The sequence below is a fragment of the Lepus europaeus genome, chromosome 19, assembly GCF_033115175.1.
Source record: "Lepus europaeus isolate LE1 chromosome 19, mLepTim1.pri, whole genome shotgun sequence".
Taxonomy (NCBI): Eukaryota; Metazoa; Chordata; class Mammalia; order Lagomorpha; family Leporidae; genus Lepus; species Lepus europaeus.
This window is the reverse complement of record NC_084845.1, coordinates 26,172,710-26,244,798: the sequence shown is the minus strand read 5'-3', so window position 1 is coordinate 26,244,798 and position 72,089 is coordinate 26,172,710.

The following is a 72,089-nucleotide window of genomic DNA, read 5'->3' as shown; positions in this document are numbered from 1 at the left end:
AAAATTAAATGTTCCCTGATAAAAAACATGCAAAACCATAAAATCCGTTGATATTATCCGGAAAACACCAATAAAGAAGCTTTCACAATATCTGGGATTGAGTTAGCCAAAACACAACCGGATATTTCTGGTTTCATCCAGTCATATACGGACAAAGTGGGTTGGAATTCGTATGCAATGGACCAACAAAATCACAGTAAAAATGGTTTTGGAGTAAAACAAAGTCTTTTCCTTAAGCCAGTGCATAAAATGTCATCTATACAAACAGAAACATCATGTTTGTTTACCGCAGTTATTCTAGCTTTCTCCCTAGAAAATACGAATGTGTAGACTGGTGTCTCCATGTGGAACCAATTAGTGTTTCCCAGCACAAAATTAAGTGTTCCCTGATAAAAACATTCAAAACAATATAATCCATCGATAATATCCAGAAAACACAAACACAGAGTCTGTAGTAATATCTGGGATATAGTAAGCCAAAAAAAAAGAAAACGGATATTTCTGGTTTCATCCAGTCATATCCGGACAAAGTGAGGTGGAATTCGTATGCAATGGACCGAGAAAATCACAGTAAAAATGGTTTTGGAGAAAAGTAAAGTCTTTTTGTTAGGAAAGTGCATAAAATGTCATCTATACAAACAGAAATATCATGTTTGTTTGCCGCAGTTCCTCTAGCTTTCTCCCTAGAAAATACAAATGTGTAGAGCTGGTGTCTCCGTGTGGAACCAATTAGTGTTTCTACGGTACAAAATTAAATGTTCCCTGATAAAAAACATGCAAAACCATAAAATCCGTTCATAATATCCGGAGAACACAAATACAGAAGCTTTCACAATATCTGGGATTGAGTTAGCCAAAACACAACCGGATATTTCTGGTTTCATCCAGTCATATCCGGACAAAGTGGGTTGGAATTCGTATGCAATGGACCAACAAAATCACAGTAAAAATGGTTTTAGAGAAAGGCAAAAAGTCTTTTCCATCGCAAGTGCATAAAATGTCATCTATACAAACAGACATATCATATCGATTTGCAGTTCCTCAAGCTTTCTCCCTAGAACATAGGAATGTGTTCCTGGTGTCTCCATGTGGAACCAAATTGTATTTCTACGGTACAAAATTAAAGGTTCCCTGATAAAAACATTCAAAACAATAAAATCCATCGATAATATCCAGAAAACACAGACACTGAGGCTGTAGCAATATCTGGGATATAGTAAGACAAAACACAACCGGATATTTCTGGTTTCATCCACTCATATCCGGACAAAGTGGGGTGGAATTCATATGTAATGGATCGAGAATATCACAGGAAAAATGGTTTTGGAGAAAAGCAAAGTCTTTTCTTTAGGAAAGTGCATAAAATGTCATCTATACAAACAGAAATATCATGTTTGTTTGCCGCAGTTCCTCTAGCTTTCTCCCTAGAAAATACGAATGTGTAGAGCTGGTGTCTCCATGTGGAACCAATTAGTGTTTCTCAGCACAAAATTAAATGTTCCCTGATAAATAACATGCAAAAACATAAATTCCGTTGATAGTATCCGGAAAACATAAACACAGAGGCTTTCACAATATCTGGGTTGTAGTAAGCCAAAACACAACCGGATATTTCTGGTTTCATCCAGTCATATCCGGACAAAGCGAGGTGGAATTCGTATGCAATGGACCGAGAAAATCACAGTAAAAATGGTTTTGGAGAAAAGCAAAGTTTTTTTTCGTTATGCAAGTGCATAAAATGTCATGTATACAAACAGAAATATCATGTTTGTTTGCCGCAGTTCCTCTAACTTTCTCCCTAGAACATACGAATGTGTAGACTGGTGTCTCCATGTTGAACCTATTAGTGTTTCTAAGGTACAAAATTAAATGTCCCCTGATAAAAAACATGCAAAACCATAAAATCCGTTGATAATATCCGGAAAACACCAATACAGAAGCTTTCACAATATCTGGGATTGAGTTAGCCAAAACACAACCGGATATTTCTGGTTTCATCCAGTCATATCCGGACTAAGGTTGGTGGAATTCGTATGCAATGAACCGGGAAAATCGCAGTAAAAATGGTTTTGGAGTAAAACAAAGTCTTTTCCTTAAGCCAGTCATAAAATGTCATCTATACAAACAGAAACATCATGTTTGTTTACCGCAGTTATTCTAGCTTTCTCCCTAGAAAATACGAATGTGTAGACTGGTGTCTCCATGTGGAACCAATTAGTGTTTCCCAGCACAAAATTAAGTGTTCCCTGATAAAAACATTGAAAACAATATAATCCATCGATAATATCCAGAAAACACAAACACAGAGTCTGTAGTAATATCTGGGATATAGTAAGCCAAAAAAAAAGAAAACGGATATTTCTGGTTTCATCCAGTCATATCCGGACAAAGTGAGGTGGAATTCGTATGCAATGGACCGAGAAAATCACAGTAAAAATGGTTTTGGAGAAAAGTAAAGTCTTTTTGTTAGGAAAGTGCATAAAATGTCATCTATACAAACAGAAATATCATGTTTGTTTGCCGCAGTTCCTCTAGCTTTCTCCCTAGAAAATACAAATGTGTAGAGCTGGTGTCTCCGTGTGGAACCAATTAGTGTTTCTACGGTACAAAATTAAATGTTCCCTGATAAAAAACATGCAAAACCATAAAATCCGTTCATAATATCCGGAGAACACAAATAGAGAAGCTTTCACAATATCTGGGATTGAGTTAGCCAAAACACAACCGGATATTTCTGGTTTCATCCAGTCATATCCGGACAAAGTGGGTTGGAATTCGTATGCAATGGACCAACAAAATCACAGTAAAAATGGTTTTAGAGAAAGGCAAAAAGTCTTTTCCATCGCAAGTGCATAAAATGTCATCTATACAAACAGACATATCATATCGATTTGCAGTTCCTCAAGCTTTCTCCCTAGAACATAGGAATGTGTTCCTGGTGTCTCCATGTGGAACCAAATTGTATTTCTACGGTACAAAATTAAAGGTTCCCTGATAAAAACATTCAAAACAATAAAATCCATCGATAATATCCAGAAAACACAGACACTGAGGCTGTAGCAATATCTGGGATATAGTAAGACAAAACACAACCGGATATTTCTGGTTTCATCCACTCATATCCGGACAAAGTGGGGTGGAATTCATATGTAATGGATCGAGAATATCACAGGAAAAATGGTTTTGGAGAAAAGCAAAGTCTTTTCTTTAGGAAAGTGCATAAAATGTCATCTATACAAACAGAAATATCATGTTTGTTTGCCGCAGTTCCTCTAGCTTTCTCCCTAGAAAATACGAATGTGTAGAGCTGGTGTCTCCATGTGGAACCAATTAGTGTTTCTCAGCACAAAATTAAATGTTCCCTGATAAATAACATGCAAAAACATAAATTCCGTTGATAGTATCCGGAAAACATAAACACAGAGGCTTTCACAATATCTGGGTTGTAGTAAGCCAAAACACAACCGGATATTTCTGGTTTCATCCAGGCATATCCGGACAAAGCGAGGTGGAATTCGTATGCAATGGACCGAGAAAATCACAGTAAAAATGGTTTTGGAGAAAAGCAAAGTTTTTTTTCGTTATGCAAGTGCATAAAATGTCATGTATACAAACAGAAATATCATGTTTGTTTGCCGCAGTTCCTCTAACTTTCTCCCTAGAACATACGAATGTGTAGACTGGTGTCTCCATGTTGAACCTATTAGTGTTTCTAAGGTACAAAATTAAATGTCCCCTGATAAAAAACATGCAAAACCATAAAATCCGTTGATAATATCCGGAAAACACCAATACAGAAGCTTTCACAATATCTGGGATTGAGTTAGCCAAAACACAACCGGATATTTCTGGTTTCATCCAGTCATATCCGGACTAAGGTTGGTGGAATTCGTATGCAATGAACCGGGAAAATCGCAGTAAAAATGGTTTTGGAGTAAAACAAAGTCTTTTCCTTAAGCCAGTCATAAAATGTCATCTATACAAACAGAAACATCATGTTTGTTTAACGCAGTTATTCTAACTTTCTCCCTAGAAAATACGAATGTGTAGACTGGTGTCTCCATGTGGAACCAATTAGTGTTTCCCAGCACAAAATTAAATGTTCCCTGATAAAAACATTGAAAACAATATAATCCATCGATAATATCCAGAAAACACAAACACAGAGTCTGTAGTAATATCTGGGATATAGTAAGCCAAAAAAAAAGAAAACGGATATTTCTGGTTTCATCCAGTCATATCCGGACAAAGTGAGGTGGAATTCGTATGCAATGGACCGAGAAAATCACAGTAAAAATGGTTTTGGAGAAAAGTAAAGTCTTTTTGTTAGGAAAGTGCATAAAATGTCATCTATACAAACAGAAATATCATGTTTGTTTGCCGCAGTTCCTCTAGCTTTCTCCCTAGAAAATACAAATGTGTAGAGCTGGTGTCTCCGTGTGGAACCAATTAGTGTTTCTACGGTACAAAATTAAATGTTCCCTGATAAAAAACATGCAAAACCATAAAATCCGTTCATAATATCCGGAGAACACAAATACAGAAGCTTTCACAATATCTGGGATTGAGTTAGCCACAACACAACCGGATATTTCTGGTTTCATCCAGTCATATCCGGACAAAGTGGGTTGGAATTCGTATGCAATGGACCAACAAAATCACAGTAAAAATGGTTTTAGAGAAAGGCAAAAAGTCTTTTCCATCGCAAGTGCATAAAATGTCATCTATACAAACAGACATATCATATCGATTTGCAGTTCCTCAAGCTTTCTCCCTAGAACATAGGAATGTGTTCCTGGTGTCTCCATGTGGAACCAAATTGTATTTCTACGGTACAAAATTAAAGGTTCCCTGATAAAAACATTCAAAACAATAAAATCCATCGATAATATCCAGAAAACACAGACACTGAGGCTGTAGCAATATCTGGGATATAGTAAGACAAAACACAACCGGATATTTCTGGTTTCATCCACTCATATCCGGGCAAAGTGGGGTGGAATTCATATGTAATGGATCGAGAATATCACAGGAAAAATGGTTTTGGAGAAAAGCAAAGTCTTTTCTTTAGGAAAGTGCATAAAATGTCATCTATACAAACAGAAATATCATGTTTGTTTGCCGCAGTTCCTCTAGCTTTCTCCCTAGAAACTACGAATGTGTAGAGCTTGTGTCTCCATGTGGAACCAATTAGTGTTTCCCAGTACAAAATTAAATGTTCCCTGATAAAAAACATGCAAAACCATAAAAACCGTTGATATTATCCGCAAAACACCAATACAGAAGCTTTCACAATATCTGGATTGAGTTAGCCAAAACACAACCGGATATTTCTGGTTTCATCCAGTCATATCCGGACTAAGTTTGGTGGAATTCGTATGCAATGAACCGGGAAAATCGCAGTAAAAATGGTTTTGGAGTAAAACAAAGTCTTTTCCTTAAGCCAGTGCATAAAATGTCATCTATACAAACAGAAACATCATGTTTGTTTACCGCAGTTATTCTAGCTTTCTCCCTAGAAAATACGAATGTGTAGACTGGTGTCTCCATGTGGAACCAATTAGTGTTTCCCAGCACAAAATTAAGTGTTCCCTGATAAAAACATTCAAAACAATATAATCCATCGATAATATCCAGAAAACACAAACACAGAGTCTGTAGTAATATCTGGGATATAGTAAGCCAAAAAAAAAAGAAAACGGATATTTCTGGTTTCATCCAGTCATATCCGGACTAAGTTTGGTGGAATTCGTATGCAATGGACCGAGAAAATCACAGTAAAAATGGTTTTGGAGAAAAGTAAAGTCTTTTTGTTAGGAAAGTGCATAAAATGTCATCTATACAAACAGAAATATCATGTTTGTTTGCCGCAGTTCCTCTAGCTTTCTCCCTAGAAAATACAAATGTGTAGAGCTGGTGTCTCCGTGTGGAACCAATTAGTGTTTCTACGGTACAAAATTAAATGTTCCCTGATAAAAAACATGCAAAACCATAAAATCCGTTCATAATATCCGGAGAACACAAATACAGAAGCTTTCACAATATCTGGGATTGAGTTAGCCACAACACAACCGGATATTTCTGGTTTCATCCAGTCATATCCAGACAAAGTGGGTTGGAATTCGTATGCAATGGACCAACAAAATCACAGTAAAAATGGTTTTAGAGAAAGGCAAAAAGTCTTTTCCATCGCAAGTGCATAAAACGTCATCTATACAAACAGACATATCATATCGATTTGCAGTTCCTCAAGCTTTCTCCCTAGAACATAGGAATGTGTTACTGGTGTCTCCATGTGGAACCAAATTGTATTTATACGGTACAAAATTAAAGGTTCCCTGATAAAAACATTCAAAACAATAAAATCCATCGATAATATCCAGAAAACACAGACACTGAGGCTCTAGCAATATCTGGGATATAGTAAGACAAAACACAACCGGATATTTCTGGTTTCATCCACTCATATCCGGACAAAGTGGGGTGGAATTCATATGTAATGGATGGAGAATATCACAGGAAAAATGGTTTTGGAGAAAAGCAAAGTCTTTTCTTTAGGAAAGTGCATAAAATGTCATCTATACAAACAGAAATATCATGTTTGTTTGCCGCAGTTCCTCTAGCTTTCTCCCTAGAAAATACGAATGTGTAGAGCTGGTGTCTCCATGTGGAACCAATTAGTGTTTCCCAGCACAAAATTAAATGTTCCCTGATAAATAACATGCAAAAACATAAATTCCGTTGATAGTATCCGGAAAACATAAACACAGAGGCTTTCACAATATCTGGGTTGTAGTAAGCCAAAACACAACCGGATATTTCTGGTTTCATCCAGTCATATCCGGACAAAGCGAGGTGGAATTCGTATGCAATGGACCGAGAAAATCACAGTAAAAATGGTTTTGGAGAAAAGCAAAGTTTTTTTCGTTATGCAAGTGCATAAAATGTCATGTATACAAACAGAAATATCATGTTTGTTTTGCCGCAGTTCCTCTAACTTTCTCCCTAGAACATACGAATGTGTATACTGGTGTCTCCATGTTGAACCTATTAGTGTTTCTAAGGTACAAAATTAAATGTTCCCTGATAAAAAACATGCAAAACCATAAAATCCGTTGATATTATCCGGAAAACACCAATAAAGAAGCTTTCACAATATCTGGGATTGAGTTAGCCAAAACACAACCGGATATTTCTGGTTTCATCCAGTCATATACGGACAAAGTGGGTTGGAATTCGTATGCAATGGACCAACAAAATCACAGTAAAAATGGTTTTGGAGTAAAACAAAGTCTTTTCCTTAAGCCAGTGCATAAAATGTCATCTATACAAACAGAAACATCATGTTTGTTTACCGCAGTTATTCTAGCTTTCTCCCTAGAAAATACGAATGTGTAGACTGGTGTCTCCATGTGGAACCAATTAGTGTTTCCCAGCACAAAATTAAGTGTTCCCTGATAAAAACATTCAAAACAATATAATCCATCGATAATATCCAGAAAACACAAACACAGAGTCTGTAGTAATATCTGGGATATAGTAAGCCAAAAAAAAAGAAAACGGATATTTCTGGTTTCATCCAGTCATATCCGGACAAAGTGAGGTGGAATTCGTATGCAATGGACCGAGAAAATCACAGTAAAAATGGTTTTGGAGAAAAGTAAAGTCTTTTTGTTAGGAAAGTGCATAAAATGTCATCTATACAAACAGAAATATCATGTTTGTTTGCCGCAGTTCCTCTAGCTTTCTCCCTAGAAAATACAAATGTGTAGAGCTGGTGTCTCCGTGTGGAACCAATTAGTGTTTCTACGGTACAAAATTAAATGTTCCCTGATAAAAAACATGCAAAACCATAAAATCCGTTCATAATATCCGGAGAACACAAATACAGAAGCTTTCACAATATCTGGGATTGAGTTAGCCAAAACACAACCGGATATTTCTGGTTTCATCCAGTCATATCCGGACAAAGTGGGTTGGAATTCGTATGCAATGGACCAACAAAATCACAGTAAAAATGGTTTTAGAGAAAGGCAAAAAGTCTTTTCCATCGCAAGTGCATAAAATGTCATCTATACAAACAGACATATCATATCGATTTGCAGTTCCTCAAGCTTTCTCCCTAGAACATAGGAATGTGTTCCTGGTGTCTCCATGTGGAACCAAATTGTATTTCTACGGTACAAAATTAAATGTTCCCTGATAAAAACATTCAAAACAATAAAATCCATCGATAATATCCAGAAAACACAGACACTGAGGCTGTAGCAATATCTGGGATATAGTAAGACAAAACACAACCGGATATTTCTGGTTTCATCCACTCATATCCGGACAAAGTGGGGTGGAATTCATATGTAATGGATCGAGAATATCACAGGAAAAATGGTTTTGGAGAAAAGCAAAGTCTTTTCTTTAGGAAAGTGCATAAAATGTCATCTATACAAACAGAAATATCATGTTTGTTTGCCGCAGTTCCTCTAGCTTTCTCCCTAGAAAATACGAATGTGTAGAGCTGGTGTCTCCATGTGGAACCAATTAGTGTTTCTCAGCACAAAATTAAATGTTCCCTGATAAATAACATGCAAAAACATAAATTCCGTTGATAGTATCCGGAAAACATAAACACAGAGGCTTTCACAATATCTGGGTTGTAGTAAGCCAAAACACAACCGGATATTTCTGGTTTCATCCAGTCATATCCGGACAAAGCGAGGTGGAATTCGTATGCAATGGACCGAGAAAATCACAGTAAAAATGGTTTTGGAGAAAAGCAAAGTTTTTTTTCGTTATGCAAGTGCATAAAATGTCATGTATACAAACAGAAATATCATGTTTGTTTGCCGCAGTTCCTCTAACTTTCTCCCTAGAACATACGAATGTGTAGACTGGTGTCTCCATGTTGAACCTATTAGTGTTTCTAAGGTACAAAATTAAATGTCCCCTGATAAAAAACATGCAAAACCATAAAATCCGTTGATAATATCCGGAAAACACCAATACAGAAGCTTTCACAATATCTGGGATTGAGTTAGCCACAACACAACCGGATATTTCTGGTTTCATCCAGTCATATCCGGACAAAGTGGGTTGGAATTCGTATGCAATGGACCAACAAAATCACAGTAAAAATGGTTTTAGAGAAAGGCAAAAAGTCTTTTCCATCGCAAGTGCATAAAATGTCATCTATACAAACAGACATATCATATCGATTTGCAGTTCCTCAAGCTTTCTCCCTAGAACATAGGAATGTGTTCCTGGTGTCTCCATGTGGAACCAAATTGTATTTCTACGGTACAAAATTAAAGGTTCCCTGATAAAAACATTCAAAACAATAAAATCCATCGATAATATCCAGAAAACACAGACACTGAGGCTGTAGCAATATCTGGGATATAGTAAGACAAAACACAACCGGATATTTCTGGTTTCATCCACTCATATCCGGACAAAGTGGGGTGGAATTCATATGTAATGGATCGAGAATATCACAGGAAAAATGGTTTTGGAGAAAAGCAAAGTCTTTTCTTTAGGAAAGTGCATAAAATGTCATCTATACAAACAGAAATATCATGTTTGTTTGCCGCAGTTCCTCTAGCTTTCTCCCTAGAAACTACGAATGTGTAGAGCTTGTGTCTCCATGTGGAACCAATTAGTGTTTCCCAGTACAAAATTAAATGTTCCCTGATAAAAAACATGCAAAACCATAAAATCCGTTGATATTATCCGGAAAACACCAATACAGAAGCTTTCACAATATCTGGATTGAGTTAGCCAAAACACAACCGGATATTTCTGGTTTCATCCAGTCATATCCGGACTAAGTTTGGTGGAATTCGTATGCAATGAACCGGGAAAATCGCAGTAAAAATGGTTTTGGAGTAAAACAAAGTCTTTTCCTTAAGCCAATGCATAAAATGTCATCTATACAAACAGAAACATCATGTTTGTTTACCGCAGTTATTCTAGCTTTCTCCCTAGAAAATACGAATGTGTAGACTGGTGTCTCCATGTGGAACCAATTAGTGTTTCCCAGCACAAAATTAAGTGTTCCCTGATAAAAACATTCAAAACAATATAATCCATCGATAATATCCAGAAAACACAAACACAGAGTCTGTAGTAATATCTGGGATATAGTAAGCCAAAAAAAAAAGAAAACGGATATTTCTGGTTTCATCCAGTCATATCCGGACTAAGTTTGGTGGAATTCGTATGCAATGGACCGAGAAAATCACAGTAAAAATGGTTTTGGAGAAAAGTAAAGTCTTTTTCTTAGGAAAGTGCATAAAATGTCATCTATACAAACAGAAATATCATGTTTGTTTGCCGCAGTTCCTCTAGCTTTCTCCCTAGAAAATACAAATGTGTAGAGCTGGTGTCTCCGTGTGGAACCAATTAGTGTTTCTACGGTACAAAATTAAATGTTCCCTGATAAAAAACATGCAAAACCATAAAATCCGTTCATAATATCCGGAGAACACAAATACAGAAGCTTTCACAATATCTGGGATTGAGTTAGCCACAACACAACCGGATATTTCTGGTTTCATCCAGTCATATCCAGACAAAGTGGGTTGGAATTCGTATGCAATGGACCAACAAAATCACAGTAAAAATGGTTTTAGAGAAAGGCAAAAAGTCTTTTCCATCGCAAGTGCATAAAATGTCATCTATACAAACAGACATATCATATCGATTTGCAGTTCCTCAAGCTTTCTCCCTAGAACATAGGAATGTGTTACTGGTGTCTCCATGTGGAACCAAATTGTATTTATACGGTACAAAATTAAAGGTTCCCTGATAAAAACATTCAAAACAATAAAATCCATCGATAATATCCAGAAAACACAGACACTGAGGCTGTAGCAATATCTGGGATATAGTAAGACAAAACACAACCGGATATTTCTGGATTCATGCACTCATATCCGGACAAAGTGGGGTGGAATTCATATGTAATGGATGGAGAATATCACAGGAAAAATGGTTTTTAGAAAAGCAAAGTCTTTTCTTTAGGAAAGTGCATAAAATGTCATCTATACAAACAGAAATATCATGTTTGTTTGCCGCAGTTCCTCTAGCTTTCTCCCTAGAAAATACGAATGTGTAGAGCTGGTGTCTCCATGTGGAACCAATTAGTGTTTCCCAGCACAAAATTAAATGTTCCCTGATACATAACATGCAAAAACATAAATTCCGTTGATAGTATCCGGAAAACATAAACACAGAGGCTTTCACAATATCTGGGTTGTAGTAAGCCAAAACACAACCGGATATTTCTGGTTTCATCCAGTCATATCCGGACAAAGCGAGGTGGAATTCGTATGCAATGGACCGAGAAAATCACAGTAAAAATGGTTTTGGAGAAAAGCAAAGTTTTTTTCGTTATGCAAGTGCATAAAATGTCATGTATACAAACAGAAATATCATGTTTGTTTTGCCGCAGTTCCTCTAACTTTCTCCCTAGAACATACGAATGTGTATACTGGTGTCTCCATGTTGAACCTATTAGTGTTTCTAAGGTACAAAATTAAATGTTCCCTGATAAAAAACATGCAAAACCATAAAATCCGTTGATATTATCCGGAAAACACCAATAAAGAAGCTTTCACAATATCTGGGATTGAGTTAGCCAAAACACAACCGGATATTTCTGGTTTCATCCAGTCATATACGGAAAAAGTGGGTTGGAATTCGTATGCAATGGACCAACAAAATCACAGTAAAAATGGTTTTGGAGTAAAACAAAGTCTTTTCCTTAAGCCAGTGCATAAAATGTCATCTATACAAACAGAAACATCATGTTTGTTTACCGCAGTTATTCTAGCTTTCTCCCTAGAAAATACGAATGTGTAGACTGGTGTCTCCATGTGGAACCAATTAGTGTTTCCCAGCACAAAATTAAGTGTTCCCTGATAAAAACATTCAAAACAATATAATCCATCGATAATATCCAGAAAACACAAACACAGAGTCTGTAGTAATATCTGGGATATAGTAAGCCAAAAAAAAAGAAAACGGATATTTCTGGTTTCATCCAGTCATATCCGGACAAAGTGAGGTGGAATTCGTATGCAATGGACCGAGAAAATCACAGTAAAAATGGTTTTGGAGAAAAGTAAAGTCTTTTTGTTAGGAAAGTGCATAAAATGTCATCTATACAAACAGAAATATCATGTTTGTTTGCCGCAGTTCCTCTAGCTTTCTCCCTAGAAAATACAAATGTGTAGAGCTGGTGTCTCCGTGTGGAACCAATTAGTGTTTCTACGGTACAAAATTAAATGTTCCCTGATAAAAAACATGCAAAACCATAAAATCCGTTCATAATATCCGGAGAACACAAATACAGAAGCTTTCACAATATCTGGGATTGAGTTAGCCACAACACAACCGGATATTTCTGGTTTCATCCAGTCATATCCGGACAAAGTGGGTTGGAATTCGTATGCAATGGACCAACAAAATCACAGTAAAAATGGTTTTAGAGAAAGGCAAAAAGTCTTTTCCATCGCAAGTGCATAAAATGTCATCTATACAAACAGACATATCATATCGATTTGCAGTTCCTCAAGCTTTCTCCCTAGAACATAGGAATGTGTTCCTGGTGTCTCCATGTGGAACCAAATTGTATTTCTACGGTACAAAATTAAAGGTTCCCTGATAAAAACATTCAAAACAATAAAATCCATCGATAATATCCAGAAAACACAGACACTGAGGCTGTAGCAATATCTGGGATATAGTAAGACAAAACACAACCGGATATTTCTGGTTTCATCCACTCATATCCGGACAAAGTGGGGTGGAATTCATATGTAATGGATGGAGAATATCACAGGAAAAATGGTTTTGGAGAAAAGCAAAGTCTTTTCTTTAGGAAAGTGCATAAAATGTCATCTATACAAACAGAAATATCATGTTTGTTTGCCGCAGTTCCTCTAGCTTTCTCCCTAGAAAATACGAATGTGTAGAGCTGGTGTCTCCATGTGGAACCAATTAGTGTTTCCCAGCACAAAATTCAATGTTCCCTGATAAATAACATGCAAAAACATAAATTCCGTTGATAGTATCCGGAAAACATAAACACAGAGGCTTTCACAATATCTGGGTTGTAGTAAGCCAAAACACAACCGGATATTTCTGGTTTCATCCAGTCATATCCGGACAAAGCGAGGTGGAATTCGTATGCAATGGACCGAGAAAATCACAGTAAAAATGGTTTTGGAGAAAAGCAAAGTTTTTTTCGTTATGCAAGTGCATAAAATGTCATGTATGCAAACAGAAATATCATGTTTGTTTTGCCGCAGTTCCTCTAACTTTCTCCATAGAACATACGAATGTGTATACTGGTGTCTCCATGTTGAACCTATTAGTGTTTCTAAGGTACAAAATTAAATGTTCCCTGATAAAAAACATGCAAAACCATAAAATCCGTTGATATTATCCGGAAAACACCAATAAAGAAGCTTTCACAATATCTGGGATTGAGTTAGCCAAAACACAACCGGATATTTCTGGTTTCATCCAGTCATATACGGACAAAGTGGGTTGGAATTCGTATGCAATGGACCAACAAAATCACAGTAAAAATGGTTTTGGAGTAAAACAAAGCCTTTTCCTTAAGCCAGTGCATAAAATGTCATCTATACAAACAGAAACATCATGTTTGTTTACCGCAGTTATTCTAGCTTTCTCCCTAGAAAATACGAATGTGTAGACTGGTGTCTCCATGTGGAACCAATTAGTGTTTCCCAGAACAAAATTAAGTGTTCCCTGATAAAAACATTCAAAACAATATAATCCATCGATAATATCCAGAAAACACAAACACAGAGTCTGTAGTAATATCTGGGATATAGTAAGCCAAAAAAAAAGAAAACGGATATTTCTGGTTTCATCCAGTCATATCCGGACAAAGTGAGGTGGAATTCGTATGCAATGGACCGAGAAAATCACAGGAAAAATGGTTTTGGAGAAAAGTAAAGTCTTTTTGTTAGGAAAGTGCATAAAATGTCATCTATACAAACAGAAATATCATGTTTGTTTGCCGCAGTTCCTCTAGCTTTCTCCCTAGAAAATACAAATGTGTAGAGCTGGTGTCTCCGTGTGGAACCAATTAGTGTTTCTACGGTACAAAATTAAATGTTCCCTGATAAAAAACATGCAAAACCATAAAATCCGATCATAATATCCGGAGAACACAAATACAGAAGCTTTCACAATATCTGGGATTGAGTTAGCCAAAACACAACCGGATATTTCTGGTTTCATCCAGTCATATCCGGACAAAGTGGGTTGGAATTCGTATGCAATGGACCAACAAAATCACAGTAAAAATGGTTTTAGAGAAAGGCAAAAAGTCTTTTCCATCGCAAGTGCATAAAATGTCATCTATACAAACAGACATATCATATCGATTTGCAGTTCCTCAAGCTTTCTCCCTAGAACATAGGAATGTGTTCCTGGTGTCTCCATGTGGAACCAAATTGTATTTCTACGGTACAAAATTAAAGGTTCCCTGATAAAAACATTCAAAACAATAAAATCCATCGATAATATCCAGAAAACACAGACACTGAGGCTGTAGCAATATCTGGGATATAGTAAGACAAAACACAACCGGATATTTCTGGATTCATGCACTCATATCCGGACAAAGTGGGGTGGAATTCATATGTAATGGATGGAGAATATCACAGGAAAAATGGTTTTGGAGAAAAGCAAAGTCTTTTCTTTAGGAAAGTGCATAAAATGTCATCTATACAAACAGAAATATCATGTTTGTTTGCCGCAGTTCCTCTAGCTTTCTCCCTAGAACATACGAATGTGTAGAGCTGGTGTCTCCATGTGGAACCAATTAGTGTTTCCCAGCACAAAATTAAATGTTCCCTGATGAATAACATGCAAAAAGATGAATTCCGTTGATAATATCCGGAAAACATAAACACAGAGGCTTTCACAATATCTGGGCTGTAGTAAGCCAAAACACAACCGGATATTTCTGGTTTGATCCAGTCATATCTGGACAAAGTGAGGTGGAATTCGTATGCAATGGACCGAGAAAATCACAGTAAAAATGGTTTTGGAGAAAAGTAAAATCTTTTTGTTAGGAAAGTGCATAAAATGTCATCTATACAAACAGAAATATCATGTTTGTTTGCCGCAGTTCCTCTAGCTTTCTCCCTAGAAAATACAAATGTGTAGAGCTGGTGTCTCCGTGTGGAACCAATTAGTGTTTCTATGGTACAAAATTAAATGTTCCCTGATAAAAAACATGCAAAACCATAAAATCCGTTCATAATATCCGGAGAACACAAATACAGAAGCTTTCACAATATCTGGGATTGAGTTAGCCAAAACACAACTGGATATTTCTGGTTTCATCCAGTCATATCCGGACAAAGTGGGTTGGAATTCGTATGCAATGGACCAACAAAATCACAGTAAAAATGGTTTTAGAGAAGGCAAAAAGTCTTTTCCATCGCAAGTGCATAAAATGTCATCTATACAAACAGACATATCATATCGATTTGCAGTTCCTCAAGCTTTCTCCCTAGAACATAGGAATGTGTTACTGGTGTCTCCATGTGGAACCAATTAGTGTTTCTACGGTACAAAATTAAATGTTCCCTGATAAAAACATTCAAAACAATAAAATCCATCGATAATATCCAGAAAACACAGACACTGAGGCTGTAGCAATATCTGGGATATAGTAAAACAAAACACAACCAGATATTTCTGGTTTCATCCACTCATATCCGGACAAAGTGGGGTGGAATTCATATGTAATGGATCGAGAATATCACAGGAAAAATGGTTTTGGAGAAAAGCAAAGTCTTTTCTTTAGGAAAGTGCATAAAATGTCATATATACAAACAGAAATATCATGTTTGTTTGCCGCAGTTCCTCTAGCTTTCTCCCTAGAACATACGAATCTGTATACTGGTGTCTCCATGTTGAACCTATTAGTGTTTCTAAGGTACAAAATTAAATGTTCCCTGATAAAAACATTCAAAACAATAAAGTCCGTTGATAATGTCCAGAAAACACAAACACAGAGTCCGTCGCAATATCTGGGATTGAGTTAGCCAAAACACAACCGGATATTTCTGGTTTCATCCAGTCATATCCGGACTAAGTTTGGTGGAATTCGTATGCAATGAACCGGGAAAATCGCAGTAAAAATGGTTTTGGAGTAAAACAAAGTCTTTTCCTTAAGCCAGTGCATAAAATGTCATCTATACAAACAGAAACATCATGTTTGTTTACCGCAGTTATTCTAGCTTTCTCCCTAGAAAATACGAATGTGTAGACTGGTGTCTCCATGTGGAACCAATTAGTGTTTCCCAGCACAAAATTAAATGTTCCCTGATAAAAACATTCAAAACAATATAATCCATCGATAATATCCAGAAAACACAAACACAGAGTCTGTAGTAATATCTGGGATATAGTAAGCCAAAAAAAAAAATAAAACGGATATTTCTGGTTTCATCCAGTCATATCCGGACAAAGTGAGGTGGAATTCGTATGCAATGGACTGAGAAAATCACAGTAAAAAAGGTTTTGGAGAAAAGTAAAGTCTTTTTGTTAGGAAAGTGCATAAAATATCATCTATACAAACAGAAATATCATGTTTGTTTGCCGCAGTTCCTCTAGCTTTCTCCCTAGAAAATACAAATGTGTAGAGCTGGTGTCTCCGTGTGGAACCAATTAGTGTTTCTATGGTACAAAATTAAATGTTCCCTGATAAAAAACATGCAAAACCATAAAATCCGTTCATAATATCCGGAGAACACAAATACAGAAGCTTTCACAATATCTGGGATTGAGTTAGCCAAAACACAACCGGATATTTCTGGTTTCATCCAGTCATATCCGGACAAAGTGGGTTGGAATTCGTATGCAATGGACCAACAAAATCACAGTAAAAATGGTTTTAGAGAAAGGCAAAAAGTCTTTTCCATCGCAAGTGCATAAAATGTCATCTATACAAACAGACATATCATATCGATTTGCAGTTCCTCAAGCTTTCTCCCTAGAACATAGGAATGTGTTACTAGTGTCTCCATGTGGAACCAATTAGTGTTTCTACGGTACAAAATTAAATGTTCCCTGATAAAAACATTCAAAACAATAAAATCCATCGATAATATCCAGAAAACACAGACACTGAGGCTGTAGCAATATCTGGGATATAGTAAGACAAAACACAACCGGATATTTCTGGTTTCATCCACTCATATCCGGACAAAGTGGGGTGGAATTCATATGTAATGGATCGAGAATATCACAGGAAAAATGGTTTTGGAGAAAAGCAAAGTCTTTTCTTTAGGAAAGTGCATAAAATGTCATCTATACAAACAGAAATATCATGTTTGTTTGCCGCAGTTCCTCTAGCTTTCTCCCTAGAAAATACGAATGTGTAGAGCTGGTGTCTCCATGTGGAACCAGTTAGTGTTTCCCAGCACAAAGTTTAATGTTCCCTGATAAATAACATGCAAAAACATAAATTCCGTTGATAATATCCGGAAAACATAAACACAGAGGCTTTCACAATATCTGGGTTGTAGTAAGCCAAAACACAACCGGATATTTCTGGTTTCATCCAGACATATCCGGACAAAGCGAGGTGGAATTCGTACGCAATGGACCGAGAAAATCACAGTAAAAATGGTTTTGGAGAAAAGCAAAGTTTTTTTCGTTATGCAAGTGCATAAAATGTCATGTATACAAACAGAAATATCATGTTTGTTTGCCGCAGTTCCTCTAGCTTTCTCCCTAGAAAATACGAATGTGTATACTGGTGTCTCCATGTGGAACCTATTAGTGTTTCTAAGGTACAAAATTAAATGTTCCCTGATAAAAACATTCAAAACAATAAAGTCCGTTGATAATGTCCAGAAAACACAAACACAGAGTCCGTCGCAATATCTGGGATTGAGTTAGCCAAAACACAACCGGATATTTCTGGTTTCATCCAGTCATATCCGGACTAAGTTTGGTGGAATTCGTATGCAATGAACCAGGAAAATCGCAGTAAAAATGGTTTTGGAGTAAAACAAAGTCTTTTCCTTAAGCCAGTGCATAAAATGTCATCTATACAAACAGAAACATCATGTTTGTTTACTGCAGTTATTCTAGCTTTCTCACTAGAAAATACGAATGTGTAGACTTGGTGTCTCCATGTGGAACCAATTAGTGTTTCCCAGCACAAAATTAAATGTTCCCTGATAAAAACATTCAAAACAATATAATCCATCGATAATATCCAGAAAACACAAACACAGAGTCTGTAGTAATATCTGGGATATAGTAAGCCAAAAAAAAAGAAAACGGATATTTCTGGTTTCATCCAGTCAAATCCGGACAAAGTGAGGTGGAATTCGTATGCAATGGACCGAGAAAATCACAGTAAAAATGGTTTTGGAGAAAAGTAAAGTCTTTTTCTTAGGAAAGTGCATAAAATGTCATCTATACAAACAGAAATATCATGTTTGTTTGCCGCAGTTCCTCTAGCTTTCTCCCTAGAAAATACAAATGTGTAGAGCTGGTGTCTCCGTGTGGAACCAATTAGTGTTTCTATGGTACAAAATTAAATGTTCCCTGATAAAAAACATGCAAAACCATAAAATCCGTTCATAATATCCGGAGAACACAAATACAGAAGCTTTCACAATATCTGGGATTGAGTTAGCCAAAACACAACCGGATATTTCTGGTTTCATCCAGTCATATCCGGACAAAGTGGGTTGGAATTCGTATGCAATGGACCAACAAAATCACAGTAAAAATGGTTTTAGAGAAAGGCAAAAAGTCTTTTCCATCGCAAGTGCATAAAATGTCATCTATACAAACAGACATATCATATCGATTTGCAGTTCCTCAAGCTTTCTCCCTAGAACATAGGAATGTGTTACTAGTGTCTCCATGTGGAACCAATTAGTGTTTCTACGGTACAAAATTAAATGTTCCCTGATAAAAACATTCAAAACAATAAAATCCATCGATAATATCCAGAAAACACAGACACTGAGGCTGTAGCAATATCTGGGATATAGTAAGACAAAACACAACCGGATATTTCTGGTTTCATCCACTCATATCCGGACAAAGTGGGGTGGAATTCATATGTAATGGATCGAGAATATCACAGGAAAAATGGTTTTGGAGAAAAGCAAAGTCTTTTCTTTAGGAAAGTGCATAAAATGTCATCTATACAAACAGAAATATCATGTTTGTTTGCCGCAGTTCCTCTAGCTTTCTCCCTAGAAAATACGAATGTGTAGAGCTGGTGTCTCCATGTGGAACCAATTAGTGTTTCCCAGCACAAAATTAAATGTTCCCTGATAAATAACATGCAAAAACATAAATTCCGTTGATAATATCCGGAAAACATAAACACAGAGGCTTTCACAATATCTGGGTTGTAGTAAGCCAAAACACAACCGGATATTTCTGGTTTCATCCAGACATATCCGGACAAAGCGAGGTGGAATTCGTACGCAATGGACCGAGAAAATCACAGTAAAAATGGTTTTGGAGAAAAGTAATGTCTTTTTCTTAGGAAAGTGCCTAAAATGTCATCTATACAAACAGAAATATCATGTTTGTTTGCCGCAGTTCCTCTAGCTTTCTCCCTAGAACATACGAATGTGTATACTGGTGTCTCCATGTTGAACCTATTAGTGTTTCTAAGGTACAAAATTAAATGTTCCCTGATAAAAACATTCAAAAGAATAAAGTCCGTTGATAATGTCCAGAAAACACAAACACAGAGTCCGTCGCAATATCTGGGATTGAGTTAGCCAAAACACAACCGGATATTTCTGGTTTCATCCAGTCATATCTGGACTAAGTTTGGTGGAATTCGTATGCAATGAACCAGGAAAATCGCAGTAAAAATGGTTTTGGAGTAAAACAAAGTCTTTTCCTTAAGCCAGTGCATAAAATGTCATCTATACAAACAGAAACATCATGTTGGTTTACTGCAGTTATTCTAGCTTTCTCACTAGAAAATACGAATGTGTAGACTTGGTGTCTCCATGTGGAACCAATTAGTGTTTCCCAGCACAAAATTAAATGTTCCCTGATAAAAACATTCAAAACAATATAATCCATCGATAATATCCAGAAAACACAAACACAGAGTCTGTAGTAATATCTGGGATATAGTAAGCCAAAAAAAAAGAAAACGGATATTTCTGGTTTCATCCAGTCAAATCCGGACAAAGTGAGGTGGAATTCGTATGCAATGGACCGAGAAAATCACAGTAAAAATGGTTTTGGAGAAAAGTAAAGTCTTTTTCTTAGGAAAGTGCATAAAATGTCATCTATACAAACAGAAATATCATGTTTGTTTGCCGCAGTTCCTCTAGCTTTCTCCCTAGAAAATACAAATGTGTAGAGCTGGTGTCTCCGTGTGGAACCAATTAGTGTTTCTATGGTACAAAATTAAATGTTCCCTGATAAAAAACATGCAAAACCATAAAATCCGTTCATAATATCCGGAGAACACAAATACAGAAGCTTTCACAATATCTGGGATTGAGTTAGCCAAAACACAACCGGATATTTCTGGTTTCATCCAGTCATATCCGGACAAAGTGGGTTGGAATTCGTATGCAATGGACCAACAAAATCACAGTAAAAATGGTTTTAGAGAAAGGCAAAAAGTCTTTTCCATCGCAAGTGCATAAAATGTCATCTATACAAACAGACATATCATATCGATTTGCAGTTCCTCAAGCTTTCTCCCTAGAACATAGGAATGTGTTCCTGGTGTCTCCATGTGGAACCAATTAGTGTTTCTACGGTACAAAATTAAATGTTCCCTGATAAAAACATTCAAAACAATAAAATCCATCGATAATATCCAGAAAACACAGACACTGAGGCTGTAGCAATATCTGGGATATAGTAAGACAAAACACAACCGGATATTTCTGGTTTCATCCACTCATATCCGGACAAAGTGGGGTGGAATTCATATGTAATGGATCGAGAATATCACAGGAAAAATGGTTTTGGAGAAAAGCAAAGTCTTTTCTTTAGGAAAGTGCATAAAATGTCATCTATACAAACAGAAATATCATGTTTGTTTGCCGCAGTTCCTCTAGCTTTCTCCCTAGAAAATACGAATGTGTAGAGCTGGTGTCTCCATGTGGAACCAATTAGTGTTTCCCAGCACAAAGTTTAATGTTCCCTGATAAATAACATGCAAAAACATAAATTCCGTTGATAATATCCGGAAAACATAAACACAGAGGCTTTCACAATATCTGGGTTGTAGTAAGCCAAAACACAACCGGATATTTCTGGTTTCATCCAGACATATCCGGACAAAGCGAGGTGGAATTCGTACGCAATGGACCGAGAAAATCACAGTAAAAATGGTTTTGGAGAAAAGCAAAGTTTTTTTCGTTATGCAAGTGCATAAAATGTCATGTATACAAACAGAAATATCATGTTTGTTTGCCGCAGTTCCTCTAGCTTTCTCCCTAGAACATACGAATGTGTATACTGGTGTCTCCATGTTGAACCTATTAGTGTTTCTAAGGTACAAAATTAAATGTTCCCTGATAAAAACATTCAAAACAATAAAGTCCGTTGATAATGTCCAGAAAACACAAACACAGAGTCCGTCGCAATATCTGGGATTGAGTTAGCCAAAACACAACCGGATATTTCTGGTTTCATCCAGTCATATCCGGACTAAGTTTGGTGGAATTCGTATGCAATGAACCAGGAAAATCGCAGTAAAAATGGTTTTGGAGTAAAACAAAGTCTTTTCCTTAAGCCAGTGCATAAAATGTCATCTATACAAACAGAAACATCATGTTTGTTTACCGCAGTTATTCTAGCTTTCTCCCTAGAAAATACGAATGTGTAGACTGGTGTCTCCATGTGGAACCAATTAGTGTTTCCCAGCACAAAATTAAATGTTCCCTGATAAAAACATTCAAAACAATATAATCCATCGATAATATCCAGAAAACACAAACACAGAGTCTGTAGTAATATCTGGGATATAGTAAGCCAAAAAAAAAGAAAACGGATATTTCTGGTTTCATCCAGTCAAATCCGGACAAAGTGAGGTGGAATTCGTATGCAATGGACCGAGAAAATCACAGTAAAAATGGTTTTGGAGAAAAGTAAAGTCTTTTTCTTAGGAAAGTGCATAAAATGTCATCTATACAAACAGAAATATCATGTTTGTTTGCCGCAGTTCCTCTAGCTTTCTCCCTAGAAAATACAAATGTGTAGAGCTGGTGTCTCCGTGTGGAACCAATTAGTGTTTCTATGGTACAAAATTAAATGTTCCCTGATAAAAAACATGCAAAACCATAAAATCCGTTCATAATATCCGGAGAACACAAATACAGAAGCTTTCACAATATCTGGGATTGAGTTAGCCAAAACACAACCGGATATTTCTGGTTTCATCCAGTCATATCCGGACAAAGTGGGTTGGAATTCGTATGCAATGGACCAACAAAATCACAGTAAAAATGGTTTTAGAGAAAGGCAAAAAGTCTTTTCCATCGCAAGTGCATAAAATGTCATCTATACAAACAGACATATCATATCGATTTGCAGTTCCTCAAGCTTTCTCCCTAGAACATAGGAATGTGTTACTAGTGTCTCCATGTGGAACCAATTAGTGTTTCTACGGTACAAAATTAAATGTTCCCTGATAAAAACATTCAAAACAATAAAATCCATCGATAATATCCAGAAAACACAGACACTGAGGCTGTAGCAATATCTGGGATATAGTAAGACAAAACACAACCGGATATTTCTGGTTTCATCCACTCATATCCGGACAAAGTGGGGTGGAATTCATATGTAATGGATCGAGAATATCACAGGAAAAATGGTTTTGGAGAAAAGCAAAGTATTTTCTTTAGGAAAGTGCATAAAATGTCATCTATACAAACAGAAATATCATGTTTGTTTGCCGCAGTTCCTCTAGCTTTCTCCCTAGAAAATACGAATGTGTAGAGCTGGTGTCTCCATGTGGAACCAATTAGTGTTTCCCAGCACAAAGTTTAATGTTCCCTGATAAATAACATGCAAAAACATAAATTCCGTTGATAATATCCGGAAAACATAAACACAGAGGCTTTCACAATATCTGGGTTGTAGTAAGCCAAAACACAACCGGATATTTCTGGTTTCATCCAGACATATCCGGACAAAGCGAGGTGGAATTCGTACGCAATGGACCGAGAAAATCACAGTAAAAATGGTTTTGGAGAAAAGCAAAGTTTTTTTCGTTATGCAAGTGCATAAAATGTCATGTATACAAACAGAAATATCATGTTTGTTTGCCGCAGTTCCTCTAGCTTTCTCCCTAGAACATACGAATGTGTATACTGGTGTCTCCATGTTGAACCTATTAGTGTTTCTAAGGTACAAAATTAAATGTTCCCTGATAAAAACATTCAAAACAATAAAGTCCGTTGATAATGTCCAGAAAACACAAACACAGAGTCCGTCGCAATATCTGGGATTGAGTTAGCCAAAACACAACCGGATATTTCTGGTTTCATCCAGTCATATCCGGACTAAGTTTGGTGGAATTCGTATGCAATGAACCAGGAAAATCGCAGTAAAAATGGTTTTGGAGTAAAACAAAGTCTTTTCCTTAAGCCAGTGCATAAAATGTCATCTATACAAACAGAAACATCATGTTTGTTTACTGCAGTTATTCTAGCTTTCTCACTAGAAAATACGAATGTGTAGACTTGGTGTCTCCATGTGGAACCAATTAGTGTTTCCCAGCACAAAATTAAATGTTCCCTGATAAAAACATTCAAAACAATATAATCCATCGATAATATCCAGAAAACACAAACACAGAGTCTGTAGTAATATCTGGGATATAGTAAGCCAAAAAAAAAGAAAACGGATATTTCTGGTTTCATCCAGTCAAATCCGGACAAAGTGAGGTGGAATTCGTATGCAATGGACCGAGAAAATCACAGTAAAAATGGTTTTGGAGAAAAGTAAAGTCTTTTTCTTAGGAAAGTGCATAAAATGTCATCTATACAAACAGAAATATCATGTTTGTTTGCCGCAGTTCCTCTAGCTTTCTCCCTAGAAAATACAAATGTGTAGAGCTGGTGTCTCCGTGTGGAACCAATTAGTGTTTCTACGGTACAAAATTAAATGTTCCCTGATAAAAAACATGCAAAACCATAAAATCCGTTCATAATATCCGGAGAACACAAATACAGAAGCTTTCACAATATCTGGGATTGAGTTAGCCAAAACACAACCGGATATTTCTGGTTTCATCCAGTCATATCCGGACAAAGTGGGTTGGAATTCGTATGCAATGGACCAACAAAATCACAGTAAAAATGGTTTTAGAGAAAGGCAAAAAGTCTTTTCCATCGCAAGTGCATAAAATGTCATCTATACAAACAGACATATCATATCGATTTGCAGTTCCTCAAGCTTTCTCCCTAGAACATAGGAATGTGTTACTAGTGTCTCCATGTGGAACCAATTAGTGTTTCTACGGTACAAAATTAAATGTTCCCTGATAAAAACATTCAAAACAATAAAATCCATCGATAATATCCAGAAAACACAGACACTGAGGCTGTAGCAATATCTGGGATATAGTAAGACAAAACACAACCGGATATTTCTGGTTTCATCCACTCATATCCGGACAAAGTGGGGTGGAATTCATATGTAATGGATCGAGAATATCACAGGAAAAATGGTTTTGGAGAAAAGCAAAGTATTTTCTTTAGGAAAGTGCATAAAATGTCATCTATACAAACAGAAATATCATGTTTGTTTGCCGCAGTTCCTCTAGCTTTCTCCCTAGAAAATACGAATGTGTAGAGCTGGTGTCTCCATGTGGAACCAATTAGTGTTTCCCAGCACAAAATTAAATGTTCCCTGATAAATAACATGCAAAAACATAAATTCCGTTGATAATATCCGGAAAACATAAACACAGAGGCTTTCACAATATCTGGGTTGTAGTAAGCCAAAACACAACCGGATATTTCTGGTTTCATCCAGACATATCCGGACAAAGCGAGGTGGAATTCGTACGCAATGGACCGAGAAAATCACAGTAAAAATGGTTTTGGAGAAAAGTAATGTCTTTTTCTTAGGAAAGTGCATAAAATGTCATGTATACAAACAGAAATATCATGTTTGTTTGCCGCAGTTCCTCTAGCTTTCTCCCTAGAACATACGAATGTGTATACTGGTGTCTCCATGTTGAACCTATTAGTGTTTCTAAGGTACAAAATTAAATGTTCCCTGATAACAACATTCAAAAGAATAAAGTCCGTTGATAATGTCCAGAAAACACAAACACAGAGTCCGTCGCAATATCTGGGATTGAGTTAGCCAAAACACAACCGGATATTTCTGGTTTCATCCAGTCATATCTGGACTAAGTTTGGTGGAATTCGTATGCAATGAACCAGGAAAATCGCAGTAAAAATGGTTTTGGAGTAAAACAAAGTCTTTTCCTTAAGCCAGTGCATAAAATGTCATCTATACAAACAGAAACATCATGTTGGTTTACTGCAGTTATTCTAGCTTTCTCACTAGAAAATACGAATGTGTAGACTTGGTGTCTCCATGTGGAACCAATTAGTGTTTCCCAGCACAAAATTAAATGTTCCCTGATAAAAACATTCAAAACAATATAATCCATCGATAATATCCAGAAAACACAAACACAGAGTCTGTAGTAATATCTGGGATATAGTAAGCCAAAAAAAAAGAAAACGGATATTTCTGGTTTCATCCAGTCATATCCGGACAAAGTGAGGTGGAATTCGTATGCAATGGACCGAGAAAATCACAGTAAAAATGGTTTTGGAGAAAAGTAAAGTCTTTTTCTTAGGAAAGTGCATAAAATGTCATCTATACAAACAGAAATATCATGTTTGTTTGCCGCAGTTCCTCTAGCTTTCTCCCTAGAAAATACAAATGTGTAGAGCTGGTGTCTCCGTGTGGAACCAATTAGTGTTTCTACGGTACAAAATTAAATGTTCCCTGATAAAAAACATGCAAAACCATAAAATCCATTCATAATATCCGGAGAACACAAATACAGAAGCTTTCACAATATCTGGGATTGAGTTAGCCAAAACACGACCGGATATTTCTGGTTTCATCCAGTCATATCCGGACAAAGCGGGTTGGAATTCGTATGCAATGGACCAACAAAATCACAGTAAAAATGGTTTTAGAGAAAGGCAAAAAGTCTTTTCCATCGCAAGTGCATAAAATGTCATCTATACAAACAGACATATCATATCGATTTGCAGTACCTCAAGCTTTCTCCCTGGAACAGAGGAATGTGTTACTGGTGTCTCCATGTGGAACCAAATTGTATTTCTACGGTACAAAATTAAAGGTTCCCTGATAAAAACATTCAAAACAATAAAATCCATCGATAATATCCTGAAAACACAGACACTGAGGCTGTAGCAATATCTGGGATATAGTAAGACAAAACACAACCGGATATTTCTGGTTTCATCCACTCATATCCGGACAAAGTGGGGTGGAATTCATATGTAATGGATCGAGAATATCACAGGAAAAATGGTTTTGGAGAAAAGCAAAGTCTTTTCTTTAGGAAAGTGCATAAAATGTCATCTATACAAACAGAAATATCATGTTTGTTTGCTGCAGTTCCTCTAGCTTTCTCCCTAGAAAATACGAATGTGTAGAGCTGGTGTCTCCATGTGGAACCAATTAGTGTTTCCCAGCACAAAATTAAATGTTCCCTGATAAATAACATGCAAAAACATAAATTCCGTTGATAATATCCGGAAAACATAAACACAGAGGCTTTCACAATATCTGGGTTGTAGTAAGCCAAAACACAACCGGATATTTCTGGTTTCATCCAGACATATCCGGACAAAGCGAGGTGGAATTCGTATGCAATGGACCGAGAAAATCACAGTAAAAATGGTTTTGGAGAAAAGCAAAGTTTTTTTCGTTATGCAAGTGCATAAAATGTCATGTATACAAACAGAAATATCATGTTTGTTTGCCGCAGTTCCTCTAGCTTTCTCCCTAGAACATACGAATGTGTAGACTGGTGTCTCCATGTTGAACCTATTAGTGTTTCTAAGGTACAAAATTAAATGTTCCCTGATAAAAACATTGAAAACAATAAAGTCCGTTGATAATGTCCAGAAAACACAAACACAGAGTCCGTCGCAATATCTGGGATTGAGTTAGCCAAAACACAACCGGATATTTCTGGTTTCATCCAGTCATATCCGGACTAAGGTTGGTGGAATTCGTATGCAATGAACCGGGAAAATCGCAGTAAAAATGGTTTTGGAGTAAAACAAAGTCTTTTCCTTAAGCCAGTGCATAAAATGTCATCAATACAAACAGAAATATCATGTTTGTTTACCGCAGTTATTCTAGCTTTCTCCCTAGAAAATACGAATGTGTAGACTGGTGTCTCCATGTGGAACCAATTAGTGTTTCCCAGCACAAAATTAAATGTTCCCTGATAAAAACATTCAAAACAATAAAATCCATCGATAATATCCAGAAAACACAGACAGTGAGGCTGTAGCAATATCTGGGATATAGTAAGACAAAACACAACCGGATATTTCTGGTTTCATCCACTCATATCCGGACAAAGTGGGTTGGAATTCATATGTAATGGATCGAGAATATCACAGGAAAAATGGTTTTGGAGAAAAGCAAAGTCTTTTCTTTAGGAAAGTGAATAAATGTCATCTATACAAACAGAAATATCATGTTTGTTTGCCGCAGTTCCTCTAGCTTTCTCCCTAGAAAATACGAATGTGTAGAGCTGGTGTCTCCATGTGGAACCAATTAGTGTTTCCCAGCACAAAATTAAATGTTCCCTGATAAATAACATGCAAAAACATAAATTCCGTTGATAAAATCCGGAAAACATAAACACAGAGGCTTTCACAATATCTGGGTTGTAGTAAGCCAAAACACAACCGGATATTTCTGGTTTCATCCAGTCATATCCGGACAAAGCGAGGTGGAATTCGTATGCAATGGACCGAGAAAATCACAGTAAAAATGGTTTTGGAGAAAAGTAATGTCTTTTTCTTAGGAAAGTGCATAAAATGTCATGTATACAAACAGAAATATCATGTTTGTTTGCCGCAGTTCCTCTAGCTTTCTCCCTAGAACATACGAATGTGTATACTGGTGTCTCCATGTTGAACCTATTAGTGTTTCTAAGGTACAAAATTAAATGTTCCCTGATAAAAACATTCAAAAGAATAAAGTCCGTTGATAATGTCCAGAAAACACAAACACAGAGTCCGTCGCAATATCTGGGATTGAGTTAGCCAAAACACAACCGGATATTTCTGGTTTCATCCAGTCATATCTGGACTAAGTTTGGTGGAATTCGTATGCAATGAACCAGGAAAATCGCAGTAAAAATGGTTTTGGAGTAAAACAAAGTCTTTTCCTTAAGCCAGTGCATAAAATGTCATCTATACAAACAGAAACATCATGTTGGTTTACTGCAGTTATTCTAGCTTTCTCACTAGAAAATACGAATATGTAGACTTGGTGTCTCCATGTGGAACCAATTAGTGTTTCCCAGCACAAAATTAAATGTTCCCTGATAAAAACATTCAAAACAATATAATCCATCGATAATATCCAGAAAACACAAACACAGAGTCTGTAGTAATATCTGGGATATAGTAAGCCAAAAAAAAAGAAAACGGATATTTCTGGTTTCATCCAGTCATATCCGGACAAAGTGAGGTGGAATTCGTATGCAATGGACCGAGAAAATCACAGTAAAAATGGTTTTGGAGAAAAGTAAAGTCTTTTTCTTAGGAAAGTGCATAAAATGTCATCTATACAAACAGAAATATCATGTTTGTTTGCCGCAGTTCCTCTAGCTTTCTCCCTAGAAAATACAAATGTGTAGAGCTGGTGTCTCCGTGTGGAACCAATTAGTGTTTCTACGGTACAAAATTAAATGTTCCCTGATAAAAAACATGCAAAACCATAAAATCCATTCATAATATCCGGAGAACACAAATACAGAAGCTTTCACAATATCTGGGATTGAGTTAGCCAAAACACGACCGGATATTTCTGGTTTCATCCAGTCATATCCGGACAAAGCGGGTTGGAATTCGTATGCAATGGACCAACAAAATCACAGTAAAAATGGTTTTAGAGAAAGGCAAAAAGTCTTTTCCATCGCAAGTGCATAAAATGTCATCTATACAAACAGACATATCATATCGATTTGCAGTACCTCAAGCTTTCTCCCTGGAACAGAGGAATGTGTTACTGGTGTCTCCATGTGGAACCAAATTGTATTTCTACGGTACAAAATTAAAGGTTCCCTGATAAAAACATTCAAAACAATAAAATCCATCGATAATATCCTGAAAACACAGACACTGAGGCTGTAGCAATATCTGGGATATAGTAAGACAAAACACAACCGGATATTTCTGGTTTCATCCACTCATATCCGGACAAAGTGGGGTGGAATTCATATGTAATGGATCGAGAATATCACAGGAAAAATGGTTTTGGAGAAAAGCAAAGTCTTTTCTTTAGGAAAGTGCATAAAATGTCATCTATACAAACAGAAATATCATGTTTGTTTGCTGCAGTTCCTCTAGCTTTCTCCCTAGAAAATACGAATGTGTAGAGCTGGTGTCTCCATGTGGAACCAATTAGTGTTTCCCAGCACAAAATTAAATGTTCCCTGATAAATAACATGCAAAAACATAAATTCCGTTGATAATATCCGGAAAACATAAACACAGAGGCTTTCACAATATCTGGGTTGTAGTAAGCCAAAACACAACCGGATATTTCTGGTTTCATCCAGACATATCCGGACAAAGCGAGGTGGAATTCGTATGCAATGGACCGAGAAAATCACAGTAAAAATGGTTTTGGAGAAAAGCAGTTTTTTTCGTTATGCAAGTGCATAAAATGTCATGTATACAAACAGAAATATCATGTTTGTTTGCCGCAGTTCCTCTAGCTCTCTCCCTAGAACATACGAATGTGTAGACTGGTGTCTCCATGTTGAACCTATTAGTGTTTCTAAGGTACAAAATTAAATGTTCCCTGATAAAAACATTGAAAACAATAAAGTCCGTTGATAATGTCCAGAAAACACAAACACAGAGTCCGTCGCAATATCTGGGATTGAGTTAGCCAAAACACAACCGGATATTTCTGGTTTCATCCAGTCATATCCGGACTAAGGTTGGTGGAATTCGTATGCAATGAACCGGGAAAATCGCAGTAAAAATGGTTTTGGAGTAAAACAAAGTCTTTTCCTTAAGCCAGTGCATAAAATGTCATCAATACAAACAGAAATATCATGTTTGTTTACCGCAGTTATTCTAGCTTTCTCCCTAGAAAATACGAATGTGTAGACTGGTGTCTCCATGTGGAACCAATTAGTGTTTCCCAGCACAAAATTAAATGTTCCCTGATAAAAACATTCAAAACAATAAAATCCATCGATAATATCCAGAAAACACAGACAGTGAGGCTGTAGCAATATCTGGGATATAGTAAGACAAAACACAACCGGATATTTCTGGTTTCATCCACTCATATCCGGACAAAGTGGGTTGGAATTCATATGTAATGGATCGAGAATATCACAGGAAAAATGGTTTTGGAGAAAAGCAAAGTCTTTTCTTTAGGAAAGTGAATAAATGTCATCTATACAAACAGAAATATCATGTTTGTTTGCCGCAGTTCCTCTAGCTTTCTCCCTAGAAAATACGAATGTGTAGAGCTGGTGTCTCCATGTGGAACCAATTAGTGTTTCCCAGCACAAAATTAAATGTTCCCTGATAAATAACATGCAAAAACATAAATTCCGTTGATAAAATCCGGAAAACATAAACACAGAGGCTTTCACAATATCTGGGTTGTAGTAAGCCAAAACACAACCGGATATTTCTGGTTTCATCCAGTCATATCCGGACAAAGCGAGGTGGAATTCGTATGCAATGGACCGAGAAAATCACAGTAAAAATGGTTTTGGAGAAAAGTAATGTCTTTTTCTTAGGAAAGTGCATAAAATGTCATCTATACAAACAGAAATATCATGTTTGTTTGCCGCAGTTCCTCTAGCTTTCTCCCTAGAAAATACAAATGTGTAGAGCTGGTGTCTCCGTGTGGAACCAATTAGTGTTTCTACGGTACAAAATTAAATGTTCCCTGATAAAAAACATGCAAAACCATAAAATCCGTTCATAATATCCGGAGAACACAAATACAGAAGCTTTCACAATATCTGGGATTGAGTTAGCCAAAACACAACCGGATATTTCTGGTTTCATCCAGTCATATCCGGACAAAGTGGGTTGGAATTCGTATGCAATGGACCAACAAAATCACAGTAAAAATGGTTTTAGAGAAAGGCAAAAAGTCTTTTCCATCGCAAGTGCATAAAATGTCATCTATACAAACAGACATATCATATCGATTTGCAGTTCCTCAAGCTTTCTCCCTAGAACATAGGAATGTGTTCCTGGTGTCTCCATGTGGAACCAAATTGTATTTCTACGGTACAAAATTAAAGGTTCCCTGATAAAAACATTCAAAACAATAAAATCCATCGATAATATCCAGAAAACACAGACAGTGAGGCTGTAGCAATATCTGGGATATAGTAAAACAAAACACAACCGGATATTTCTGGTTTCATCCACTCATATCCGGACAAAGTGGGGTGGAATTCATATGTAATGGATCGAGAATATCACAGGAAAAATGGTTTTAGGAAAAGCAAAGTCTTTTCTTTAGGAAAGTGCATAAAATGTCATCTATACAAACAGAAATATCATGTTTGTTTGCCGCAGTTCCTCTAGCTTTCTCCCTAGAAAATACGAATGTGTAGAGCTGGTGTCTCCATGTGGAACCAATTAGTGTTTCCCAGCACAAAATTAAATGTTCCCTGATAAATAACATGCAAAAACATAAATTCCGTTGATAGTATCCGGAAAACATAAACACAGAGGCTTTCACAATATCTGGGTTGTAGTAAGCCAAAACACAACCGGATATTTCTGGTTTCATCCAGTCATATCCGGACAAAGCGAGGTGGAATTCGTATGCAATGGACCGAGAAAATCACAGTAAAAATGGTTTTGGAGAAAAGCAAAGTTTTTTTCATTATGCAAGTGCATAAAATGTCATGTATACAAACAGAAATATCATGTTTGTTTGCCGCAGTTCCTCTAGCTTTCTCCCTAGAACATACAAATGTGTTGAGCTGGTGTCTCCATGTTGAACCTATTAGTGTTTCTAAGGTACAAAATTAAATGTTCCCTGATAAAAACATTCAAAACAATAAAGTCCGTTGATAATGTCCAGAAAACACAAACACAGAGTCTGTCGCAATATCTGGGATTGAGTTAGCCAAAACACAACCGGATATTTCTGGTTTCATCCAGTCATATCCGGACTAAGTTTGGTGGAATTCGTATGCAATGAACCGGGAAAATCGCAGTGAAAATGGTTTTGGAGTAAAACAAAGTCTTTTCCTTAAGCCAGTGCATAAAATGTCATCTATACAAACAGAAACATCATGTTTGTTTACCGCAGTTATTCTAGCTTTCTCCCTAGAAAATACGAATGTGTAGACTGGTGTCTCCATGTGGAACCAATTAGTGTTTCCCAGCACAAAATTAAATGTTCCCTGATAAAAACATTCAAAACAATATAATCCATCGATAATATCCAGAAAACACAAACACAGAGTCTGTAGTAATATCTGGGATATAGTAAGCCAAAAAAAAAGAAAACGGATATTTCTGGTTTCATCCAGTCATATCCGGACAAAGTGAGGTGGAATTCGTATGCAATGGACCGAGAAAATCACAGTAAAAATGGTTTTGGAGAAAAGTAAAGTCTTTTTCTTAGGAAAGTGCATAAAATGTCATCTATACAAACAGAAATATCATGTTTGTTTGCCGCAGTTCCTCTAGCTTTCTCCCTAGAAAATACAAATGTATAGAGCTGGTGTCTCCGTGTGGAACCAATTAGTGTTTCTACGGTACAAAATTAAATGTTCCCTGATAAAAAACATGCAAAACCATAAAATCCGTTCATAATATCCGGAGAACACAAATACAGAAGCTTTCACAATATCTGGGATTGAGTTAGCCAAAACACAACCGGATATTTCTGGTTTCATCCAGTCATATCCGGACAAAGTGGGTTGGAATTCGTATGCAATGGACCAACAAAATCACAGTAAAAATGGTTTTAGAGAAAGGCAAAAAGTCTTTTCCATCGCAAGTGCATAAAATGTCATCTATACAAACAGACATATCATATCGATTTGCAGTTCCTCAAGCTTTCTCCCTAGAACATAGGAATGTGTTCCTGGTATCTCCATGTGGAACCAATTAGTGTTTCTACGGTACAAAATTAAATGTTCCCTGATAAAAACATTCAAAACAATAAAATCCATCGATAATATCCAGAAAACACAGACACTGAGGCTGTAGCAATATCTGGGATATAGTAAGACAAAACACAACCGGATATTTCTGGTTTCATCCACTCATATCTGGACAAAGTGGGGTGGAATTCATATGTAATGGATTGAGAATATCACAGGAAAAATGGTTTTGGAGAAAAGCAAAGTCATTTCTTTAGGAAAGTGCATAAAATGTCATCTATACAAACAGAAATATCATGTTTGTTTGCCGCAGTTCCTCTAGCTTTCTCCCTAGAAAATACGAATGTGTAGAGCTGGTGTCTCCATGTGGAACCAATTAGTGTTTCCCAGCACAAAATTAAATGTTCCCTGATAAATAACATGCAAAAACATAAATTCCGTTGATAGTATCCGGAAAACATAAACACAGAGGCTTTCACAATATCTGGGTTGTAGTAAGCCAAAACACAACCGGATATTTCTGGTTTCATCCAGTCATATCCGGACAAAGCGAGGTGGAATTCGTATGCAATGGACCGAGAAAATCACAGTAAAAATGGTTTTGGAGAAAAGCAAAGTTTTTTTCATTATGCAAGTGCATAAAATGTCATGTATACAAACAGAAATATCATGTTTGTTTGCCGCAGTTCCTCTAGCTTTCTCCCTAGAACATACAAATGTGTTGAGCTGGTGTCTCCATGTTGAACCTATTAGTGTTTCTAAGGTACAAAATTAAATGTTCCCTGATAAAAACATTCAAAACAATAAAGTCCGTTGATAATGTCCAGAAAACACAAACACAGAGTCCGTCGCAATATCTGGGATTGAGTTAGCCAAAACACAACCGGATATTTCTGGTTTCATCCAGTCATATCCGGACTAAGGTTGGTGGAATTCGTATGCAATGAACCGGGAAAATCGCAGTAAAAATGGTTTTGGAGTAAAACAAAGTCTTTTCCTTAAGCCAGTGCATAAAATGTCATCTATACAAACAGAAACATCATGTTTGTTTACCGCAGTTATTCTAGCTTTCTCCCTAGAAAATACGAATGTGTAGACTGGTGTCTCCATGTGGAACCAATTAGTGTTTCCCAGCACAAAATTAAATGTTCCCTGATAAAAACATTCAAAACAATATAATCCATCGATAATATCCAGAAAACACAAACACAGAGTCTGTAGTAATATCTGGGATATAGTAAGCCAAAAAAAAAAAAAGAAAACGGATATTTCTGGTTTCATCCAGTCATATCCGGACAAAGTGAGGTGGAATTCGTATGCAATGGACCGAGAACATCACAGTAAAAATGGTTTTGGAGAAAAGTAAAGTCTTTTTCTTAGGAAAGTGCATAAAATGTCATCTATACAAACAGAAATATCATGTTTGTTTGCCGCAGTTCCTCTAGCTTTCTCCCTAGAAAATACAAATGTGTAGAGCTGGTGTCTCCGTGTGGAACCAATTAGTGTTTCTACGGTACAAAATTAAATGTTCCCTGAAAAAAAACATGCAAAACCATAAAATCCGTTCATAATATCCGGAGAACACAAATACAGAAGCTTTCACAATATCTGGGATTGAGTTAGCCAAAACACAACCGGATATTTCTGGTTTCATCCAGTCATATCCGGACAAAGTGGGTTGGAATTCGTATGCAATGGACCAACAAAATCACAGTAAAAATGGTTTTAGAGAAAGGCAAAAAGTCTTTTCCATCGCAAGTGCATAAAATGTCATCTATACAAACAGACATATCATATCGATTTGCAGTTCCTCAAGCTTTCTCCCTAGAACAGAGGAATGTGTTATTGGTGTCTCCATGTGGAACCAAATTGTATTTCTACGGTACAAAATTAAAGGTTCCCTGATAAAAACATTCAAAACAATAAAAGCCATCGATAATATCCAGAAAACACAGACACTGAGGCTGTAGCAATATCTGGGATATAGTAAAACAAAACACAACCAGATATTTCTGGTTTCATCCACTCATATCCGGACAAAGTGGGGTGGAATTCATATGTAATGGATCGAGAATATCACAGGAAAAATGGTTTTGGAGAAAAGCAAAGTCTTTTCTTTAGGAAAGTGCATAAAATGTCAACTATACAAACAGAAATATCATGTTTGTTTGCCGCAGTTCCTCTAGCTTTCTCCCTAGAAAATACGAATGTGTAGAGCTGGTGTCTCCATGTGGAACCAATTAGTGTTTCCCAGCACAAAATTAAATGTTCCCTGATAAATAACATGCAAAAACATAAATTCCGTTGATAGTATCCGGAAAACATAAACACAGAGGCTTTCACAATATCTGGGTTGTAGTAAGCCAAAACACAACCGGATATTTCTGGTTTCATCCAGTCATATCCGGACAAAGCGAGGTGGAATTCGTATGCAATGGACCGAGAAAATCACAGTAAAAATGGTTTTGGAGAAAAGCAAAGTTTTTTTCGTTATGCAAGTGCATAAAATGTCATGTATACAAACAGAAATATCATGTTTGTTTGCCGCAGTTCCTCTAACTTTCTCCCTAGAACATACGAATGTGTAGACTGGTGTCTCCATGTTGAACCTATTAGTGTTTCTAAGGTACAAAATTAAATGTTCCCTGATAAAAACATTCAAAACAATAAAGTCCGTTGATAATGTCCAGAAAACACAAACACAGAGTCCGTCGCAATATCTGGGATTGAGTTAGCCAAAACACAACCGGATATTTCTGGTTTCATCCAGTCATATCCGGACTAAGTTTGGTGGAATTCGTATGCAATGAACCGGGAAAATCGCAGTAAAAATGGGTTTGGAGTAAAACAAAGTCTTTTCCTTAAGCCAGTGCATAAAATGTCATCTATACAAACAGAAACATCATGTTTGTTTACCGCAGTTATTCTAGCTTTCTCCCTAGAAAATACGAATGTGTAGACTGGTGTCTCCATGTGGAACCAATTAGTGTTTCCCAGCACAAAATTAAATGTTCCCTGATAAAAACATTCAAAACAATATAATCCATCGATAATATCCAGAAAACACAAACACAGAGTCTGTAGTAATATCTGGGATATAGTAAGCCAAAAAAAAAGAAAACGGATATTTCTGGTTTCATCCAGTCATATCCGGACAAAGTGAGGTGGAATTCGTATGCAATGGACCGAGAAAATCACAGTAAAAATGGTTTTGGAGAAAAGTAAAGTCTTTTTCTTAGGAAAGTGCATAAAATGTCATCTATACAAACAGAAATATCATGTTTGTTTGCCGCAGTTCCTCTAGCTTTCTCCCTAGAAAATACAAATGTGTAGAGCTGGTGTCTCCGTGTGGAACCAATTAGTGTTTCTACGGTACAAAATTAAATGTTCCCTGATAAAAAACATGCAAAACCATAAAATCCGTTCATAATATCCGGAGAACACAAATACAGAAGCTTTCACAATATCTGGGATTGAGTTAGCCAAAACACAACCGGATATTTCTGGTTTCATCCAGTCATATCCGGACAAAGTGGGTTGGAATTCGTATGCAATGGACCAACAAAATCACAGTAAAAATGGTTTTAGAGAAAGGCAAAAAGTCTTTTCCATCGCAAGTGCATAAAATGTCATCTATACAAACAGACATATCATATCGATTTGCAGTTCCTCAAGCTTTCTCCCTAGAACAGATGAATGTGTTACTGCTGTCTCCATGTGGAACCAATTAGTGTTTCTACGGTACAAAATTAAATGTTCCCTGATAAAAACATTCAAAACAATAAAATCCATCCATAATATCCAGAAAACACAGACACTGAGGCTGTAGCAATATCTGGGATATAGTAAGACAAAACACAACCGGATATTTCTGGTTTCATCCACTCATAGCTGGACAAAGTGGGGTGGAATTCATATGTAATGGATCGAGAATATCACAGGAAAAATGGTTTTGGAGAAAAGCAAAGTCATTTCTTTAGGAAAGTGCATAAAATGTCATCTATACAAACAGAAATATCATGTTTGTTTGCCGCAGTTCCTCTAGCTTTCTCCCTAGAAAATACGAATGTGTAGAGCTGGTGTCTCCATGTGGAACCAATTAGTGTTTCCCAGCACAAAATTAAATGTTCCCTGATAAATAACATGCAAAAACATAAATTCCGTTGATAGTATCCGGAAAACATAAACACAGAGGCTTTCACAATATCTGGGTTGTAGTAAGCCAAAACACAACCGGATATTTCTGGTTTCATCCAGTCATATCCGGACAAAGCGAGGTGGAATTCGTATGCAATGGACCGAGAAAATCACAGTAAAAATGGTTTTGGAGAAAAGCAAAGTTTTTTTCATTATGCAAGTGCATAAAATGTCATGTATACAAACAGAAATATCATGTTTGTTTGCCGCAGTTCCTCTAACTTTCTCCCTAGAACATACGAATGTGTATACTGGTGTCTCCATGTTGAACCTATTAGTGTTTCTAAGGTACAAAATTAAATGTTCCCTGATAAAAACATTCAAAACAATAAAGTCCGTTGATAATGTCCAGAAAACACAAACACAGAGTCCGTCGCAATATCTGGGATTGAGTTAGCCAAAACACAACCGGATATTTCTGGTTTCATCCAGTCATATCCGGACTAAGTTTGGTGGAATTCGTATGCAATGAACCGGGAAAATCGCAGTAAAAATGGGTTTGGAGTAAAACAAAGTCTTTTCCTTAAGCCAGTGCATAAAATGTCATCTATACAAACAGAAACATCATGTTTGTTTACCGCAGTTATTCTAGCTTTCTCCCTAGAAAATACGAATGTGTAGACTGGTGTCTCCATGTGGAACCAATTAGTGTTTCCCAGCACAAAATTAAATGTTCCCTGATAAAAACATTCAAAACAATATAATCCATCGATAATATCCAGAAAACACAAACACAGAGTCTGTAGTAATATCTGGGATATAGTAAGCCAAAAAAAAAAAAAGAAAACGGATATTTCTGGTTTCATCCAGTCATATCCGGAGAAAGTGAGGTGGAATTCGTATGCAATGGACCGAGAACATCACAGTAAAAATGGTTTTGGAGAAAAGTAAAGTCTTTTTCTTAGGAAAGTGCATAAAATGTCATCTATACAAACAGAAATATCATGTTTGTTTGCTGCAGTTCCTCTAGCTTTCTCCCTAGAAAATACAAATGTGTAGAGCTGGTGTCTCCGTGTGGAACCAATTAGTGTTTCTACGGTACAAAATTAAATGTTCCCTGAAAAAAAACATGCAAAACCATAAAATCCGTTCATAATATCTGGAGAACACAAATACAGAAGCTTTCACAATACCTGGGATTGAGTTAGCCAAAACACAACCGGATATTTCTGGTTTCATCCAGTCATATCCGGACAAAGTGGGTTGGAATTCGTATGCAATGGACCAACAAAATCACAGTAAAAATGGTTTTAGAGAAAGGCAAAAAGTCTTTTCCATCGCAAGTGCATAAAATGTCATCTATACAAACAGACATATCATATCGATTTGCAGTTCCTCAAGCTTTCTCCCTAGAACATAGGAATGTGTTCCTGGTGTCTCCATGTGGAACCAATTAGTGTTTCTACGGTACAAAATTAAATGTTCCCTGATAAAAACATTCAAAACAATAAAATCCATCGATAATATCCAGAAAACACAGACACTGAGGCTGTAGCAATATCTGGGATATAGTAAGACAAAACACAACCGGATATTTCTGGTTTCATCCACTCATATCTGGACAAAGGGGGGGGCAATTCATATGTAATGGATCGAGAATATCACAGGAAAAATGGTTTTGGAGAAAAGCAAAGTCTTTTCTTTAGGAAAGTGCATAAAATGTCATCTATACAAACAGAAATATCATGTTTGTTTGCCGCAGTTCCTCTAGCTTTCTCCCTAGAAAATACGAATGTGTAGAGCTGGTGTCTCCATGTGGAACCAATTAGTGTTTCCCAGCACAAAATTAAATGTTCCCTGATAAATAACATGAAAAAACATAAATTCCGTTGATAGTATCCGGAAAACATAAACACAGAGGCTTTCACAATATCTGGGTTGTAGTAAGCCAAAACACAACCGGATATTTCTGGTTTCATCCAGTCATATCCGGACAAAGCGAGGTGGAATTCGTATGCAATGGACCGAGAAAATCACAGTAAAAATGGTTTTGGAGAAAAGCAAAGTTTTTTTCGTTATGCAAGTGCATAAAATGTCATGTATACAAACAGAAATATCATGTTTGTTTGCCGCAGTTCCTCTAACTTTCTCCCTAGAACTTACGAATGTGTAGACTGGTGTCTCCATGTTGAACCTATTAGTGTTTCTAAGGTACAAAATTAAATGTTCCCTGATAAAAACATTCAAAACAATAAAGTCCGTTGATAATGTCCAGAAAACACAAACACAGAGTCCGTCGCAATATCTGGGATTGAGTTAGCCAAAACACAACCGGATATTTCTGGTTTCATCCAGTCATATCCGGACTAAGTTTGGTGGAATTCGTATGCAATGAACCGGGAAAATCGCAGTAAAAATGGTTTTGGAGTAAAACAAAGTCTTTTCCTTAAGCCAGTGCATAAAATGTCATCTATACAAACAGAAACATCATGTTTGTTTACCGCAGTTATTCTAGCTTTCTCCCTAGAAAATACGAATGTGTAGACTGGTGTCTCCATGTGGAACCAATTAGTGTTTCACAGCACAAAATTAAATGTTCCCTGATAAAAACATTCAAAACAATATAATCCATCGATAATATCCAGAAAACACAAACACAGAGTCTGTAGTAATATCTGGGATATAGTAAGCCAAAAAAAAAGAAAACGGATATTTCTGGTTTCATCCAGTCATATCCGGACAAAGTGAGGTGGAATTCGTATGCAATGGACCGAGAAAATCACAGTAAAAATGGTTTTGGAGAAAAGTAAAGTCTTTTTCTTAGGAAAGTGCATAAAATGTCATCTATACAAACAGAAATATCATGTTTGTTTGCCGCAGTTCCTCTAGCTTTCTCCCTAGAAAATACAAATGTGTAGAGCTGGTGTCTCCGTGTGGAACCAATTAGTGTTTCTACGGTACAAAATTAAATGTTCCCTGATAAAAAACATGCAAAACCATAAAATCCGTTCATAATATCCGGAGAACACAAATACAGAAGCTTTCACAATATCTGGGATTGAGTTAGCCAAAACACAACCGGATATTTCTGGTTTCATCCAGTCATATCCGGACAAAGTGGGTTGGAATTCGTATGCAATGGACCAACAAAATCACAGTAAAAATGGTTTTAGAGAAAGGCAAAAAGTCTTTTCCATCGCAAGTGCATAAAATGTCATCTATACAAACAGACATATCATATCGATTTGCAGTTCCTCAAGCTTTCTCCCTAGAACAGATGAATGTGTTACTGCTGTCTCCATGTGGAACCAATTAGTGTTTCTACGGTACAAAATTAAATGTTCCCTGATAAAAACATTCAAAACAATAAAATCCATCCATAATATCCAGAAAACACAGACACTGAGGCTGTAGCAATATCTGGGATATAGTAAGACAAAACACAACCGGATATTTCTGGTTTCATCCACTCATAGCTGGACAAAGTGGGGTGGAATTCATATGTAATGGATCGAGAATATCACAGGAAAAATGGTTTTGGAGAAAAGCAAAGTCATTTCTTTAGGAAAGTGCATAAAATGTCATCTATACAAACAGAAATATCATGTTTGTTTGCCGCAGTTCCTCTAGCTTTCTCCCTAGAAAATACGAATGTGTAGAGCTGGTGTCTCCATGTGGAACCAATTAGTGTTTCCCAGCACAAAATTAAATGTTCCCTGATAAATAACATGCAAAAACATAAATTCCGTTGATAGTATCCGGAAAACATAAACACAGAGGCTTTCACAATATCTGGGTTGTAGTAAGCCAAAACACAACCGGATATTTCTGGTTTCATCCAGTCATATCCGGACAAAGCGAGGTGGAATTCGTATGCAATGGACCGAGAAAATCACAGTAAAAATGGTTTTGGAGAAAAGCAAAGTTTTTTTCATTATGCAAGTGCATAAAATGTCATGTATACAAACAGAAATATCATGTTTGTTTGCCGCAGTTCCTCTAACTTTCTCCCTAGAACATACGAATGTGTATACTGGTGTCTCCATGTTGAACCTATTAGTGTTTCTAAGGTACAAAATTAAATGTTCCCTGATAAAAACATTCAAAACAATAAAGTCCGTTGATAATGTCCAGAAAACACAAACACAGAGTCCGTCGCAATATCTGGGATTGAGTTAGCCAAAACACAACCGGATATTTCTGGTTTCATCCAGTCATATCCGGACTAAGTTTGGTGGAATTCGTATGCAATGAACCGGGAAAATCGCAGTAAAAATGGGTTTGGAGTAAAACAAAGTCTTTTCCTTAAGCCAGTGCATAAAATGTCATCTATACAAACAGAAACATCATGTTTGTTTACCGCAGTTATTCTAGCTTTCTCCCTAGAAAATACGAATGTGTAGACTGGTGTCTCCATGTGGAACCAATTAGTGTTTCCCAGCACAAAATTAAATGTTCCCTGATAAAAACATTCAAAACAATATAATCCATCGATAATATCCAGAAAACACAAACACAGAGTCTGTAGTAATATCTGGGATATAGTAAGCCAAAAAAAAAAAAAGAAAACGGATATTTCTGGTTTCATCCAGTCATATCCGGAGAAAGTGAGGTGGAATTCGTATGCAATGGACCGAGAACATCACAGTAAAAATGGTTTTGGAGAAAAGTAAAGTCTTTTTCTTAGGAAAGTGCATAAAATGTCATCTATACAAACAGAAATATCATGTTTGTTTGCTGCAGTTCCTCTAGCTTTCTCCCTAGAAAATACAAATGTGTAGAGCTGGTGTCTCCGTGTGGAACCAATTAGTGTTTCTACGGTACAAAATTAAATGTTCCCTGAAAAAAAACATGCAAAACCATAAAATCCGTTCATAATATCTGGAGAACACAAATACAGAAGCTTTCACAATACCTGGGATTGAGTTAGCCAAAACACAACCGGATATTTCTGGTTTCATCCAGTCATATCCGGACAAAGTGGGTTGGAATTCGTATGCAATGGACCAACAAAATCACAGTAAAAATGGTTTTAGAGAAAGGCAAAAAGTCTTTTCCATCGCAAGTGCATAAAATGTCATCTATACAAACAGACATATCATATCGATTTGCAGTTCCTCAAGCTTTCTCCCTAGAACATAGGAATGTGTTCCTGGTGTCTCCATGTGGAACCAATTAGTGTTTCTACGGTACAAAATTAAATGTTCCCTGATAAAAACATTCAAAACAATAAAATCCATCGATAATATCCAGAAAACACAGACACTGAGGCTGTAGCAATATCTGGGATATAGTAAGACAAAACACAACCGGATATTTCTGGTTTCATCCACTCATATCTGGACAAAGGGGGGGGCAATTCATATGTAATGGATCGAGAATATCACAGGAAAAATGGTTTTGGAGAAAAGCAAAGTCTTTTCTTTAGGAAAGTGCATAAAATGTCATCTATACAAACAGAAATATCATGTTTGTTTGCCGCAGTTCCTCTAGCTTTCTCCCTAGAAAATACGAATGTGTAGAGCTGGTGTCTCCATGTGGAACCAATTAGTGTTTCCCAGCACAAAATTAAATGTTCCCTGATAAATAACATGAAAAAACATAAATTCCGTTGATAGTATCCGGAAAACATAAACACAGAGGCTTTCACAATATCTGGGTTGTAGTAAGCCAAAACACAACCGGATATTTCTGGTTTCATCCAGTCATATCCGGACAAAGCGAGGTGGAATTCGTATGCAATGGACCGAGAAAATCACAGTAAAAATGGTTTTGGAGAAAAGCAAAGTTTTTTTCGTTATGCAAGTGCATAAAATGTCATGTATACAAACAGAAATATCATGTTTGTTTGCCGCAGTTCCTCTAACTTTCTCCCTAGAACTTACGAATGTGTAGACTGGTGTCTCCATGTTGAACCTATTAGTGTTTCTAAGGTACAAAATTAAATGTTCCCTGATAAAAACATTCAAAACAATAAAGTCCGTTGATAATGTCCAGAAAACACAAACACAGAGTCCGTCGCAATATCTGGGATTGAGTTAGCCAAAACACAACCGGATATTTCTGGTTTCATCCAGTCATATCCGGACTAAGTTTGGTGGAATTCGTATGCAATGAACCGGGAAAATCGCAGTAAAAATGGTTTTGGAGTAAAACAAAGTCTTTTCCTTAAGCCAGTGCATAAAATGTCATCTATACAAACAGAAACATCATGTTTGTTTACCGCAGTTATTCTAGCTTTCTCCCTAGAAAATACGAATGTGTAGACTGGTGTCTCCATGTGGAACCAATTAGTGTTTCCCAGCACAAAATTAAATGTTCCCTGATAAAAACATTCAAAACAATATAATCCATCGATAATATCCAGAAAACACAAACACAGAGTCTGTAGTAATATCTGGGATATAGTAAGCCAAAAAAAAAGAAAACGGATATTTCTGGTTTCATCCAGTCATATCCGGACAAAGTGAGGTGGAATTCGTATGCAATGGACCGAGAAAATCACAGGAAAAATGGTTTTGGAGAAAAGTAAAGTCTTTTTGTTAGGAAAGTGCATAAAATGTCATCTATACAAACAGAAATATCATGTTTGTTTGCCGCAGTTCCTCTAGCTTTCTCCCTAGAAAATACAAATGTGTAGAGCTGGTGTCTCCGTGTGGAACCAATTAGTGTTTCTACGGTACAAAATTAAATGTTCCCTGAAAAAAAACATGCAAAACCATAAAATCCGTTCATAATATCCGGAGAACACAAATACAGAAGCTTTCACAATATCTGGGATTGAGTTAGCCAAAACACAACCGGATATTTCTGGTTTCATCCAGTCATATCCGGACAAAGTGGGTTGGAATTCGTATGCAATGGACCAACAAAATCACAGTAAAAATGGTTTTAGAGAAAGGCAAAAAGTCTTTTCCATCGCAAGTGCATAAAATGTCATCTATACAAACAGACATATCATATCGATTTGCAGTTCCTCAAGCTTTCTCCCTAGAACATAGGAATGTGTTCCTGGTGTCTCCATGTGGAACCAATTAGTGTTTCTACGGTACAAAATTAAATGTTCCCTGATAAAAACATTCAAAACAATAAAATCCATCGATAATATCCAGAAAACACAGACACTGAGGCTGTAGCAATATCTGGGATATAGTAAGACAAAACACAACCGGATATTTCTGGTTTCATCCACTCATATCCGGACAAAGGGGGGGTGGAATTCATATGTAATGGATCGAGAATATCACAGGAAAAATGGTTTTGGAGAAAAGCAAAGTCTTTTCTTTAGGAAAGTGCATAAAATGTCATGTATACAAACAGAAATATCATGTTTGTTTGCCGCAGTTCCTCTAACTTTCTCCCTAGAACATACGAATGTGTAGACTGGTGTCTCCATGTTGAACCTATTAGTGTTTCTAAGGTACAAAATTAAATGTTCCCTGATAAAAAACATTCAAAACAATAAAGTCCGTTGATAATGTCCAGAAAACACAAACACAGAGTCCGTCGCAATATCTGGGATTGAGTTAGCCAAAACACAACCGGATATTTCTGGTTTCATCCAGTCATATCCGGACTAAGTTTGGTGGAATTCGTATGCAATGAACCGGGAAAATCGCAGTAAAAATGGTTTTGGAGTAAAACAAAGTCTTTTCCTTAAGCCAGTGCATAAAATGTCATCTATACAAACAGAAACATCATGTTTGTTTACCGCAGTTATTCTAGCTTTCTCCCTAGAAAATACGAATGTGTAGACTGGTGTCTCCATGTGGAACCAATTAGTGTTTCCCAGCACAAAATTAAATGTTCCCTGATAAAAACATTCAAAACAATATAATCCATCGATAATATCCAGAAAACACAAACACAGAGTCTGTAGTAATATCTGGGATATAGTAAGCCAAAAAAAAAAAAAGAAAACGGATATTTCTGGTTTCATCCAGTCATATCCGGACAAAGTGAGGTGGAATTCGTATGCAATGGACCGAGAACATCACAGTAAAAATGGTTTTGGAGAAAAGTAAAGTCTTTTTCTTAGGAAAGTGCATAAAATGTCATCTATACAAACAGAAATATCATGTTTGTTTGCCACAGTTCCTCTAGCTTTCTCCCTAGAAAATACAAATGTGTAGAGCTGGTGTCTCCGTGTGGAACCAATTAGTGTTTCTACGGTACAAAATTAAATGTTCCCTGAAAAAAAACATGCAAAACCATAAAATCCGTTCATAATATCTGGAGAACACAAATACAGAAGCTTTCACAATACCTGGGATTGAGTTAGCCAAAACACAACCGGATATTTCTGGTTTCATCCAGTCATATCCGGACAAAGTGGGTTGGAATTCGTATGCAATGGACCAACAAAATCACAGTAAAAATGGTTTTAGAGAAAGGCAAAAAGTCTTTTCCATCGCAAGTGCATAAAATGTCATCTATACAAACAGACATATCATATCGATTTGCAGTTCCTCAAGCTTTCTCCCTAGAACATAGGAATGTGTTCCTGGTGTCTCCATGTGGAACCAATTAGTGTTTCTACGGTACAAAATTAAATGTTCCCTGATAAAAACATTCAAAACAATAAAATCCATCGATAATATCCAGAAAACACAGACACTGAGGCTGTAGCAATATCTGGGATATAGTAAGACAAAACACAACCGGATATTTCTGGTTTCATCCACTCATATCTGGACAAAGGGGGGGGGCAATTCATATGTAATGGATCGAGAATATCACAGGAAAAATGGTTTTGGAGAAAAGCAAAGTCTTTTCTTTAGGAAAGTGCATAAAATGTCATCTATACAAACAGAAATATCATGTTTGTTTGCCGCAGTTCCTCTAGCTTTCTCCCTAGAAAATACGAATGTGTAGAGCTGGTGTCTCCATGTGGAACCAATTAGTGTTTCCCAGCACAAAATTAAATGTTCCCTGATAAATAACATGCAAAAACATAAATTCCGTTGATAGTATCCGGAAAACATAAACACAGAGGCTTTCACAATATCTGGGTTGTAGTAAGCCAAAACACAACCGGATATTTCTGGTTTCATCCAGTCATACTGGACAAAGCGAGGTGGAATTCGTATGCAATGGACCGAGAAAATCACAGTAAAAATGGTTTTGGAGAAAAGCAAAGTTTTTTTCATTATGCAAGTGCATAAAATGTCATGTATACAAACAGAAATATCATGTTTGTTTGCCACAGTTCCTCTAACTTTCTCCCTAGAACATACGAATGTGTATACTGGTGTCTCCATGTTGAACCTATTAGTGTTTCTAAGGTACAAAATTAAATGTTCCCTGATAAAAACATTCAAAACAATAAAGTCCGTTGATAATGTCCAGAAAAAACAAACACAGAGTCCGTCGCAATATCTGGGATTGAGTTAGCCAAAACACAACCGGATATTTCTGGTTTCATCCAGTCATATCCGGACTAAGTTTGGTGGGATTCGTATGCAATGAACCGGGAAAATCGCAGTAAAAATGGTTTTGGAGTAAAACAAAGTCTTTTCCTTAAGCCAGTGCATAAAGTGTCATCTATACAAACAGAAACATCATGTTTGTTTACCGCAGTTATTCTAGCTTTCTCCCTAGAAAATACGAATGTGTAGACTGGTGTCTCCATGTGCAAACAATTAGTGTTTCCCAGCACAAAATTAAATGTTCCCTGATAAAAACATTCAAAACAATATAATCCATCGATAATATCCAGAAAACACAAACACAGAGTCTGTAGTAATATCTGGGATATAGTAAGCCAAAAAAAAAGAAAACGGATATTTCTGGTTTCATCCAGTCATATCCGGACAAAGTGAGGTGGAATTCGTATGCAATGGACCGAGAAAATCACAGTGAAAATGGTTTTGGAGAAAAGTAAAGTCTTTTTGTTAGGAAAGTGCATAAAATGTCATCTATACAAACAGAAATATCATGTTTGTTTGCCGCAGTTCCTCTAGCTTTCTCCCTAGAAAATACAAATGTGTAGAGCTGGTGTCTCCGTGTGGAACCAATTAGTGTTTCTACGGTACAAAATTAAATGTTCCCTGAAAAAAAACATGCAAAACCATAAAATCCGTTCATAATATCCGGAGAACACAAATACAGAAGCTTTCACAATATCTGGGATTGAGTTAGCCAAAACACAACCGGATATTTCTGGTTTCATCCAGTCATATCCGGACAAAGTGGGTTGGAATTCGTATGCAATGGACCAACAAAATCACAGTAAAAATGGTTTTAGAGAAAGGCAAAAAGTCTTTTCCATCGCAAGTGCATAAAATGTCATCTATACAAACAGACATATCATATCGATTTGCAGTTCCTCAAGCTTTCTCCCTAGAACATAGGAATGTGTTCCTGGTGTCTGCATGTGGAACCAATTAGTGTTTCTACGGTACAAAATTAAATGTTCCCTGATAAAAACATTCAAAACAATAAAATCCATCGATAATATCCAGAAAACACAGACACTGAGGCTGTAGCAATATCTGGGATATAGTAAGACAAAACACAACCGGATATTTCTGGTTTCATCCACTCATATCCGGACAAAGGGGGGGTGGAATTCATATGTAATGGATCGAGAATATCACAGGAAAAATGGTTTTGGAGAAAAGCAAAGTCTTTTCTTTAGGAAAGTGCATAAAATGTCATGTATACAAACAGAAATATCATGTTTGTTTGCCGCAGTTCCTCTAACTTTCTCCCTAGAACATACGAATGTGTAGACTGGTGTCTCCATGTTGAACCTATTAGTGTTTCTAAGGTACAAAATTAAATGTTCCCTGATAAAAACATTCAAAACAATAAAGTCCGTTGATAATGTCCAGAAAACACAAACACAGAGTCCGTCGCAATATCTGGGATTGAGTTAGCCAAAACACAACCGGATATTTCTGGTTTCATCCAGTCATATCCGGACTAAGTTTGGTGGAATTCGTATGCAATGAACCGGGAAAATCGCAGTAAAAATGGTTTTGGAGTAAAACAAAGTCTTTTCCTTAAGCCAGTGCATAAAATGTCATCTATACAAACAGAAACATCATGTTTGTTTACCGCAGTTATTCTAGCTTTCTCCCTAGAAAATACGAATGTGTAGACTGGTGTCTCCATGTGGAACCAATTAGTGTTTCCCAGCACAAAATTAAATGTTCCCTGATAAAAACATTCAAAACAATATAATCCATCGATAATATCCAGAAAACACAAACACAGAGTCTGTAGTAATATCTGGGATATAGTAAGCCAAAAAAAAAAAAAAAAGAAAACGGATATTTCTGGTTTCATCCACTCATATCCGGACAAAGTGAGGTGGAATTCGTATGCAATGGACCGAGAAAATCACAGTAAAAATGGTTTTGGAGAAAAGTAAAGTCTTTTTCTTAGGAAAGTGCATAAAATGTCATCTATACAAACAGAAATATCATGTTTGTTTGCCGCAGTTCCTCTAGCTTTCTCCCTAGAAAATACAAATGTGTAGAGCTGGTGTCTCCGTGTGGAACCAATTAGTGTTTCTACGGTACAAAATTAAATGTTCCCTGATAAAAAACATGCAAAACCATAAAATCCGTTCATAATATCCGGAGAACACAAATACAGAAGCTTTCACAATATCTGGGATTGAGTTAGCCAAAACACAACCGGATATTTCTGGTTTCATCCAGTCATATCCGGACAAAGTGGGTTGGAATTCGTATGCAATGGACCAACAAAATCACAGTAAAAATGGTTTTAGAGAAAGGCAAAAAGTCTTTTCCATCGCAAGTGCATAAAATGTCATCTATACAAACAGACATATCATATCGATTTGCAGTTCCTCAAGCTTTCTCCCTAGAACAGAGGAATGTGTTACTGGTGTCTCCATGTGGAACCAATTAGTGTTTCTACGGTACAAAATTAAATGTTCCCTGATAAAAACATTCAAAACAATAAAATCCATCGATAATATCCAGAAAACACAGACACTGAGGCTGTAGCAATATCTGGGATATAGTAAGACAAAACACAACCGGATATTTCTGGTTTCATCCACTCATATCCGGACAAAGGGGGGGTGGAATTCATATGTAATGGATCGAGAATATCACAGGAAAAATGGTTTTGGAGAAAAGCAAAGTCTTTTCTTTAGGAAAGTGCATAAAATGTCATCTATACAAACAGAAATATCATGTTTGTTTGCCGCAGTTCCTCTAGCTTTCTCCCTAGAAAATACGAATGTGTAGAGCTGGTGTCTCCATGTGGAACCAATTAGTGTTTCCCAGCACAAAATTAAATGTTCCCTGATAAATAACATGCAAAAACATAAATTCCGTTGATAGTATCCGGAAAACATAAACACAGAGGCTTTCACAATATCTGGGTTGTAGTAAGCCAAAACACAACCGGATATTTCTGGTTTCATCCAGTCATACTGGACAAAGCGAGGTGGAATTCGTATGCAATGGACCGAGAAAATCACAGTAAAAATGGTTTTGGAGAAAAGCAAAGTTTTTTTCATTATGCAAGTGCATAAAATGTCATGTATACAAACAGAAATATCATGTTTGTTTGCCACAGTTCCTCTAACTTTCTCCCTAGAACATACGAATGTGTAGACTGGTGTCTCCATGTTGAACCTATTAGTGTTTCTAAGGTACAAAATTAAATGTTCCCTGATAAAAACATTCAAAACAATAAAGTCCGTTGATAATGTCCAGAAAACACAAACACAGAGTCCGTCGCAATATCTGGGATTGAGTTAGCCAAAACACAACCGGATATTTCTGGTTTCATCCAGTCATATCCGGACTAAGTTTGGTGGGATTCGTATGCAATGAACCGGGAAAATCGCAGTAAAAATGGTTTTGGAGTAAAACAAAGTCTTTTCCTTAAGCCAGTGCATAAAGTGTCATCTATACAAACAGAAACATCATGTTTGTTTACCGCAGTTATTCTAGCTTTCTCCCTAGAAAATACGAATGTGTAGACTGGTGTCTCCATGTGGAACCAATTAGTGTTTCCCAGCACAAAATTAAATGTTCCCTGATAAAAACATTCAAAACAATATAATCCATCGATAATATCCAGAAAACACAAACACAGAGTCTGTAGTAATATCTGGGATATAGTAAGCCAAAAAAAAAGAAAACGGATATTTCTGGTTTCATCCAGTCATATCCGGACAAAGTGAGGTGGAATTCGTATGCAATGGACCGAGAAAATCACAGGAAAAATGGTTTTGGAGAAAAGTAAAGTCTTTTTGTTAGGAAAGTGCATAAAATGTCATCTATACAAACAGAAATATCATGTTTGTTTGCCGCAGTTCCTCTAGCTTTCTCCCTAGAAAATACAAATGTGTAGAGCTGGTGTCTCCGTGTGGAACCAATTAGTGTTTCTACGGTACAAAATTAAATGTTCCCTGAAAAAAAACATGCAAAACCATACAATCCGTTCATAATATCCGGAGAACACAAATACAGAAGCTTTCACAATATCTGGGATTGAGTTAGCCAAAACACAACCGGATATTTCTGGTTTCATCCAGTCATATCCGGACAAAGTGGGTTGGAATTCGTATGCAATGGACCAACAAAATCACAGTAAAAATGGTTTTAGAGAAAGGCAAAAAGTCTTTTCCATCGCAAGTGCATAAAATGTCATCTATACAAACAGACATATCATATCGATTTGCAGTTCCTCAAGCTTTCTCCCTAGAACATAGGAATGTGTTCCTGGTGTCTCCATGTGGAACCAATTAGTGTTTCTACGGTACAAAATTAAATGTTCCCTGATAAAAACATTCAAAACAATAAAATCCATTGATAATATCCAGAAAACACAGACACTGAGGCTGTAGCAATATCTGGGATATAGTAAGACAAAACACAACCGGATATTTCTGGTTTCATCCACTCATATCCGGACAAAGTGGGGTGGAATTCATATGTAATGGATCGAGAATATCACAGGAAAAATGGTTTTGGAGAAAAGCAAAGTCTTTTCTTTAGGAAAGTGCATAAAATGTCATCTATACAAACAGAAATATCATGTTTGTTTGCCGCAGTTCCTCTAGCTTTCTCCCTAGAAAATACGAATGTGTAGAGCTGGTGTCTCCATGTGGAACCAATTAGTGTTTCCCAGCACAAAATTAAATGTTCCCTGATAAATAACATGCAAAAACATAAATTCCGTTGATAGTATCCGGAAAACATAAACACAGAGGCTTTCACAATATCTGGGTTGTAGTAAGCCAAAACACAACCGGATATTTCTGGTTTCATCCAGTCATATCCGGACAAAGCAAGGTGGAATTCGTATGCAATGGACCGAGAAAATCACAGTAAAAATGGTTTTGGAGAAAAGCAAAGATTTTTTCATTATGCAAGTGCATAAAATGTCATGTATACAAACAGAAATATCATGTTTGTTTGCCGCAGTTCCTCTAACTTTCTCCCTAGAACATACGAATGTGTAGACTGGTGTCTCCATGTTGAACCTATTAGTGTTTCTAAGGTACAAAATTAAATGTTCCCTGATAAAAACATTCAAAACAATAAAGTCCGTTGATAATGTCCAGAAAACACAAACACAGAGTCCGTCGCAATATCTGGGATTGAGTTAGCCAAAACACAACCGGATATTTCTGGTTTCATCCAGTCATATCCGGACTAAGTTTGGTGGAATTCGTATGCAATGAACCGGGAAAATCGCAGTAAAAATGGTTTTGGAGTAAAACAAAGTCTTTTCCTTAAGCCAGTGCATAAAATGTCATCTATACAAACAGAAACATCATGTTTGTTTACCGCAGTTATTCTAGCTTTCTCCCTAGAAAATACGAAAGTGTAGACTGGTGTCTCCATGTGGAACCAATTAGTGTTTCCCAGCACAAAATTAAATGTTCCCTGATAAAAACATTCAAAACAATATAATCCATCGATAATATCCAGAAAACACAAACACAGAGTCTGTAGTAATATCTGGGATATAGTAAGCCAAAAAAAAAAAAAAAGAAAACGGATATTTCTGGTTTCATCCAGTCATATCCGGACAAAGTGAGGTGGAATTCGTATGCAATGGACCGAGAAAATCACAGTAAAAATGGTTTTGGAGAAAAGTAAAGTCTTTTTCTTAGGAAAGTGCATAAAATGTCATCTATACAAACAGAAATATCATGTTTGTTTGCCGCAGTTCCTCTAGCTTTCTCCCTAGAAAATACAAATGTGTAGAGCTGGTGTCTCCGTGTGGAACCAATTAGTGTTTCTACGGTACAAAATTAAATGTTCCCTGATAAAAAACATGCAAAACCATAAAATCCGTTCATAATATCCGGAGAACACAAATACAGAAGCTTTCACAATATCTGGGATTGAGTTAGCCAAAACACAACCGGATATTTCTGGTTTCATCCAGTCATATCCGGACAAAGTGGGTTGGAATTCGTATGCAATGGACCAACAAAATCACAGTAAAAATGGTTTTAGAGAAAGGCAAAAAGTCTTTTCCATCGCAAGTGCATAAAATGTCATCTATACAAACAGACATATCATATCGATTTGCAGTTCCTCAAGCTTTCTCCCTAGAACAGAGGAATGTGTTACTGGTGTCTCCATGTGGAACCAATTAGTGTTTCTACGGTACAAAATTAAATGTTCCCTGATAAAAACATTCAAAACAATAAAATCCATCGATAATATCCAGAAAACACAGACACTGAGGCTGTAGGAATATCTGGGATATAGTAAGACAAAACACAACCGGATATTTCTGGTTTCATCCACTCATATCCGGACAAAGGGGGGGTGGAATTCATATGTAATGGATCGAGAATATCACAGGAAAAATGATTTTGGAGAAAAGCAAAGTCTTTTCTTTAGGAAAGTGCATAAAATGTCATCTATACAAACAGAAATATCATGTTTGTTTGCCGCAGTTCCTCTAGCTTTCTCCCTAGAAAATACGAATGTGTAGAGCTGGTGTCTCCATGTGGAACCAATTAGTGTTTCCCAGCACAAAATTAAATGTTCCCTGATAAATAACATGCAAAAACATAAATTCCGTTGATAGTATCCGGAAAACATAAACACAGAGGCTTTCACAATATCTGGGTTGTAGTAAGCCAAAACACAACCGGATATTTCTGGTTTCATCCAGTCATACTGGACAAAGCGAGGTGGAATTCGTATGCAATGGACCGAGAAAATCACAGTAAAAATGGTTTTGGAGAAAAGCAAAGTTTTTTTCATTATGCAAGTGCATAAAATGTCATGTATACAAACAGAAATATCATGTTTGTTTGCCACAGTTCCTCTAACTTTCTCCCTAGAACATACGAATGTGTAGACTGGTGTCTCCATGTTGAACCTATTAGTGTTTCTAAGGTACAAAATTAAATGTTCCCTGATAAAAACATTCAAAACAATAAAGTCCGTTGATAATGTCCAGAAAACACAAACACAGAGTCCGTCGCAATATCTGGGATTGAGTTAGCCAAAACACAACCGGATATTTCTGGTTTCATCCAGTCATATCCGGACTAAGTTTGGTGGGATTCGTATGCAATGAACCGGGAAAATCGCAGTAAAAATGGTTTTGGAGTAAAACAAAGTCTTTTCCTTAAGCCAGTGCATAAAATGTCATCTATACAAACAGAAACATCATGTTTGTTTACCGCAGTTATTCTAGCTTTCTCCCTAGAAAATACGAATGTGTAGACTGGTGTCTCCATGTGGAACCAATTAGTGTTTCCCAGCACAAAATTAAATGTTCCCTGATAAAAACATTCAAAACAATATAATCCATCGATAATATCCAGAAAACACAAACACAGAGTCTGTAGTAATATCTGGGATATAGTAAGACAAAAAAAAAAAAAAAAGAAAGAAAACGGATATTTCTGGTTTCATCCACTCATATCCGGACAAAGTGAGGTGGAATTCGTATGCAATGGACCGAGAACATCACAGTAAAAATGGTTTTGGAGAAAAGTAAAGTCTTTTTGTTAGGAAAGTGCATAAAATGTCATCTATACAAACAGAAATATCATGTTTGTTTGCCGCAGTTCCTCTAGCTTTCTCCCTAGAAAATACAAATGTGTAGAGCTGGTGTCTCCGTGTGGAACCAATTAGTGTTTCTACGGTACAAAATTAAATGTTCCCTGAAAAAAAACATGCAAAACCATAAAATCCGTTCATAATATCTGGAGAACACAAATACAGAAGCTTTCACAATACCTGGGATTGAGTTAGCCAAAACACAACCGGATATTTCTGGTTTCATCCAGTCATATCCGGACAAAGTGGGTTGGAATTCGTATGCAATGGACCAACAAAATCACAGTAAAAATGGTTTTAGAGAAAGGCAAAAAGTCTTTTCCATCGCAAGTGCATAAAATGTCATCTATACAAACAGACATATCATATCGATTTGCAGTTCCTCAAGCTTTCTCCCTAGAACATAGGAATGTGTTACTGGTGTCTCCATGTGGAACCAATTAGTGTTTCTATGGTACAAAATTAAATGTTCCCTGATAAAAACATTCAAAACAATAAAATCCATCGATAATATCCAGAAAACACAGACACTGAGGCTGTAGCAATATCTGGGATATAGTAAGACAAAACACAACCGGATATTTCTGGTTTCATCCACTCATATCCGGACAAAGTGGGGTGGAATTCATATGTAATGGATCGAGAATATCACAGGAAAAATGGTTTTGGAGAAAAGCAAAGTCTTTTCTTTAGGAAAGTGCATAAAATGTCATCTATACAAACAGAAATATCATGTTTGTTTGCCGCAGTTCCTCTAGCTTTCTCCCTAGAAAATACGAATGTGTAGAGCTGGTGTCTCCATGTGGAACCAATTAGTGTTTCCCAGCACAAAATTAAATGTTCCCTGATAAATAACATGCAAAAACATAAATTCCGTTGATAATATCCGGAAAACATAAACACAGAGGCTTTCACAATATCTGGGTTGTAGTAAGCCAAAACACAACCGGATATTTCTGGTTTCATCCAGTCATATCCGGACAAAGCGAGGTGGAATTCGTATGCAATGGACCGAGAAAATCACAGTAAAAATGGTTTTGGAGAAAAGCAAAGTTTTTTTCATTATGCAAGTGCATAAAATGTCATGTATACAAACAGAAATATCATGTTTGTTTGCCACAGTTCCTCTAACTTTCTCCCTAGAACATACGAATGTGTAGACTGGTGTCTCCATGTTGAACCTATTAGTGTTTCTAAGGTACAAAATTAAATGTTCCCTGATAAAAACATTCAAAACAATAAATTCCATTGATAATGTCCAGAAAACACCAACACAGAGTCCGTCGCAATATCTGGGATTGAGTTAGCCAAAACACAACCGGATATTTCTGGTTTCATCCAGTCATATCCGGACTAAGTTTGGTGGGATTCGTATGCAATGAACCTGGAAAATCGCAGTAAAAATGGTTTTGGAGTAAAACAAAGTCTTTTCCTTAAGCCAGTGCATAAAATGTCATCTATACAAACAGAAACATCATGTTTGTTTACCGCAGTTATTCTAGCTTTCTCCCTAGAAAATACGAATGTGTAGACTGGTGTCTCCATGTGGAACCAATTAGTGTTTCCCAGCACAAAATTAAATGTTCCCTGATAAAAACATTCAAAACAATATAATCCATCGATAATATCCAGAAAACACAAACACAGAGTCTGTAGTAATATCTGGGATATAGTAAGCCAAAAAAAAAGAAAACGGATATTTCTGGTTTCATCCAGTCATATCCGGACAAAGTGAGGTGGAATTCGTATGCAATGGACCGAGAAAATCACAGTAAAAATGGTTTTGGAGAAAAGTAAAGTCTTTTTCTTAGGAAAGTGCATAAAATGTCATCTATACAAAAGAAATATCATGTTTGTTTGCCGCAGTTCCTCTAGCTTTCTCCCTAGAAAATACAAATGTGTAGAGCTGGTGTCTCCGTGTGGAACCAATTAGTGTTTCTACGGTACAAAATTAAATGTTCCCTGATAAAAAACATGCAAAACCATAAAATCCGTTCATAATATCCGGAGAACACAAATACAGAAGCTTTCACAATATCTGGGATTGAGTTAGCCAAAACACAACCGGATATTTCTGGTTTCATCCAGTCATATCCGGACAAAGTGGGTTGGAATTCGTATGCAATGGACCAACAAAATCACAGTAAAAATGGTTTTAGAGAAAGGCAAAAAGTCTTTTCCATCGCAAGTGCATAAAATGTCATCTATACAAACAGACATATCATATCGATTTGCAGTTCCTCAAGCTTTCTCCCTAGAACATAGGAATGTGTTACTGGTGTCTCCATGTGGAACCAATTAGTGTTTCTACGGTACAAAATTAAATGTTCCCTGATAAAAACATTCAAAACAATAAAATCCATCGATAATATCCAGAAAACACAGACACTGAGGCTGTAGCAATATCTGGGATATAGTAAGACAAAACACAACCGGATATTTCTGGTTTCATCCAGTCATATCCGGACAAAGTGGGGTGGAATTCATATGTAATGGATCGAGAATATCACAGGAAAAATGGTTTTGGAGAAAAGCAAAGTCTTTTCTTTAGGAAAGTGCATAAAATGTCATCTATACAAACAGAAATATCATGTTTGTTTGCCGCAGTTCCTCTAGCTTTCTCCCTAGAAAATACGAATGTGTAGAGCTGGTGTCTCCATGTGGAACCAATTAGTGTTTCCCAGCACAAAATTAAATGTTCCCTGATAAATAACATGCAAAAACATAAATTCCGTTGATAGCATCCGGAAAACATAAACACAGAGGCTTTCACAATATCTGGGTTGTAGTAAGCCAAAACACAACCGGATATTTCTGGTTTCATCCAGTCATATCCGGACAAAGCGAGGTGGAATTCGTATGCAATGGACCGAGAAAATCACAGTAAAAATGGTTTTGGAGAAAAGCAAAGATTTTTTCATTATGCAAGTGCATAAAATGTCATGTATACAAACAGAAATATCATGTTTGTTTGCCACAGTTCCTCTAACTTTCTCCCTAGAACATACGAATGTGTAGACTGGTGTCTCCATGTTGAACCTATTAGTGTTTCTAAGGTACAAAATTAAATGTTCCCTGATAAAAACATTCAAAACAATAAAGTCCGTTGATAATGTCCAGAAAACACAAACACAGAGTCCGTCGCAATATCTGGGATTGAGTTAGCCAAAACACAACCGGATATTTCTGGTTTCATCCAGTCATATCCGGACTAAGTTTGGTGGAATTCGTATGCAATGAACCGGGAAAATCGCAGTAAAAATGGTTTTGGAGTAAAACAAAGTCTTTTCCTTAAGCCAGTGCATAAAATGTCATCTATACAAACAGAAACATCATGTTTGTTTACCGCAGTTATTCTAGCTTTCTCCCTAGAAAATACGAATGTGTAGACTGGTGTCTCCATGTGGAACCAATTCGTGTTTCTACGGTACAAAATTAAATGTTCCCTGATAAAAACATTCAAAACAATAAAATCCATCGATAATATCCAGAAAACACAGACACTGAGGCTGTAGCAATATCTGGGATATAGTAAGACAAAACACAACCGGATATTTCTGGTTTCATCCACTCATATCCGGACAAAGGGGGGGTGGAATTCATATGTAATGGATCGAGAATATCACAGGAAAAATGGTTTTGGAGAAAAGCAAAGTCTTTTCTTTAGGAAAGTGCATAAAATGTCATCTATACAAACAGAAATATCATGTTTGTTTGCCGCAGTTCCTCTAGCTTTCTCCCTAGAAAATACGAATGTGTAGAGCTGGTGTCTCCATGTGGAACCAATTAGTGTTTCCCAGCACAAAATTAAATGTTCCCTGATAAATAACATGCAAAAACATAAATTCCGTTGATAGTATCCGGAAAACATAAACACAGAGGCTTTCACAATATCTGGGTTGTAGTAAGCCAAAACACAACCGGATATTTCTGGTTTCATCCAGTCATACTGGACAAAGCGAGGTGGAATTCGTATGCAATGGACCGAGAAAATCACAGTAAAAATGGTTTTGGAGAAAAGCAAAGTTTTTTTCATTATGCAAGTGCATAAAATGTCATGTATACAAACAGAAATATCATGTTTGTTTGCCACAGTTCCTCTAACTTTCTCCCTAGAACATACGAATGTGTAGACTGGTGTCTCCATGTTGAACCTATTAGTGTTTCTAAGGTACAAAATTAAATGTTCCCTGATAAAAACATTCAAAACAATAAAGTCCGTTGATAATGTCCAGAAAACACAAACACAGAGTCCGTCGCAATATCTGGGATTGAGTTAGCCAAAACACAACCGGATATTTCTGGTTTCATCCAGTCATCTCCGGACTAAGTTTGGTGGAATTCGTATGCAATGAACCGGGAAAATCGCAGTAAAAATGGTTTTGGAGTAAAACAAAGTCTTTTCCTTAAGCCAGTGCATAAAATGTCATCTATACAAACAGAAACATCATGTTTGTTTACCGCAGTTATTCTAGCTTTCTCCCTAGAAAATACGAATGTGTAGACTGGTGTCTCCATGTGGAACCAATTAGTGTTTCCCAGCACAAAATTAAATGTTCCCTGATAAAAACATTCAAAACAATATAATCCATCGATAATATCCAGAAAACACAAACACAGAGTCTGTAGTAATATCTGGGATATAGTAAGCCAAAAAAAAAAAAAAAAGAAAACGGATATTTCTGGTTTCATCCACTCATATCCGGACAAAGTGAGGTGGAATTCGTATGCAATGGACCGAGAACATCACAGTAAAAATGGTTTTGGAGAAAAGTAAAGTCTTTTTCTTAGGAAAGTGCATAAAATGTCATCTATACAAACAGAAATATCATGTTTGTTTGCCGCAGTTCCTCTAGCTTTCTCCCTAGAAAATACAAATGTGTAGAGCTGGTGTCTCCGTGTGGAACCAATTAGTGTTTCTACGGTACAAAATTAAATGTTCCCTGAAAAAAAACATGCAAAACCATAAAATCCGTTCATAATATCTGGAGAACACAAATACAGAAGCTTTCACAATATCTGGGATTGAGTTAGCCAAAACACAACCGGATATTTCTGGTTTCATCCAGTCATATCCGGACAAAGTGGGTTGGAATTCGTATGCAATGGACCAACAAAATCACAGTAAAAATGGTTTTAGAGAAAGGCAAAAAGTCTTTTCCATCGCAAGTGCATAAAATGTCATCTATACAAACAGACATATCATATCGATTTGCAGTTCCTCAAGCTTTCTCCCTAGAACATAGGAATGTGTTCCTGGTGTCTCCATGTGGAACCAATTAGTGTTTCTACGGTACAAAATTCAATGTTCCCTGATAAAAACATTCAAAACAATAAAATCCATCGATAATATCCAGAAAACACAGACACTGAGGCTGTAGCAATATCTGGGATATAGTAAGACAAAACACAACCGGATATTTCTGGTTTCATCCAGTCATATCCGGACAAAGTGGGGTGGAATTCATATGTAATGGATCGAGAATATCACAGGAAAAATGGTTTTGGAGAAAAGCAAAGTCTTTTCTTTAGGAAAGTGCATAAAATGTCATCTATACAAACAGAAATATCATGTTTGTTTGCCGCAGTTCCTCTAGCTTTCTCCCTAGAAAATACGAATGTGTAGAGCTGGTGTCTCCATGTGGAACCAGTTAGTGTTTCCCAGCACAAAATTAAATGTTCCCTGATAAATAACATGCAAAAACATAAATTCCGTTGATAGCATCCGGAAAACATAAACACAGAGGCTTTCACAATATCTGGGTTGTAGTAAGCCAAAACACAACCGGATATTTCTGGTTTCATCCAGTCATATCCGGACAAAGCGAGGTGGAATTCGTATGCAATGGACCGAGAAAATCACAGTAAAAATGGTTTTGGAGAAAAGCAAAGTTTTTTTCATTATGCAAGTGCATAAAATGTCATGTATACAAACAGAAATATCATGTTTGTTTGCCACAGTTCCTCTAACTTTCTCCCTAGAACATACGAATGTGTAGACTGGTGTCTCCATGTTGAACCTATTAGTGTTTCTAAGGTACAAAATTAAATGTTCCCTGATAAAAACATTCAAAACAATAAAGTCCATTGATAATGTCCAGAAAACACCAACACAGAGTCCGTCGCAATATCTGGGATTGAGTTAGCCAAAACACAACCGGATATTTCTGGTTTCATCCAGTCATATCCGGACTAAGTTTGGTGGGATTCGTATGCAATGAACCTGGAAAATCGCAGTAAAAATGGTTTTGGAGTAAAACAAAGTCTTTTCCTTAAGCCAGTGCATAAAATGTCATCTATACAAACAGAAACATCATGTTTGTTTACCGCAGTTATTCTAGCTTTCTCCCTAGAAAATATGAATGTGTAGACTGGTGTCTCCATGTGGAACCAATTAGTGTTTCCCAGCACAAAATTAAATGTTCCCTGATAAAAACATTCAAAACAATATAATCCATCGATAATATCCAGAAAACACAAACACAGAGTCTGTAGTAATATCTGGGATATAGTAAGCCAAAAAAAAAGAAAACGGATATTTCTGGTTTCATCCAGTCATATCCGGACAAAGTGAGGTGGAATTCGTATGCAATGGACCGAGAAAATCACAGTAAAAATGGTTTTGGAGAAAAGTAAAGTCTTTTTCTTAGGAAAGTGCATAAAATGTCATCTATACAAACAGAAATATCATGTTTGTTTGCCGCAGTTCCTCTAGCTTTCTCCCTAGAAAATACAAATGTGTAGAGCTGGTGTCTCCGTGTGGAACCAATTAGTGTTTCTACGGTACAAAATTAAATGTTCCCTGATAAAAAACATGCAAAACCATAAAATCCGTTCATAATATCCGGAGAACACAAATACAGAAGCTTTCACAATATCTGGGATTGAGTTAGCCAAAACACAACCGGATATTTCTGGTTTCATCCAGTCATATCCGGACAAAGTGGGTTGGAATTCGTATGCAATGGACCAACAAAATCACAGTAAAAATGGTTTTAGAGAAAGGCAAAAAGTCTTTTCCATCGCAAGTGCATAAAATGTCATCTATACAAACAGACATATCATATCGATTTGCAGTTCCTCAAGCTTTCTCCCTAGAACATAGGAATGTGTTACTGGTGTCTCCATGTGGAACCAATTAGTGTTTCTACGGTACAAAATTCAATGTTCCCTGATAAAAACATTCAAAACAATAAAATCCATCCATAATATCCAGAAAACACAGACACTGAGGCTGTAGCAATATCTGGGATATAGTAAGACAAAACACAACCGGATATTTCTGGTTTCATCCACTCATATCCGGACAAAGTGGGGTGGAATTCATATGTAATGGATCGAGAATATCACAGGAAAAATGGTTTTGGAGAAAAGCAAAGTCTTTTCTTTAGGAAAGTGCATAAAATGTCATCTATACAAACAGAAATATCATGTTTGTTTGCCGCAGTTCCTCTAGCTTTCTCCCTAGAAAATACGAATGTGTAGAGCTGGTGTCTCCATGTGGAACCAATTAGTGTTTCCCAGCACAAAATTAAATGTTCCCTGATAAATAACATGCAAAAACATAAATTCCGTTGATAGCATCCGGAAAACATAAACACAGAGGCTTTCACAATATCTGGGTTGTAGTAAGCCAAAACACAACCGGATATTTCTGGTTTCATCCAGTCATATCCGGACAAAGCGAGGTGGAATTCGTATGCAATGGACCGAGAAAATCACAGTAAAAATGGTTTTGGAGAAAAGCAAAGATTTTTTCATTATGCAAGTGCATAAAATGTCATGTATACAAACAGAAATATCATGTTTGTTTGCCGCAGTTCCTCTAACTTTCTCCCTAGAACATACGAATGTGTAGACTGGTGTCTCCATGTTGAACCTATTAGTGTTTCTAAGGTACAAAATTAAATGTTCCCTGATAAAAACATTCAAAACAATAAAGTCCGTTGATAATGTCCAGAAAACACAAACACAGAGTCCGTCGCAATATCTGGGATTGAGTTAGCCAAAACACAACCGGATATTTCTGGTTTCATCCAGTCATATCCGGACTAAGTTTGGTGGAATTCGTATGCAATGAACCGGGAAAATCGCAGCAAAAATGGTTTTGGAGTAAAACAAAGTCTTTTCCTTAAGCCAGTGCATAAAATGTCATCTATACAAACAGAAACATCATGTTTGTTTACCGCAGTTATTCTAGCTTTCTCCCTAGAAAATACGAATGTGTAGACTGGTGTCACCATGTGGAACCAATTAGTGTTTCTACGGTACAAAATTAAATGTTCCCTGATAAAAACATTCAAAACAATAAAATGCATCGATAATATCCAGAAAACACAAACACAGAGTCTGTAGTAATATCTGGGATATAGTAAGCCAAAAAAAAAAAAAAAAGAAAACGGATATTTCTGGTTTCATCCACTCATATCCGGACAAAGGGGGGGTGGAATTCATATGTAATGGATCGAGAATATCACAGGAAAAATGGTTTTGGAGAAAAGCAAAGTCTTTTCTTTAGGAAAGTGCATAAAATGTCATCTATACAAACAGAAATATCGTGTTTGTTTGCCGCAGTTCCTCTAGCTTTCTCCCTAGAAAATACGAATGTGTAGAGCTGGTGTCTCCGTGTGGAACCAATTAGTGTTTCCCAGCACAAAATTAAATGTTCCCTGATAAATAACATGCAAAAACATAAATTCCGTTGATAGTATCCGGAAAACATAAACACAGAGGCTTTCACAATATCTGGGTTGTAGTAAGCCAAAACACAACCGGATATTTCTGGTTTCATCCAGTCATACTGGACAAAGCGAGGTGGAATTCGTATGCAATGGACCGAGAAAATCACAGTAAAAATGGTTTTGGAGAAAAGCAAAGTTTTTTTCATTATGCAAGTGCATAAAATGTCATGTATACAAACAGAAATATCATGTTTGTTTGCCACAGTTCCTCTAACTTTCTCCCTAGAACATACGAATGTGTAGACTGGTGTCTCCATGTTGAACCTATTAGTGTTTCTAAGGTACAAAATTAAATGTTCCCTGATAAAAACATTCAAAACAATAAAGTCCGTTGATAATGTCCAGAAAACACAAACACAGAGTCCGTCGCAATATCTGGGATTGAGTTAGCCAAAACACAACCGGATATTTCTGGTTTCATCCAGTCATATCCGGACTAAGTTTGGTGGGATTCGTATGCAATGAACTGGGAAAATCGCAGTAAAAATGGTTTTGGAGTAAAACAAAGTCTTTTCCTTAAGCCAGTGCATAAAATGTCATCTATACAAACAGAAACATCATGTTTGTTTACCGCAGTTATTCTAGCTTTCTCCCTAGAAAATACGAATGTGTAGACTGGTGTCTCCATGTGGAACCAATTAGTGTTTCCCAGCACAAAATTAAATGTTCCCTGATAAAAACATTCAAAACAATATAATCCATCGATAATATCCAGAAAACACAAACACAGAGTCTGTAGTAATATCTGGGATATAGTAAGCCAAAAAAAAAAAAAAAGAAAACGGATATTTCTGGTTTCATCCAGTCATATCCGGACAAAGTGAGGTGGAATTCGTATGCAATGGACCGAGAAAATCACAGTAAAAATGGTTTTGGAGAAAAGTAAAGTCTTTTTCTTAGGAAAGTGCATAAAATGTCATCTATACAAACAGAAATATCATGTTTGTTTGCCGCAGTTCCTCTAGCTTTCTCCCTAGAAAATACAAATGTGTAGATCTGGTGTCTCCGTGTGGAACCAATTAGTGTTTCTACGGTACAAAATTAAATGTTCCCTGATAAAAAACATGCAAAACCATAAAATCCGTTCATAATATCCGGAGAACACAAATACAGAAGCTTTCACAATATCTGGGATTGAGTTAGCCAAAACACAACCGGATATTTCTGGTTTCATCCAGTCATATCCGGACAAAGTGGGTTGGAATTCGTATGCAATGGACCAACAAAATCACAGTAAAAATGGTTTTAGAGAAAGGCAAAAAGTCTTTTCCATCGCAAGTGCATAAAATGTCATCTATACAAACAGACATATCATATCGATTTGCAGTTCCTCAAGCTTTCTCCCTAGAACATAGGAATGTGTTACTGGTGTCTCCATGTGGAACCAATTAGTGTTTCTACGGTACAAAATTCAATGTTCCCTGATAAAAACATTCAAAACAATAAAATCCATCCATAATATCCAGAAAACACAGACACTGAGGCTGTAGCAATATCTGGGATATAGTAAGACAAAACACAACCGGATATTTCTGGTTTCATCCACTCATATCCGGACAAAGTGGGGTGGAATTCATATGTAATGGATCGAGAATATCACAGGAAAAATGGTTTTGGAGAAAAGCAAAGTCTTTTCTTTAGGAAAGTGCATAAAATGTCATCTATACAAACAGAAATATCATGTTTGTTTGCCGCAGTTCCTCTAGCTTTCTCCCTAGAAAATACGAATGTGTAGAGCTGGTGTCTCCATGTGGAACCAGTTAGTGTTTCCCAGCACAAAATTAAATGTTCCCTGATAAATAACATGCAAAAACATAAATTCCGTTGATAGCATCCGGAAAACATAAACACAGAGGCTTTCACAATATCTGGGTTGTAGTAAGCCAAAACACAACCGGATATTTCTGGTTTCATCCAGTCATATCCGGACAAAGCGAGGTGGAATTCGTATGCAATGGACCGAGAAAATCACAGTAAAAATGGTTTTGGAGAAAAGCAAAGTTTTTTTCATTATGCAAGTGCATAAAATGTCATGTATACAAACAGAAATATCATGTTTGTTTGCCACAGTTCCTCTAACTTTCTCCCTAGAACATACGAATGTGTAGACTGGTGTCTCCATGTTGAACCTATTAGTGTTTCTAAGGTACAAAATTAAATGTTCCCTGATAAAAACATTCAAAACAATAAAGTCCGTTGATAATGTCCAGAAAACACAAACACAGAGTCCGTCGCAATATCTGGGATTGAGTTAGCCAAAACACAACCGGATATTTCTGGTTTCATCCAATCATATCCGGACTAAGTTTGGTGGGATTCGTATGCAATGAACCGGGAAAATCGCAGTAAAAATGGTTTTGGAGTAAAACAAAGTCTTTTCCTTAAGCCAGTGCATAAAATGTCATCTATACAAACAGAAACATCATGTTTGTTTACCGCAGTTATTCTAGCTTTCTCCCTAGAAAATACGAATGTGTAGACTGGTGTCTCCATGTGGAACCAATTAGTGTTTCCCAGCACAAAATTAAATGTTCCCTGATAAAAACATTCAAAACAATATAATCCATTGATAATATCCAGAAAACACAAACACAGAGTCTGTAGTAATATCTGGGATATAGTAAGCCAAAAAAAAAAAAAAAGAAAACGGATATTTCTGGTTTCATCCACTCATATCCGGACAAAGTGAGGTGGAATTCGTATGCAATGGACCGAGAACATCACAGTAAAAATGGTTTTGGAGAAAAGTAAAGTCTTTTTCTTAGGAAAGTGCATAAAATGTCATCTATACAAACAGAAATATCATGTTTGTTTGCCGCAGTTCCTCTAGCTTTCTCCCTAGAAAATACAAATGTGTAGAGCTGGTGTCTCCGTGTGGAACCAATTAGTGTTTCTACGGTACAAAATTAAATGTTCCCTGATAAAAAACATGCAAAACCATAAAATCCGTTCATAATATCCGGAGAACACAAATACAGAAGCTTTCACAATACCTGGGATTGAGTTAGCCAAAACACAACCGGATATTTCTGGTTTCATCCAGTCATATCCGGACAAAGTGGGTTGGAATTCGTATGCAATTGACCAACAAAATCACAGTAAAAATGGTTTTAGAGAAAGGCAAAAAGTCTTTTCCATCGCAAGTGCATAAAATGTCATCTATACAAACAGACATATCATATCGATTTGCAGTTCCTCAAGCTTTCTCCCTAGAACATAGGAATGTGTTACTGGTGTCTCCATGTGGAACCAATTAGTGTTTCTACGGTACAAAATTAAATGTTCCCTGATAAAAACATTCAAAACAATAAAATCCATCGATAATATCCAGAAAACACAGACACTGAGGCTGTAGCAATATCTGGGATATAGTAAGACAAAACACAACCGGATATTTCTGGTTTCATCCACTCATATCCGGACAAAGTGGGGTGGAATTCATATGTAATGGATCGAGAATATCACAGGAAAAATGGTTTTGGAGAAAAGCAAAGTCTTTTCTTTAGGAAAGTGCATAAAATGTCATCTATACAAACAGAAATATCATGTTTGTTTGCCGCAGTTCCTCTAGCTTTCTCCCTAGAAAATACGAATGTGTAGAGCTGGTGTCTCCATGTGGAACCAATTAGTGTTTCCCAGCACAAAATTAAATGTTCCCTGATAAATAACATGCAAAAACATAAATTCCGTTGATAGTATCCGGAAAACATAAACACAGAGGCTTTCACAATATCTGGGTTGTAGTAAGCCAAAACACAACCGGATATTTCTGGTTTCATCCAGTCATATCCGGACAAAGCGAGGTGGAATTCGTATGCAATGGACCGAGAAAATCACAGTAAAAATGGTTTTGGAGAAAAGCAAAGTTTTTTTCATTATGCAAGTGCATAAAATGTCATGTATACAAACAGAAATATCATGTTTGTTTGCCACAGTTCCTCTAACTTTCTCCCTAGAACATACGAATGTGTAGACTGGTGTCTCCATGTTGAACCTATTAGTGTTTCTAAGGTACAAAATTAAATGTTCCCTGATAAAAACATTCAAAACAATAAAGTCCATTGATAATGTCCAGAAAACACAAACACAGAGTCCGTCGCAATATCTGGGATTGAGTTAGCCAAAACACAACCGGATATTTCTGGTTTCATCCAGTCATATCCGGACTAAGTTTGGTGGGATTCATATGCAATGAACCGGGAAAATCGCAGTAAAAATGGTTTTGGAGTAAAACAAAGTCTTTTCCTTAAGCCAGTGCATAAAATGTCATCTATACAAACAGAAACATCATGTTTGTTTACCGCAGTTATTCTAACTTTCTCCCTAGAACATACGAATGTGTAGACTGGTGTCTCCATGTGGAACCAATTAGTGTTTCCCAGCACAAAATTAAATGTTCCCTGATAAAAACATTCAAAACAATATAATCCATCGATAATATCCAGAAAACACAAACACAGAGTCTGTAGTAATATCTGGGATATAGTAAGCCAAAAAAAAAGAAAACGGATATTTCTGGTTTCATCCAGTCATATCCGGACAAAGTGAGGTGGAATTCGTATGCAATGGACCGAGAAAATCACAGTAAAAATGGTTTTGGAGAAAAGTAAAGTCTTTTTCTTAGGAAAGTGCATAAAATGTCATCTATACAAACAGAAATATCATGTTTGTTTGCCGCAGTTCCTCTAGCTTTCTCCCTAGAAAATACAAATGTGTAGAGCTGGTGTCTCCGTGTGGAACCAATTAGTGTTTCTACGGTACAAAATTAAATGTTCCCTGATAAAAAACATGCAAAACCATAAAATCCGTTCATAATATCCGGAGAACACAAATACAGAAGCTTTCACAATATCTGGGATTGAGTTAGCCAAAACACAACCGGATATTTCTGGTTTCATCCAGTCATATCCGGACAAAGTGGGTTGGAATTCGTATGCAATTGACCAACAAAATCACAGTAAAAATGGTTTTAGAGAAAGGCAAAAAGTCTTTTCCATCGCAAGTGCATAAAATGTCATCTATACAAACAGACATATCATATCGATTTGCAGTTCCTCAAGCTTTCTCCCTAGAACATAGGAATGTGTTACTGGTGTCTCCATGTGGAACCAATTAGTGTTTCTACGGTACAAAATTAAATGTTCCCTGATAAAAACATTCAAAACAATAAAATCCATCGATAATATCCAGAAAACACAGACACTGAGGCTGTAGCAATATCTGGGATATAGTAAGACAAAACACAACCGGATATTTCTGGTTTCATCCACTCATATCCGGACAAAGGGGGGGTGGAATTCATATGTAATGGATCGAGAATATCACAGGAAAAATGGTTTTGGAGAAAAGCAAAGTCTTTTCTTTAGGAAAGTGCATAAAATGTCATCTATACAAACAGAAATATCATGTTTGTTTGCCGCAGTTCCTCTAGCTTTCTCCCTAGAACATACGAATGTGTAGAGCTGGTGTCTCCATGTGGAACCAATTAGTGTTTCCCAGCACAAAATTAAATGTTCCCTGATAAATAACATGCAAAAACATAAATTCCGTTGATAGTATCCGGAAAACATAAACACAGAGGCTTTCACAATATCTGGGTTGTAGTAAGCCAAAACACAACCGGATATTTCTGGTTTCATCCAGTCATACTGGACAAAGCGAGGTGGAATTCGTATGCAATGGACCGAGAAAATCACAGTAAAAATGGTTTTGGAGAAAAGCAAAGTTTTTTCATTATGCAAGTGCATAAAATGTCATGTATACAAACAGAAATATCATGTTTGTTTGCCACAGTTCCTCTAACTTTCTCCCTAGAACATACGAATGTGTAGACTGGTGTCTCCATGTTGAACCTATTAGTGTTTCTAAGGTACAAAATTAAATGTTCCCTGATAAAAACATTCAAAACAATAAAGTCCGTTGATAATGTCCAGAAAACACAAACACAGAGTCCGTCGCAATATCTGGGATTGAGTTAGCCAAAACACAACCGGATATTTCTGGTTTCATCCAGTCATATCCGGACTAAGTTTGGTGGGATTCGTATGCAATGAACCGGGAAAATCGCAGTAAAAATGGTTTTGGAGTAAAACAAAGTCTTTTCCTTAAGCCAGTGCATAAAATGTCATCTATACAAACAGAAACATCATGTTTGTTTACCGCAGTTATTCTAGCTTTCTCCCTAGAAAATACGAATGTGTAGACTGGTGTCTCCATGTGGAACCAATTAGTGTTTCCCAGCACAAAATTAAATGTTCCCTGATAAAAACATTCAAAACAATATAATCCATCGATAATATCCAGAAAACACAAACACAGAGTCTGTAGTAATATCTGGGATATAGTAAGCCAAAAAAAAAGAAAACGGATATTTCTGGTTTCATCCAGTCATATCCGGACAAAGTGAGGTGGAATTCGTATGCAATGGACCGAGAAAATCACAGTAAAAATGGTTTTGGAGAAAAGTAAAGTCTTTTTCTTAGGAAAGTGCATAAAATGTCATCTATACAAACAGAAATATCATGTTTGTTTGCCGCAGTTCCTCTAGCTTTCTCCCTAGAAAATACAAATGTGTAGAGCTGGTGTCTCCGTGTGGAACCAATTAGTGTTTCTACGGTACAAAATTAAATGTTCCCTGATAAAAAACATGCAAAACCATAAAATCCGTTCATAATATCCGGAGAACACAAATACAGAAGCTTTCACAATATCTGGGATTGAGTTAGCCAAAACACAACCGGATATTTCTGGTTTCATCCAGTCATATCCGGACAAAGTGGGTTGGAATTCGTATGCAATGGACCAACAAAATCACAGTAAAAATGGTTTTAGAGAAAGGCAAAAAGTCTTTTCCATCGCAAGTGCATAAAATGTCATCTATACAAACAGACATATCATATCGATTTGCAGTTCCTCAAGCTTTCTCCCTAGAACATAGGAATGTGTTACTGGTGTCTCCATGTGGAACCAATTAGTGTTTCTACGGTACAAAATTAAATGTTCCCTGATAAAAACATTCAAAACAATAAAATCCATCGATAATATCCAGAAAACACAGACACTGAGGCTGTAGCAATATCTGGGATATAGTAAGACAAAACACAACCGGATATTTCTGGTTTCATCCACTCATATCCGGACAAAGGGGGGGTGGAATTCATATGTAATGGATCGAGAATATCACAGGAAAAATGGTTTTGGAGAAAAGCAAAGTCTTTTCTTTAGGAAAGTGCATAAAATGTCATCTATACAAACAGAAATATCATGTTTGTTTGCCGCAGTTCCTCTAGCTTTCTCCCTAGAACATACGAATGTGTAGAGCTGGTGTCTCCATGTGGAACCAATTAGTGTTTCCCAGCACAAAATTAAATGTTCCCTGATAAATAACATGCAAAAACATAAATTCCGTTGATAGTATCCGGAAAACATAAACACAGAGGCTTTCACAATATCTGGGTTGTAGTAAGCCAAAACACAACCGGATATTTCTGGTTTCATCCAGTCATACTGGACAAAGCGAGGTGGAATTCGTATGCAATGGACCGAGAAAATCACAGTAAAAATGGTTTTGGAGAAAAGCAAAGTTTTTTCATTATGCAAGTGCATAAAATGTCATGTATACAAACAGAAATATCATGTTTGTTTGCCACAGTTCCTCTAACTTTCTCCCTAGAACATACGAATGTGTAGACTGGTGTCTCCATGTTGAACCTATTAGTGTTTCTAAGGTACAAAATTAAATGTTCCCTGATAAAAACATTCAAAACAATAAAGTCCGTTGATAATGTCCAGAAAACACAAACACAGAGTCCGTCGCAATATCTGGGATTGAGTTAGCCAAAACACAACCGGATATTTCTGGTTTCATCCAGTCATATCCGGACTAAGTTTGGTGGGATTCGTATGCAATGAACCGGGAAAATCGCAGTAAAAATGGTTTTGGAGTAAAACAAAGTCTTTTCCTTAAGCCAGTGCATAAAATGTCATCTATACAAACAGAAACATCATGTTTGTTTACCGCAGTTATTCTAGCTTTCTCCCTAGAAAATACGAATGTGTAGACTGGTGTCTCCATGTGGAACCAATTAGTGTTTCCCAGCACAAAATTAAATGTTCCCTGATAAAAACATTCAAAACAATATAATCCATCGATAATATCCAGAAAACACAAACACAGAGTCTGTAGTAATATCTGGGATATAGTAAGCCAAAAAAAAAAAAAAAGAAAACGGATATTTCTGGTTTCATCCAGTCATATCCGGACAAAGTGAGGTGGAATTCGTATGCAATGGACCGAGAAAATCACAGTAAAAATGGTTTTGGAGAAAAGTAAAGTCTTTTTCTTAGGAAAGTGCATAAAATGTCATCTATACAAACAGAAATATCATGTTTGTTTGCCGCAGTTCCTCTAGCTTTCTCCCTAGAAAATACAAATGTGTAGAGCTGGTGTCTCCGTGTGGAACCAATTAGTGTTTCTACGGTACAAAATTAAATGTTCCCTGATAAAAAACATGCAAAACCATAAAATCCGTTCATAATATCCGGAGAACACAAATACAGAAGCTTTCACAATATCTGGGATTGAGTTAGCCAAAACACAACCGGATATTTCTGGTTTCATCCAGTCATATCCGGACAAAGTGGGTTGGAATTCGTATGCAATGGACCAACAAAATCACAGTAAAAATGGTTTTAGAGAAAGGCAAAAAGTCTTTTCCATCGCAAGTGCATAAAATGTCATCT